Source organism: Ostrinia nubilalis, chromosome 23 (genome assembly GCF_963855985.1).
Source record: "Ostrinia nubilalis chromosome 23, ilOstNubi1.1, whole genome shotgun sequence".
Lineage (NCBI taxonomy): Eukaryota > Metazoa > Arthropoda > Insecta > Lepidoptera > Crambidae > Ostrinia > Ostrinia nubilalis.
The window spans coordinates 4,457,135-4,529,223 of record NC_087110.1 but is presented as its reverse complement, the minus strand read 5'-3'; the positions used below and the strand labels follow the sequence as shown (position 1 = coordinate 4,529,223).

General features: G+C 34.7%; 1 protein-coding gene and 2 long non-coding RNA genes across 3 annotated transcripts; all 3 read right to left on the bottom strand.

The window, feature by feature from the left end:
• Nucleotides 1–8,141: 8,141 nt before the first annotated feature.
• On the bottom strand, nucleotides 8,142–8,911 carry LOC135083288 (uncharacterized). The gene is made up of 3 exons (XR_010259564.1): nucleotides 8,597–8,911; nucleotides 8,342–8,510; nucleotides 8,142–8,189 (listed from the first exon to the last, which is right to left on the bottom strand). It is a non-coding gene; the product is annotated as an uncharacterized LOC135083288 (long non-coding RNA).
• Nucleotides 8,912–16,527: 7,616 nt separating this feature from the next.
• LOC135083283 (uncharacterized) lies at nucleotides 16,528–17,553 on the bottom strand. Its single transcript, XR_010259562.1, has 2 exons — nucleotides 17,087–17,553; nucleotides 16,528–16,986 (listed from the first exon to the last, which is right to left on the bottom strand). It is a non-coding gene; the product is annotated as an uncharacterized LOC135083283 (long non-coding RNA).
• Nucleotides 17,554–19,473: 1,920 nt separating this feature from the next.
• LOC135083251 (uncharacterized) lies at nucleotides 19,474–23,695 on the bottom strand. Its single transcript, XM_063977987.1, has 3 exons — nucleotides 22,910–23,695; nucleotides 22,420–22,605; nucleotides 19,474–21,873 (listed from the first exon to the last, which is right to left on the bottom strand). Coding segments are annotated over exons 1-3 (543 nt in total). The 5' UTR covers nucleotides 22,912–23,695; the 3' UTR covers nucleotides 19,474–21,518.
• Between the last annotated feature and the right edge of the window lie 48,394 nt (nucleotides 23,696–72,089).

Sequence of the window (72,089 nt, the reverse complement as noted above, 5' to 3'; positions counted from 1 at the left end):
CATAAAGGTAGCAGGAAGGCGCTGGATGCAGGCCGCTAGCCGCTACCAATCGGTCATTATGGAAATCATTGTGTGAGGCCTATGTTCAGTAGACGTCCTATGGCTGAAATGATGAAGTAGGTATTAAGTCGGTTAAAATAATGTTATACCTAATGTAAGGAATAAAGCAAGTAAATTGAAACGAAGACACAATAGCATTGTTACAAACGCTGTAATTCTTATCAGAACACATTTCTCGCTCGTTTATGAAAACTTTTGTCGCTCATTCCATTATGGAATGAAAAATCCAGCGTTTACCGTTCGCTCTGGAGACTGACGGGCGCACGGTAGATCTGTGCCAAGTTGGGTAAAACAACCGATAAAAATGTTTTAAAATAGGTAGGTATTCTGATTTATTAGAATCCAAAATGAACACTCTCTCACAGAGTCAAAACATTCTTGAATAACCTGTAGGCAATCTAAAATCTAACTAGTTTTTCTAAGCTCAGTCCAGTTTAACCAAATCCTTTTTCTAAATCGTGCTTGATAGTGTTACTGTATTTCAATATTTAGACCAATTGCAGACCTAAATCTATTCTTCAGTCTAGTATAGTCCAACTTCATTAAACGGGTCTGTCTTTAAACTCAATCAAAGAGACGAATTTAACGCTTGAACGCGCACACTCGTTTAACCCCATCTGTTATCAAAAAAACGAATCACTCCCAGCTCAATCATGTAAAAAAAGCTTCTATGAAATTGTCCTGTGTGAAAACGTACGGTTCAGTAACCTCCTACCTGTTCTAACGTAGTATCTATGAAGTGGAAGTCCCCCCTTTTTTAATCTAAGATAAAGGGTACATTGAGTGCTTAACCATCGTGTCTGAGCCGAATCACCATGCTACATTTACCATCACTCCCAACCTTAACACGTGGAAATAAAAACGATTTTACCAACAGCCAGTGGAATCTATAACTTTGCAGGTGCCTATCTAAGGACCACGTTTGCAGGTGCACAAGGAATACACTCTAATGATTAAAGTTTAAGGGTGTTTTTAGGTTGGGTGGGGTAAGTTTTAAAGTTGTCGAGCCATATCTCTAGATAGAAGACTTGACAATAGGGCCTCTTGTTTTACCGGTGGCTGAACGAATAGCGGAGGTGTCATAGAGGCGATGGAAAGACGATAGCGGAAACCATTAAATGATTAAGAGAAGAATACAAATTCTTTTACTACTACTTTTACTTGCCATATTATGTTTGTCTCGAAGCGCTGGTAGGGCCCAAAAGATAAGGAGACATGTAAAGTGCCCCTTAAGGGCTACCTTTTCTTTTTTTATTGACATTTTGACGTTCATAAGTGCCACTTGTGGTCTAAACTGAATAAATATTTTTGATTTTGATTTTGATTTTTAAGGATCTCATTGTAGATGACGGCAAAATCAAGATTGTAATGATGAATGAAATGTAATTAAGTCTTCCAGTGACTTGGCCCACTTTTAGCTGGGTCCACGGGCCAAGTTGCTGGTTAGAATTTTTAAATACATAGTTTTTCTTCCAGTGACTGGGCCCACTTTTAATGTTAATAGAGAATCTTAGAGGTGGGCCCAGTCACTGGAAGAAAAACTATTAAAAAATTCAAACCAACGACTTGGTCCGTGGACCAAGCTAAAAGTGGGCCAAGTCGCTGGAAGACTCGTGTAATTATTGTTTTCAGTCAGGCCTTTCTTAAGTTTTAGCGAGACTAACGAATAGAAATTGATTTTGATAAACTCTAGTAGTGGTAATCTAAGTTGTACAAGTTCGGGCTATATTATTTTTGTTACAAAATCCCTTCTATTACAAGTAGGATAAGAATGGACCTTAAAATAATTGGTTAATAGTGTCAGCAACTAGGTACTTAAGTCTTAACTAATTCATTTGGGATAATAGTATACGTTAGCAGATGTAGTTTATAGTCGGCAGCATATCAGACTCTACATTATTAAGTTGCAAAATAACACCTATTACAACCGATCGCTACAAGATGCCTTAATGTGCCATGGTCTCATCATCATCATCATTGCAGCCACAGGACGTCCACTGCTGAGCATAGGCCTCCCCCAATGACTTCCACAACGCACGGTTGGTAGCGGCCTGCATCCAGCGCCTTCCTGCTACCTTTATCAGGACGTCGGTCCATATGCCATCGTCAGTCCATTTATATTGAAAGATCACTAATATTATAATTATAAACTACAGAACATACATATAAATATTTAAATTACATTGATGATTACTTCATCCGTCCATCTTATCATTTTATCCTCACCCTTATTCTACGTATAATACACACCGTTCATTGACGACAGATTATCGAACACTTTTCACCCCCGTTTTTCACCCCCATTTTGTTGATAAGGGATGAAATATAGCGAAGCAGTGATGCCTCCTACAAGACAAGTACCTATAATACTTTAAACAAGGTATTATTATAATACGTTTGACTCTTAAAATAAGAGGGATCGGCTTTACCCTTAAAACAAAAATCAAACTCCCAGATTATTTTAATCTTTTTTAAATATCCTTTTTCTAGTATTTTACTGAATCACACATTCTAGACTTTTATTAGTGGATAGATTTTTCTTGTAAGTATAGACTCTTACAGTGACTTGACCCACTTTTAGCTTGGTCCACGGGCCAAGTCACTGGTTTGAATTTTTAAAGAATTTTTCTTCCAGAGATATAAGATTCTAGACTAGATTTTTGTTGATTTGGTGTTAAATCAATAAAACATTGAAGGTGGGCCCAGTCTGCACTGGAAGAAAAACTATTTTAAAATTCAAACCAGCGACTTAGCCCATAGACTACGCTAAAAGTGGGCCAAGTCACTGGAAGACTCGAGTAGGTATAATTATATGCCCTACAGAATATATATATCCCTAACATCCAAATCATCCAATGTGCACAAAGTTATAAACTAAAATGTAATAAGTACATACCAAGACGTATGGATGACGTTACATCAATGTTACAAAGACTGTATGACCTAACCTATCTCATAAGCTATATGAAATGGGTACTAAAATGTACATTTAATCGGTAATTCCTTAAAACACCTGCAACACTATGTTAAGACCAAATTACCACGATTGCTTCTTCACAATCCAAAATGTTCCTTATTTCTTTTGGCCACAGTATTTTTAAATGTTTTTCTTCTTCCCTTCTTCTTTTATGACAAAAATAACGATAGGACACATCGTTTACATCCAACTCTTTTATTTGCATCGGCAAATGAGAAGGCATTTACACTGCTGGCCGAGGAAAGTTACCGTTTGAAAAAAATACAGAGAAAAATCATGGAGTAAGGGCTTGTTTCGGGCATCCCGTTTTTTGCAGGATCCCGTTTAGTATAAGAGTTTTAATATTAACGTTCATACGGACATCCCGTTGGCAGGGTCCTGCAACTGATCCGTTCTAATTTCGAACACACATTATGTGTTCACTCGACAGTCCAGTTTTGCAGGATCCTGCATTACTGAATTCCATAAAACTGGATGGCCATGGGAACGAGCATTTATCGTTGTAACAAAATTGTACCGCTGGAAAAATACCCCCTTACTAATAAAAGTTATACGCGTGTTGAAAACTTGTTTAAAGTGACGTTTAATATGGAAATCTGCCGTCTATAAGCTAAAAGGCCGCTAAATGACAAAATCTAATTTTGAGCTAGAGCAGAAAAAAGTGGCAAAATTTTCAAACCGATGCTGCTCAGTATCTATAAACATTTTGTCATGTTGTCATATACCAAAAAAAAGGAATTTTTTTCAACTTTCACATGAAGTAAGTTGATTTTGTAAAATATTAATAATTAATTTAATAAATACACATTTTCCTTTCTAACCTTGTAAAATTTTAAGGCTTGCTTCAAGTGTGCAGAACTAAATGGCAGCTAAAGAATCATAACTGCTTTTAAGTTATGGATTTATTAATAACTTCCAAAAGTACTTTTTAGAGACAAGAAGTTATTAACGTATCCATAACAAAAAAGCAGCTAATTATACATAGCCGCTTTTTAGCCAAGTAGATATCGCTTAACTTCTCTTCCAAAATTTTTTAACAACTTTTAATACAGTTATGCATAACTTAAAGGCGGTTAATTACTAAACCTTTTCATATAACTGCTTTTTAGGCTAGCACTATCCACATCTGTATTTTTCGAATCCTGCAAAATTAAACGTTAACTTATAAAATCAAACTAAGTTTTTGCAAAGAAAAGTTCTTTTTTTCCACAAAACTATCGGGAATGGTGATTACAAAATAAAATAGTCCATTCGCTTAGGGTAACATTTTTAAAATTGCCTTTATTCTAGTTCTAACAACCTTATTTGCATGTGTGGGGTATCAAATTAAATGTAATTAAGTGGTGTATAATGCTGTAATATGTGTAATAACCTCAGCTGAATTACAATTATGAAAATATTTATCAAAATAAAATCTCAAGTCCACATTTTCAATTAACAGTCTCGAAACTATAAATAATGGACAGAAAATATGTATAGCACACGTAATGAGCAACTCATTATCTATTCAAGTTTTTTTTAACTCGATCAAATTCAAAATGTCTTAGTAACATCGTTATTAGTGAGGCGCTCTCTACTCCAGACAGCTGTACTCTATTAGTTTCAACTAATTTCAGTGGGAAAGGAGACGATTGAATGATAGTATTTTATGTTTCTAAAAGAAGAACGGTCATCTGTGACCCAGGCCCGACAGAATCGAGACATACCTCAGTTTTTTTGTCATGTCTTAATTAGTTAAATTATATATTTTTTATATTCGAAATCTATGTATAACACCGAAATATTACCCTTTGTTTTTGTTCAGGCGTTATACAAAAACTAATACAAAATGCCTATTTATCACCAAAATTGGTAAATGTATGTACCTAATTGTCTATTACAGCTGCTATGGAATGTATCTAGGTGACCTGGAGATACAGCCGGATTATACAGGGTGGAAACGAGAAGTTACAAAATTGAAAAATTCAATGTTACCAGCTTCCATAATCTGTAACCTATTATTGGTATCATTTGAAAGAGCTCGTGAAGCACTTTCAGAATCAGTAACTAGTTTTTCGATATCTTGTATAGTTTAGAAATAATCGAGTAAGATCACTTATCGTTCCATATGTATAACCACCCTGTATAATCCGGCTGTATCTCCAGGTCACCTAGATACATTCCATAGCAGCTGTAATAGACATTTAGGTACATACATTTACCAATTTTGGTGATAAATAGGCATTTTGTATTAGTTTTTGTATAACGCCTGAACAAAAACAAAGGGTAATATTTTGGTGTTATACATAGATTTCGAATTTAAAAAATATATAATTTAACTAATTAAGACATGACAAAAAAACTGAGATATGTCTCGTTTCTGTCGGGTCTGGGTTTTTTTTGTATGGGGCGTGACCGTTCTTCTTTAAATTTAAATAATAAATATTATTACCAATATTATTCAGTACACTGTTTTTATCATTATTACTGTTTTCATTCTTGAGCAAACTTATGTTTCTATGAAACCTAGAAATACCATATTATTGAAATCAAATGAAAAGTATAGCCTGACCAGGAACATAAAAACCCTGGCATAGAGGCGCGTCAATTGCATTTGATAGTGCAACACTGAGTACAGTCGTACCTGTGTTAAATTAATAGGCTAACTTTATGTATCAGGATTCAGGATTACGGGCTAATTTGATATTTTCATAAATTAACGAAAAAATATGATTATAGGTAACCTGGTTTATATAAATTAAATGAAACCATCAATCGAGCGAGTAGGATTTATTTTATTATTCATCAATAAGTAATCAAATTCAGAACTTGAATAATTATTTAACTGCAATGTCTGCTCATGAACGTTTCAAACTCGGTACTTCTTTCCCAATTCCATAAAATTCAACACTTAGAAAGTGACAAAAAAAATTAAAATAGGTAGTTGAAACAAACCACAGCTAATTTTCATAGTGGACTATACTATACGATAAACATGTCAGTCAATTTGACAACCTTTGTCGGAAACATTATTCAATGAAAATATTGCCCGAACCCTTAGTATTTCTCTTCGACAAATACTTTAACACCATTGTGAACCACTTTTCTTTCACGACTATAAAAAGATTTTAGCAATTTAATTCACAAAATCAATTGTGCACATTTAAAATAAAGTTTGTTTACACTTTGACAGCAATAGACTGACATGCAAGGTGACATGTCAATGAAGTTTTCAGTTACTGTTGCCATTAAAAGAAATTAGTACCATTAGTTTTCCGCAACATGGCGAGGGTTTTTATGTTCCTGGTCGGGCTATAATTATATTTTCTTCAACTTCTCTCTCATGATTTATGCAAATGACCGTGCTGAGAATGTTCACTTTCGAAAAAAATTCTCATATCTGACAAGGCATATCTTTAAGGTTCTAGAATGCTAGGTTAAGCTCAAATTAATTAAGGTAGAAAATTTAACTGACTTTACAAAACTATTAAACAAAGACACCTGCCCCCCTAGACAAAACGCACTTTTTGATCGAATCGAAAATCGAATCCGTCAAAACTCCATACAAAAAAGGGGCTTTTCGACCACTTTGCGACTGGTTTGCGATAATAATTTGCACTTTGTCTAGACCCACTGTACCTCTAGTACGAAAAACTTTCGAGTTCGTTTCGTTTGCGTATTCAGTGCCATCGAAAAATTTTGTATGAAAAATTAAACAGCGCCCCCTATAGGTCATAAAAAGAAAAAAACACCTAACTTTCGATTTTCTTTCGTATCGAGTTCAAATACTAGGCGTGACGAAAGATGGATTTTGTATGAAATAACGTAGTACGAACCTAATTTTGACAATCAACGGTCGTTTCGTTGTCGTTGAAATCATCGAATGTTGTGTCACTGTCAATTTTGTTGTGAGAAGATTACGTTGATATAAATTTTACGTGTTTTTGAGGCTTAAATGTGGAGATTATTTGGTCGGCGAATTTATTTCCTTGTTTGGCATCATTTAGATTGTTTAGATGCTTTAAGTTAAGAGATTAGGAAGCATCCCAACAGTGAGTAAAAAAATATATTTTGTGGACATTTTTCCTAATGTTTGTTTATTTCATATCTAATAGGGCAACATAATAAGGAAAAACTTAAATCCTGATGTTGTGGTTGTTGCAGCGATACCGCCTCAAAGTCAATAAACCTGCATTTTAGTAGATTTTTTTTTATTTTTTTTTTTTATGCATAACAAGGCAGGTATTTGACCACAATCGCACATGATGTTAAGAGGGATGCAGTCTAGGATGGTACATATCTGCCCTGTAAGATACCTATTTATGTGACAAATTGCCGGAAAGATAGTCTTATGGCAACAAAAAGAGTGTCCTTGGAACACAAGGCAAGTACATAATTTATTCATACATTCTGTCTACTCTACATACCACATGATTTCTTTGTCATTTGATAGATAATAATTATTACAGGTTATATTATGTGCTATGCATTAAGATGCATCCAGTTCATACCAAGGCACTGATGGTATGAAGAAGCATTTGGAATTACTTAACCAATGCTCTCAATACCCCCAACATACTCGGAGAAGTAGGTAGGTACTCATGCCTACATAAGATTTATCCATGAACTATTTTATACAAATGTCATATGCATTCAGTTCTTAAGATCATACAGAACAAAACACAACAGGGTGATTCCATACCTTTGCTCGTAAGTGTTTTAGCCAGAAAGTTTTAGATCTTAATAAACTTATTTACCTAAACTAATAACTATAAAATTAATGTTATAGTATTCTACTCATCAACATTTATTAATCATTACAGGTACCTACCCTATTCAAACCTTACAAAGATCCAGCTCCGGCACAGAATAAGTAATAGGACTAAGGTTCCTAGGCACACTTAAGAAATACCATCAACACTTGCGGGCAAATAGACATTAATGGGATTAAAACAAAATATATGTGTGACAATTTATTTAATAAATACTTATAAAACATTAAACAATATTTTGAATTTCAATTAAAACATAGGTACCTAACAGTTTTAATTTTCTATTAATAGGTATGATACATGATTGGTAATCAATCAAAATTGTTATTCAAATTGCTGAGAGTTTCAATGGCTGGCTGCTCATGGTTTAATATATTATCATCTGGCTACTCGGGTTTCCTCTGTAAAAGAAAAAGTAATGTTAACTAAATACTTATTTAACTTGCCATCCTAACAATCAATATGAAAGGGCATAACATTTCAGTTTGTCTAGAGAATGCATAGGTAAGTACCTACTTAAATAATAAAGATTCAATTATTGCAATCAACATACCTTTGACTATTCTTTTCCTGTCTTGTTAGGTCCAAAAAAGTGAGGCTAAGAACTGCAAACCGCTGCACTTTGCCTTTGGACTTCCACTCGCCAAAAGCGAGATCTCGATGCTCTTGCAGGATTTTTGTTAATTTCTAGCTGTTAAATCTTCTCCTCCATTCCATAAAATCTAAAACAAGATAGAATTACAATATACATATTTAACTACATGATTTAACTAAAAAATCTTTTCACTTGCTAATTTAATTTACTTACCGATGTCTCATCATGTTAACATCGTTAAATGGTCTTTATTTACTTTAAAACATAGCTTTATATTCAAATTATTTTATTACGACTTCTAATAACATTCTAAGAGGTTAGAAAATACGTCAAAACAAGAAAAATCCCTGTCTTTTCAATGTCAGACGTGTGTGAGCGTGTGGCTGAGTGTGATTTTACAGTAGAAAAATAGAAGATAGATTTGTCCACGAAATTAATTTATTACAACAGTAGGAATACACAATGGATAGCTCTTTTTATTTTCTATGACACAAGTGACAATCAACAGAACATTGTTTCTATAGCAACTTAAATGTATTCATAACGCCGCTTTGCTTGCCAGCTACATTAACAAGACGAAAGATGTTCCGAAATTTGTTTACCCAACAATATAAATATTGATTGGTAATAAATAATAATGGTTTTAAATACTTACATATTAAACAAACAATAACACAAAAACGTATAAACAATTAATGAGGCGTTATGAGCATTATTCATCTTTGTAACTTATTTTTTTAAATTTAATAACAACATCTTAAAATAACGCAGCATGTTTCGGACGGAACACACCATTCCATGTTAAATAAAAAAAAACTTGTAAAATACTCTATGACTCGTCGAAAGAAGCTTCTTGGCCTTGCGTGCCGACGAAAGAAATTAGAAAGTTAAGCTAACGAGTACGATCCTTAATAAAACAAGAATGAACGTTTCGAGTTCGAACTCGAAACGTACAAAAATTCGTCCTCGTCTTGAACTCGAAAGTTTTTCGTACTAGAGGAGTAGTGTATTATTGGGCATTCTGTCCCCCAGTCGTCCGCTTCGCTTCCGACCGTTCGCTGCGCTCACTCTGGTTTGACAGAATGCCCAATAATACACTACGAACGGAGTGTTGAAAGTAGTTTTATCTTCCAAAATTCCTATAAAAATTATAAACTCAACAAAGTTTTTATCATTCCATTAAAACCTATCAATCAGAACGGTTGAGTTTAAACCAAAAACTGTAATGAGATTTCTGAAACAAAAAGAATCTCTTAAATTACAATGTATTTGTCCAGTATCCTCGAAAGAGTTTAAACGTCATGGTAATTTATTACCAAATACTATTCGCAGCATTGTTTGTGGCCCATCAAATTGTGGAAAGACCAATTTTGTAATTAGTCTGTTGCTACACCGTGATGGACCACGTTTTCGCAACTTATATGTTTATTCAAAGTCCTTGTATCAACCTAAGTACCAGTTTTTGGAAAAAGTATTGGAAAAAGTTGCAGACATATCTTACTTCAAATATAGTGATAATAAAGACATTTTAAGTCCACATGATGCTTTGTCTGAATCCATTTTCGTATTTGATGATGTTGCATGTGAAAATCAAAACAATATACGTGATTATTTTGCTATGGGACGACATAAAAACATTGACTGTTTTTATATTAATCAAACCTACTCAAGAATACCTAAGCAATTAGTAAGAGATAATGCTAACCTTATCATATTATTTAAACAAGACAACATTAATCTAAGGCATATTTACGATGAGCATGTAGGGTCTGACATGACCTGGACTCAGTTCCGTGAAATGTGTTCAACTGTGTGGGGTAAGCCATACAGTTATGTGGTCATAAATAAGGATTGTGAACGAAACAAAGGTTGTTATAGAATGAAGTTTGATACATTCATTAAAGTAGATTAAACTATTTATTTCTTATATAAGTAACTGTTACTTACGTTCCAACAAACTAGTTTGAATTGAGAAGTCAAACAGAGTGGAACTCGTAACAATGGAGCGGAACCTTAAGGAACAAATTTTAAAGTCAGCGTCAGCTGTGAAAAGAAAAGTAGAAATGTTAAAAGATTCAAAAATGAAAAATGATATGACACTGGAAACAATATTTAAACCTATTGTGAACCCTCTTAAACTATTAAGTAGTAGACCTGATGGCAAACGCTACAACGAAGAAGAAACAGAACCAATCCAGTCAGTTAAAAGAACTAAACATATCGAAAGCCAGTCATCCAATAATTCAGATGAAGACTTTGATTACTACAAAACGGATGTTGACAACGAGGAAAATTTAAATGATTATGAAGATATTTTAGAAAATGATGATTGTAAAACACCTAACAAAACCCTCACCACATCACCCACTCATGAACACGATGTCCATGACAACTCATTTAAATCTATTCAGTCATCACCAAGTATTGCTAATGATTCTTTATCATGGTCTGTGTCATCTGAAGTAATGCAAAATATTCCTTTTGGTGTTAGAAATGTTAATGGAAAATTGATGCTCGGTAATACACGTGTTTATGACGATGGACGCATTTTGATAATTGGAAGCCGTAGCCTAAAAAAAACTCCAGGCTTGAAAGAATTATTATACCAAAAGGCACCAAATTTAAAAATAATTACAAACGAGGATTTACAAAATTATAAATTAGTACTTATAGATACCAATGCACACAAACGTAACTTCGATCCATTTAAACCAATAAACAGTAATAAAGGATTTAAATATATGAACGTGATTAAACCTTTATTTAAGTTCTCTAGAAGTCACGCAAGTAGTGTAGAAAGTCTCCCGCGAGGTGAAGGCATCGATATATTGAAAGAAGTTAAGAAGGATACTGATTTAGTTTATTGGGATGATCCGAATGAATTAGTAGAAAGGCTAAAATTACTACTCGGGTCATGGGCAGCTGGTAACACTGGAGTTAATAATGAAATTTATGCAATAATAGAAGAACTGCATGAAGCTGGTATTATAAAAGACATAAAATATATAAAGCTACCATCTGGAGGATTCAACAGTACCATTAAACTACAGAAGCCGAGCAGACGGCAATGAATATAGATAAATTTGGTCATCACGTTCATAAGCGTTTACGACTATCTGAATTTTCTAATAACATTCCTACCAACACATTAGTAAAGTCAGATGCAGGCGACTTTGATTTAAAATCATCGAGATTAAAAGGACTACCAACTCCTGAAAAGGATGACGAGGCTGTAAATAAAGAGTATGTCGATAAATATGTTCAAGATCTAAAAAATGAAATGAAATCAATTCAAACCAACATTAAAAAATATTTAAATAATTTAGAAAAATTAACTAGTGTCAATTTCAGTAAATTGTATTACACAAAAAAAGAAATCGATCTTATGTTACCTTCAAAACTTGATAAGAATGAGTAAACAAGACATAGTTAACGAGCTCCACAAGCCAGCAAGAAGAAATTTCTGTCGCCGTCATACTAACATTAAAGGAATAGATGATTTATGGCAAGCGGATCTTATGGATTTTCAAAAATATTCATCGTATAATAAAGGATATAAATATGTACTAGTAGTAATTGATACTTTATCAAAATTTGTATGGGTAAGACCGTTGAAAGCAAAATCTAAACTATATGTTACAAATGCAATGCAAAGTATATTATCTGAATCAACACGGAAGCCAAACAATTTACAAACAGATCTGGGTACAGAGTTTTATAATAATTCTTTTGAAAAGTTAATGAAAAATTACAACATAAACCATTATTCCACATATTCTGTTAAAAAAGCCTCTATAGTAGAACGAGTTATAAGAACTATAAAATCACATCTTTACAAAACATTCAGTCTGTGCGGACGATATCAATGGTTTCAATGTAATTTAGATTCCGTGGTGCATCGCTATAACAACACTTTGCACCGCATTACAAAGTTCAAACCGATTGATGTTAATCATGCGAATCAGGCTTTAGTTAAATCTAATATCATTAAAACCCGAAAGCCAAAGACAGTACGTCAAGGATCCACTTTTAAAGTTAACGATTTTGTTCGTATAAGTAAATACAAAGGAGATTTCTATAAAGGTTATACCCCTAATTGGTCTACGGAAATATTTCAAATCGTAAAAATTAATGATACCTATCCTCAAACGTATCAAATAAAAGACAAATACAACCAAAATATTCTAGGCTCTTTTTATGGATACGAGTTACAAAAAACTAAATTTCCAGACATCTACCTTATTGAAAAAGTTATAAAGAAAAAAGAAAACAAACTTTTTGTAAAATGGTTAGGACTAAGTGATAAAGAGAACAGTTGGGTAGACAAACGTGAATTAGTGATTTAGATAAGTATATAAATAACACAGGATCTCTCTTTGGGACACTAGATGATTATCGATGAAGGAAGGCAGTGGTGTAATCAATAGCTTGGTAGATCATTTGCCGTTCGAGTTACATATACCTGGGTATCAATTTTGTGGTCCCGGTACGAAACTTCAAAAACGGATTCTAAAAGGCGATCGAGGGGTTAACAAATTAGATAACGCTTGCATGCACCACGATATTTCTTACAATAATAAAGATCCTGGAGCTCGACGCAAAGCCGACTTGGAACTTTTGAATATGGCTCAAAGGAGATTGAAATCGAAAGATGCTGGAAAAGGAGAAAAAATTGCATCATGGATAGTAAAAAATGCTATGAAGGCAAAAATCAGAACAGGCAGTGGCATGAAATCATTTAAGAAAGGTGTGAAAAAAATACAGTCCCTATTGAAAAAAATGAAATCCAAGGATCAAAACTCTGTTATAAAATATGCTTATGCAGTTGCAAAGAAACTGTTTAGTAAAAAGAAAGGAATACGTTTGCCACGTATCATTCCTCTTCCAAAGTGTGGAGGACTTTTACCACTTATTCCCATATTTGCGGGATTGTCAGCTTTAGGTTCACTAGCTGGAGGAGCAGCAGGTATAGCAAAAGCTGTGAATGATTCTAAAGCTGCACAGAAGAGTCTTCAGGAATCTGAAAGACATAACAGAATGATGGAAGCGGTGGCTCTTGGAAAAGGATTATATATTAAACCTCATAAAAAAGGAGCAGGGTTATATCTTAACCCATCAAAAAACTGATTAAGCGGCTACCTAGACGTGCGCTCACTAACCTCGATATTTTGGAACATGCTAATGACATTCCTTACTTTCGCGGTGTTTACATGAGAGATACGTTACCTTTGAAACCTAGAAAAATAGAATGTGGAATATTAAATTTGGATAGCAACATAAATCCAGGTACGCATTGGGTAGCCTTTGTAAAGCAAAACAATTACGTAGAATATTATGATAGTTTTGGTAATTTAAAACCACCGTTAGAATTAATGAAATATATGTATGCCTTGCCTATAAACTACAATTATGTAAGACATCAAGCTTACGGCACTACTAATTGTGGTCATTTGTGTCTAAAATTTTTAAGAAATTATTGGAAAAAGCATTTAAATAGCAAACGAAATAAATAAATGTGTTAGTATAAAAATGTCTTTCACTGTATCTTTAACTGGAAGTGGAGCCTCTTTAACAACAAATTATTCACCAAGTTTGGAACTTCGAGGAGAATATGAATGCGGTCTTTTGTATTTCTCAACTTTTAACTCTATTCCTAATATCGATAAACGAAACAATAAGTTTCATTATGGTGAAAATGAAATCATCGAAATTCCTGAAGGATCTTATGAGCTTCAGGATATTTGTGATTATTTAAAAGACAATATGAAGAACACTGTATTAAAACTAACTTGCAATAACAATACATTGAAGACAAACCTTTTTTGCTCCAAAGATGTTCATTTTAATAAAAGTGAATCAATTGGTAAAATACTAGGTTTTGGAATGGAGACAATACAAGCTAATATAAGTACTGATTCACAGTACCCTGTTAGCATTCTATCAACAACCATTGTGAGAATCGAATGCGACGTAGTTAGTGGTTCCTTTGTAAACGGGAAAGCCAGTCACATTATTTATGAATTTGTGCCTAATGTTCCACCTGGTTATCGAATAATTGAGATACCTAAAAACTTAATTTATTTTCCTGTTAATCAAAATTCTATAAGTGCTATCAATATACGGTTGTTGGACGCTGACAATAAAGAGATAAATTTACGAGGTGAAGAAGTCCAGCTGTATTTACATTTCAGAAAAAAATGATAAATTTCAATAAAAACCCCCCTCAGTCGTATACCCAAGCCATTCCTCGAAGATCATCTCGCAAAAGCACACCGTTTCAACTAAAAAAGAAGCTTACCAAGACCAATAAAGAATTTCTAAGGCTAATCGGGTTGATAAAATGAATATTCTAAATATATCTCAACAAACATCATACGACAACAGCATTGAAAGTTTCGAATATCATTCATACAAACCGTACGTGACAAGTTTCAACAAGAATGATGAAATAAGAATTCCTATTAATCAACAAGATCTATACGTATTGCCTTCACTTAGTAGTTTGTATATCGAGGGGAAAGTGAATGTTTATAACACCACAACTAAAGCAAAAATATCTGAGGTACATTTCATTAATAATCCGGCATTGTTCCTATTTCAAGATATTCGGTATGAATTGAATGGAGTAGAAATAGATAAAATAAAAAATGCAGGTATAACTACAACAATAAAATCTTATCTATCGCTAAATGAAAATGAATCAAAATATGCACGAGTTTGGGGTTGGTCAACTATGGGAACCAATAATACTGGAGGTGGGGCGTTTTCCTTATCCATTCCGCTAAACAAGATATTAGGATTCGCAGAAGACTATGAAAAAATAATCATGAACTGTAAACACGAGTTAGTGTTACTTAGAAGCAATACGAATCTTAATTCTATCAAATTAAATACAGGAGAAGTTGTAGATGACATTATAATTAGTAAAATTATTTGGAGAGTGCCACATATCAAAGTGTCAGATCGAGAAAGAATAAATTTATTAAAGCATTTAGAGAAAGATCGTGCTATTCCTCTAGCATTTCGTAATTGGGATCTGTATGAATACCCATTACTTCCTCAAACACGTAAGCATACTTGGTCTATCAAAACTGCATCCCAAACAGAGAAACCGCGATTTGTTGTAATAGCCTTACAAACCAACCGCAAACACAACAGTCAATTGTCAATGGCAGAGTTTGATCATTGTCATGTACGTGATGTAAGAGTCTTTTTAAATTCGTCGTATTATCCCTATGAAGGGTTGAACATCAGTTTCTCAGATGACAAGTTCACTTTATTATACGAACAATATACAAGATTTCAGCAGTCGTATCACGGACGTCGTTCAGAGCCGTTGCTGAGTTTAAAAGAATTTAGAGACGTTGCCCCTTTATTCGTTATTGACTGTTCACGACAACACGAAACACTGAAAGGATCTATTGATGTGAGAGTCGAAATTGAGACAGACCAAGAAATTCCAGATAAGACAGCTGCATACTGCCTGATTTTAAACGATTGTTTATACGAATATAAGCCTTTGAGTAACATTGTAAAGAAACTATCATGAATAATTATAATACAGTAATCGTTGATTTGCAAGGGTTTAAGGACAGCAATAATAAATTCTTGGTTAAAGAAATGGCAGTAGCTAATGTAGAGTATACCTATGTGTTTTTAATAAAGCCCCCGTATCCGTTTTCTGCACTGAGTGATGAAGAAAAGAAATGTGTTCGTTGGATCGAAAGAAATAGAGGCTATTTATGGAGTGAGGGCTACATAGACTACAGAGAATTTCATAGAATGATGACTGGTTTTTTGAAAAATAAACAAATTATAGTCAAAGGGGAAGAAAAAGTAAAATGGATGCAAGAGTTGTGTAATAATAATAATAGTGTTATTGATATAACTCGTAAGGGTACTCCTAATTTGAATAGTCTTAATGAACTATATTGTAAAGATAAAATTTTATTTAATTGTTTTTATCATGACAAGTATTGTGCGTTACGAAATGTTTTAAGTTTAAAGAAATGGTGTGTAGATAACAATGTGTTTAATTAATAAATATTCACTTTACTGTAATAAATAATTGAAATATGGAATTAAACTTTGTGTTTATTTTTATACCTAAATATGTATTCCTAGGGAACTGAGTAAAAACATCGTTTTTGCATAATAATTTATTTCATTACATTTACAACTATATTAAAAAACATAATCAATTAAAAGTTAGAACCAGTTAACTTTTTTGATATCTTTTTAATTACACATTCTGTCATATCCATTATTTCGTCCACTGCGTCATGGACTACGTATTGGGCACTAAGTAACACGCACTCGCTGTCAGCATCTGACGTAGATGATGATGAGTTCGAATTTGCTCGGTCACGCTCGCAGACCAGGTCCACCACCTTTATCTGGATCATTTTGAAGCCTTTCTGTTCGTTACACACCACAAAAGATTTTGGAGTTATCCGCTTATTATTTTTTGGAGAAACTCGTTTTTTACGTTTTTGATCAATTTGCGTCGATTCCACCCCAAATAAATCTTTGTATTGCTGAGTGAACTGTTGTAACGGGTCTTGAGCGTATTGAGGAAAATCATCATATACGTCAGTCATTTTCTGTAAAGAATAAAGAGAATAAATTGTAATAAAGTTGCTTTAACTAATAATTAGGTTAACCACATAATAAAACACTTAAAAATACTAAAATACTACATACCTGATTGATAATTAATTATTTCCCACTCACAAGGTAGGTCTTTCGTTGCGGTCTCGCAGTTTGGAACTGATGTGTGACATCAGTTGCAGCGCGCTAAAATATACATCATCACAATTTTCGTACACAATGTATTGAGTTTTTGCACGACTTTGAATGTCCACTTCATCGTTTGACACTTCCACTGCTTCCATAATTTCAATTTTAATTACGTGCTTGGGGACTCTACTATCGATTGAAAGAACGTAGCTGGCTTGTGGTGAGGTAAGATGACTGTGACTACGTTGAGCCATTTTAACTTTTAACCCAAACAAGTTTGAACGCAACAAAGTCGAATTGATAACTAAATAAAATCTATTGGTTGCTTATATCAAATAGGTAACATGAGACGCACCGGCTATGCCACGTGCTATTAATTAACTTCATGTCCAAACCTGTAAAAGTTTCCTCAGCGTTGCAAAATAAATGTAGTAAATTGATTCCTAACGTGTGTTCGATGTCATATTACGATCTCACCGTTTCTATGCGATGATTAATATCACACTTTAAAACATGTCTAAACATGATCTTATTGAGTTAATGTGAACCAATGTCTTTACGTATAAGAAATAAAACCCAAGTAAATAATTTGTCATCATTTATTTATAGGTAGGTACCTTATTAATTAATTACATTTATTTGAAACTTAATATTATCTTAATTAGCTTAGGTTATCTATTATAATAAAGAAAATCGTACAACTAAGGAAAGTATTATAATTTAATTTTAATTACCTAATTCTTGGTTCAATGTTATGCTTAGTTAAATGTTTAGAATGGATGTATGCCCCCAAGCTCTTGTTGACACCTTGTCAGCCGAAACAAAACGTTTATCATCATTACTGGATAGCGCTACTTTGTTGAGACTGCGAGTAAAAATGTTGTGTTTGATTGACTTAAATAAAATATTTGTTTTCCGCACTATATTGCCGTGATACAAAGTTTTTTTATAGTCTGATATTTGTATATCGCGAACAACACTCTTCTTTACTCCCTTTGCTTTTTTAATTGTAGTATTAATGGTCTTTACACAATACAACTTTGAACGTAATCCAACAAACTCTGTTATAATGTTTCCTCCCATTTCGTCTTTGAAAAGTCCAGGAATCTTTTTATTTAGAAGCGGTAAGCCATATACATTTTCTTTGAAAAAATTGCTTGTGTCGAAATAATGTAAGAAGGTTTCTTTTAAATCTTTGTAAAAGTTTTCGGTTTCAATTTGGTAAACGAAACTATCCGTATCCGTGTAACACATTTGTAATTTGTTTTTATACGATGGTTCAAAAACTGAATAATGAAAGTCATACATGTGGCTTTTAGATAACTCTAACACCGTAAACCCTATGTATATTGGCTTATCCAAAATCACCCGTTCAGGTTTTGTTTGTATTGCGACTAAATTTTCAGTGAAAATTGAAACACTGTGAAAACTAGAGCTTGCAATTAATTTATTGGCAGTTATTTTCTTTTTTGTTACATTATTGTGGTCACTCCATTCGTTAACTAAATGTACATTAACTCTTTTTTCGCTGTTTTCTAAGGTTTTACCAAAAATGCTGTTATTGAGCAACTTAAAAAAGTCTTGTTCAAATGTAGATTGAGCCTGTTGTCTTAAACTCGTATTTAGATCGATATATTGTTTTAAGTAAGGACTTTGTTGAAACGTTATGACTCGATGTATTTTTTTTAATATCAGCCCATGTTTCAAACATGTTTTCAAGTGAACATAGTGGATGACGTAGAAGTACTTGTCGTAAAGATTAGGCACGAGCTTAAAAGTCTTACCCCCCGGTGGAATGCATTTCTCAGGACAAAATGGTAAATCATTGTGCCTGTCATGTAACTCTTTCGGATAGCTTAAGTCAACCTCAAGAATGAAACCATACTCTGCATCAGCAGGAACATTAACAATATCGAGACATTCAATTTCTGTCTGGTTTAAAAATCTAAAATTCGACAGCGGTAGAGATTGACACATACTGAATCCGTATAAGTTATTGCAATCTATGTAAACTACAAAGGTATCTGGTTTTAAGGGATCGTATTCGTTCATGTATTTGTTATTGGCGTTGGCATGCCTGTGCGAACACATGCATACTCCTCCTCTGATGCCTGATTGAATCATACGCACTATGGCAAGGTCATCTATGAGCTCCAACTCGACTCCAGTTTTGTAAAGCATTGCATCGAATGATAAACTAGGAGCGGTTACATAGAAAGCAGGATCTAATTGATAATGAAATTTGCAAGTTTTTCTAAACTTTTCAAAAATATCAGTTAACAAGAGAACGTCTGTTTTCAAATACAATTTAGTGTATTGACCCAGATTTTTGATGTGAAATTGTGACCAAACTGATTGAGCATGTTCATAATCTTCATCAGTAATATGCTCATTTGTAAGGGAGCTGTAAAACTCTTTTTTTTCTGGTAAACATCGCTCTTTAAACCGATCCCAGTTATCCATGTATTCGTAGGGATATATACCTTTGCGAGTAAGTAAATTAAATTGGGTAGGTATTGGAAAATGCATGCGTAAATGATCAAACTCTTCTTTTTTAATAGTTTTTGCTAATTTATCTAAGCTAGTGCCAAGAAATTTAAATGAATCTACGAAGCGCAATTGCATAAATTCTTGATCAGAAATCGGAACAAATTTCGTAAATGACACATAATTTTCTTTAGTTTTAGGTATAATCTTAATATTTCCAGGCATTTCACCTAATTGTTTTATGAACAAATGACAGTCATAACCTGCCAAGTTGTGGAAAAATACAGGAATAAACTTAGGTATTTTGTATTGTAAATTACAATATCTGTGGGCTGCACCACGATATAATCCTGTTATGTGGCAGTGATCGCGCACTTTGTCTGAAAATAAAAAGTTATCACATATATGACAGCGAGTGGCTTGCAAAAATTCGGATGCATCTTTTTCGGTAAAAATCATAGGCAAATTTTTAGATAAGATTGCATGAATTTCACGAACATCACGGTAAAGAGATTCTATAAATTTTGAAACACAGTCAGAACCGAGATATGATACATACCGATTATAGCTAGTGTTTACAGTACAGACTATATTGTACGCAAACGCTGAGGGTATATGGTGCTGCAGCGTTTTTGTATTTTGCGTATCAGATTTGTCTTTGTGCACTTCTAAAATTGTCTCAAAATCTGCATAAATGACGAATGGAACATTTTGTTTACGGTCATAATTATTAAATTTTATGACGGTCCCCTTTTCAGGTAATACAGTGACGATCCCGCTACATAAATGATTTTCTAGTTCATCAAAAGTAGTAAAAAACACTAAGCATGTATCACAGAAATAAATTTTACCATGATGAGCTGTTATTTGATTTCTGACAAGCCGCGACAAGTCCTTGATAAGACAATAATGTGACGTCGCGTCATTTTCTAACATTAGCAAATGAATAGTTTTTTTGTTTTTGGTATTTTCAGATTTATATACGGGGCCAATAATGGTTTTAGAATTTTTTAGACCATAAATGATAAAACTTAACTTAGGATTGTTTTTCTCAAAAATCCTAATATCTGAGAATGTGACGGGATAAGATATCCCATTGATATTTAGAACATCTTTAAAATTGGGATAAGACGAGACTCGTTCAGGATGATTTCGAGCAGGGTAAAGAGCTGCTGTTACGCTCCATAAAAAGCAACACTGGTCTTTATTTTGAATATTTATACATGCTTTCTTATTTTGAATAAATTTAGGTAATTTTAAATAAGATGACCCACCTAATGGTTGGTACTTATTGACATTTATTTCTAAATGTGAATTACTTAAAAAAGCCCAACCACTATCGCTTTCCTCAAACTCTTCCATTTTCTTTTTCAATATACTCACTAGTTTAGAAAATAAACTATCAAAATCATAGTTGTGGTAAAGTATAAAATTCTTTGTAACAAAAGATTTCATTTCCTGCATATTATTTTTGAATAACAGGAAAATGCTAAATAATTCAAAATTCACTTTGATGCAAGTATGTACTCTTAAAGCATCATCTAAAAGTGATTTTATTTTGTTATGAATAGAATTAAAGAAAATATCTATAGAAGTTTGGTCAAGTTCACTTGCAACTAATCGGTAAGAAATGATTCGAGAGCGAAATGCAGAACCTACGATTTCCACACCATCACTGTGTGGTTGGGTGGAGTTCTTTTGCTTGTGCAAGCGACTCCGCAAGTGTCCTACCCAAGAGGTTGAACCTATGGACACGTTACAAATAGTACAGAAAGGCATTTTAGAACCAAGAATTAGTTAATAAACAATAAAGTCTCTATACCTACCTACTAGAAATAATGTTGAATAATTCGAATGTAAAAAATAATATTAAAACTGTGTAATAAGTATGTTTATTTACAAGTAAAAATTATTTAATGTTTATTTTATTACTGTAATAAGTCGGTTCGCACTCTTCAAAAATTACGTAAGCGCTACTTATAAACCTTTGTAGAGCCTCCCACTCCTGGGATTGTTCACCGCATTGGAGTTTTACCGCTGCAAGCGCTTTCTTGTAACGCTCCTCGGGTGGAACGTTCTTAACATCGTCGGTGTTGTAGACTTTCAAATCTATGTAGAACTCGCCGCTGGTGACTGCAGTCCGACGACACTGGCCCGAAGACACCCGCGATGTAAAGCTCGATGCGATGCTACGAGTTGTCTCCTTCGCACTTGCCCGCTCGTCCTTATTAATGATTGAAAACAAACTCTTCGTTTTCTTTGGTCTGTGAACAATAGACATTTATTTAAGTAATGATTATTTTATTCAATAGAATATATTTTTTGTTAGTTTTATTTATTTAAAGGTTTTATTGCACACACACAAACACATAAGAATGCTCTGTACAAAAAAGTTGTCAAAAGATCAGCTGTTGTACTTTAAACAATTAGGTACTATTTTACTTTAATTCGCTTAGATTTTTATGTAAGTACTCGTAAAAACTCATTGTAAATTAAAAATTTACCTTTTAGGGAATATTAAAATTAAGTGCTTGTAGAATAATTATGAGGGAGTTTGGTAATATTATTACTAAAATCTTACTATTACTAATATTATTAATGCAAAGTTTGTGTGGATGTCTGGCTGTGAGGATGTTTGTTACTCTTTCATGCAAAACCACTGAACAGATTTTGATGAAACTTTACAGTATTATTGTTTATAACCCAGAATAACATATAGGCTATAATTTATGGCGATCTGTGATATACTAAATTTTACGCGGGTGAAGCCGCAGCCAAAAGCTAGTTAGATTATAAAGGTGGAAATTTACCTAGTTAGGGCTTCAACGTTCGCAACGGAATGGGCGGCAGGCTTTCGCTTCCTCGGCTTAGGCGCAGGCGTAGAAGCGGTTGAGGTCGACGCGCTGGTTTTGGACTTGCTCTTGCTCGAGCGCGGTGGTGGCACCACCTCTAATGGGGCCACGTCTTCAATGCTGGATGCGTACTCAGAATCCGACCTATAAAATATTAATCATCATTAGTCTATCTTCCTAATAATCATGACCACTGTCTAATTACGGTAATGACACATTTAAGTACACTACCAAATACAAAGATACATACTATGCTAGCTAGATATATTGATGGTTGCGGGATTCGAACCCGCGACCAATTAGCTTAACAAAACACATCGCGGTTCTCTACACAAATACTAAAGTAAAGAAAACATGTAAAGAAATACTCAGTAAAGAAAACATTACTTGAAAATTATTTGTCAGAACAAACTAAGTATAAAATAAATGTATAACAGTACTTACTCACATTTTGCACAATCGGGAGCTTGTTTCTTGCTATTCACAAAGAATCTCACAAAGTAATTAATTTTTTGCGGTGAAATTCTGTATTTATGTGATCAATAATAAATTGTCAGCAAAAATTAAGCTAATTAGTTAAAACTAAAGTAACAATAAAATGATATACAAATTTGGACCGTATTTTTATGTTCGATAAGCACAGAAAAAAAAATCACTAGCAAGTAGGTATTACCTTTTGAATTAAAATATTACCCATACTTTGATGTTACGTTTAAAGGAAATATGATTGTGTTACACTATGTTGCAGTAAAAGTGAAATCAGAATCTAAAGTATGTAGGTTAATTTCTTAAATGGCTAGTCAAATACTAATTATGTAGTATTCCAAGTACCGAATTTCCATCATTCTATTTGTAAAGTTAAATTGTAATAAGCTACATTGATTTGAGTCTGCTTCCAACAGAAAACTAATAAACCAACTAATTTTACTCACGATTTTATTCGATTTTATTTTTCCTCACAATGTTTACATCTTTTTTACAATGCATTGTCATTTAGAAAAAAATTGACTTACTTTATAAAGGTAGATTTAACGGTAGAAGCATAATGTATCAGTCACCATTGAGTCACATAGAAAGATAAAAATAATTATTAGTTTCAACTTGCAATGCAACACGAAGTAAACAATAAAAATCTAAAGTTACATGTCGTGCACACACATTCAAAGCATTTAATGCTGAATCTGCAAGTAAGCTGTGTGAGACCAGGAGCTGAGATGTTTAAATCGATGTTTTATTGAACATTTCAATAAAATGTATTTTATTTTCAGATTGGTTAAATATTGATATACATTTTCATTAAATATGAAATAAATGATTTAAAAGATTATTTTATTTTTGCAATATTAGAAAGAGTAAGTACTTATAGTAGTATAGTAGTAAATGTACAATAAATAAATGTCTAATAGTCATAAATGTACAATAATGCAAAATGTCAAAAATTCGAAACAAAACTTTAAAACCATTTTAAAATGAACAGGTTTACAGATAAATATATAAAACTCTTACTCTTGGACTATAAATTGCAGCTCGTACATTCCCACGATCCACGCGATGCAACGTACAGTGTGACATTAGATTTCATCGAGTGCAAGTTCGTCATGTACGTAATAATTAAAAAGTATAAGTGCACATTTTAAAAACTCTGTGAAACCAGTGCAGTATTTCCTAAAATGTAAGTGTAATTATATATTTCATATACTTTTAAGTTTATAGGATAACTTTCGGATCATGATTTTCGTTTAACTTGCGAGAGAGATTACCATTTTTTTGATACCTCTTTAAGATCATCACTCGCTTGCTGTTCCCAAGCTATCTGGGGTCAGTGCAGTATTTTTTCTTTTCTATACGTGGTTAAATTATGAATAAATAAACCATTTTTTCATTGATTTATAAAGAAAACTTTCTTCGCTTTGATTATAGTGTTACTCAAAATATTTAATATATATCACAAATAAAAATCTTTAAATACTAAAATCAATAGATAATTGTTTGCTAATATTTATTACAGATTTTATTGACGATTAAAAAAAGTTCTCTTTATTTCAGGAGTACCTACTGCTCAGCAAGACAATTAAATATCTACAATAATAAGCAGAAAACGTCGTTATAGATCTTGGTTAAAACAGGTAACCTTTTTATTTATTAATAACGTTGCAATATTGTTAGAAGTTTCGGTTCTGTATTTAAACTGTTCACAATTTATTTAAAGCATTATTTATTTTTTCAGATCCCCAGTGACATGATTTAATTAATAAACTAATTAAATCGTGGATAAGAAACTTCGACGAGAAGAAGAATTGATTTATATCATCAATAATCGTAGTAAAAAAGGTCTTAATTTATTTCAATTTATATATTTTTTTTTTTTTTTTTTTTTTTATGCATAACAAGGCAGATATTTGACCACAATCGCACCTGATGTTAAGTGGGATGCAGTCTAGGATGGTACATATCTGCCCTGTAAGTGCTTATGATAAATTATGGTTGTGGTTGTTTTATTTGAATAAAAAATCTCAAGGTATGGTGTTACATAAAGGTGATGGTATGGTTGTGATAAAAACGGTAAAGGTAAAAGGGTAAGTAATGGTAAACGGTAATAAAAGGTAATAGTAATCAGGTACCTAAGAAAGAACATTCAGAGATAGAATCTTGACATAGCTCTTCAGCTGTGTATGTTAGGTAGGAGGACATTCAGTGAGAGAATCTTACCATGGGTCTTGAGCTGAATGTGTTAGGCAGAACAAACGGTAAGAGAATCTTACCATGGGTCTCTGAAGATACTTACCTCGGGTCTTCAACCGTTTGTGTTAGGAAGGACATTCAGTAAGATAATCTTACCATGGGTATTAAGCTGAATGTGTTAGGCGATACATTCAACAAAGGAATCTTACCATGGGTCCTGAGTTGTCTGTGTCATATTAGGCAGGACGTTCGGTGAGAGAATCTTACCACGGGTCTCTCTGAAGATACTTACCTCGGGTCTTCAGCCGTTTGTGTTAGGAAGGACATTCAGTAAGATAATCTTACCATGGGTATTAAGCTGAATGTGTTAGGCGATACATTCAACAAAGGAATCTTACCATGGGTCCTGAGTTGTCTGTGTCATATTAGGCAGAACGTTCGGTGAGAGAATCTTACCACGGGTCTCTCTGAAGATACTTACCTCGGGTCTTCAGCCGTTTGTGTTAGGAAGGACATTCAGTAAGATAATCTTACCATGGGTATTAAACTGAATGTGTTAGGCGATACATTCAACAAAGGAATCTTACCATGGGTCCTGAGTTGTCTGTGTCATATTAGGCAGAACGTTCGGTGAGAGAATCTTACCACGGGTCTCTCTGAAGATACTTACCTCGGGTCTTCAGCCGTTTGTGTTAGGAAGGACATTCAGTAAGATAATCTTACCATGGGTATTAAGCTGAATGTGTTAGGCGATACATTCAGCAAAGGAATCTTACCATGGGTCCTGAGTTGTCTGTATCATATTAGGCAGAACGTTCGGTGAGAGAATCTTACCACGGGTCTCTCTGAAGTTACTTACCACGGGGCTTCAACCGAATGTTTTGATCAAGATACTTATTTAAATGTATTCAACACTCCGTTCGTAGTGTATTATTGGGCATTCTGTCAAACCAGAGTGAGCGCAGCGAACGGTCGGAAGCGAAGCGGACGACTGGGGGACAGAATGCCCAATAATACACTACTTAGAGGTACTGGAAACATTTTTTATATTTAAAAATAACTGAAATAAGCGCCTCAGTTATTCAGTATTATAAATTATTTCCCATCTTTGACTTGCTGTATCTCCAAAAAAATTGACTAAGAGCATTGGAATGAACTTCAAACGGTGGCAAACTTTATTAAATTTTGTAAAATATGAAGCAACGATATCGACAAAACGCTCTCTTGTGGTAGTTTCCCCAAAACAGTGAAGAAAGTGCCAAAGTTACATTTTGGCGCATTGTTGCAAATAAAGGTAATAAAAATTCTAAAGGGACCTAACAACATCATAAATACTGTAAAAAAGCGTATTTACGATGTTTTGATGTCGACATTGACTGGCCTATTATGTAACTAAATAAAGACTCCAATAAGCTTAGGTAGGTATTTAGCTTAGACACAAATATGTACTTACAAATTAATCCAAAGCAAAGTTTTAAATTATATTATTACAAAATATAAACGGTGGTTACTAGTAAGTTTATTTTATTGTCGATTTCGAGGAAAACTGATTTATATTTGTATTTTCAATCGATTTTATTAATGTTTTTTTTTTTAAATTATTATATCCATTTCAATACTGTGGCATTTCCTCTTTCTTATAAGTTTTATAAATATACAATATTGTCATTCACTCGTCTTATTTCCCACTGAAAGTAGTTAAAACTAACAAACTACACGCGCATGAAGTAGAGGGAGCGCCTTACTAACAACGATGTAACTAAGACATTTTCAATTTGATCGAGTCACAGTTTTATTCTTTGGATAGCTAATGAGTAGCTTGTTATGTCTGCCATATATATTTTTGTCTATCGTGTATAGTTTTGATGCTGTATTTAAAAATATTTGGTTTTTATAGCTGCAATTTTCATTTAATTTTAAATATTTTCATTATTGTACTATTTAGTTGATATTGCGTATCATCTATACTAATATTATAAAGCTGAAGAGTTTGTTTGTTTGTTTGGTTGAACGCGCTAATCTCAGGAACAGTCAGGAACTACTGGACCGATTTGAAAAAATCTTTTTGTGTTGGATAGCCCGTTAGTTCCTGAAGGCTTTAGGCTATCATTATCATATCATTTATCATCACGCTAAGACCAATAGGAGCGGAGCACCAATCAAGAATATTTCAAATCAGTGAATTTTTTCCTTTTGAGAGCTGACGCTGCGTAAACGGTTAAAGTTTCGCAAAAATCATGTATGACAGGATTGTTCCCCTTTAAAAGTTCTTTAAAAAAGTCCGCGATAGTATATGTCTATATTTTAAGGTTGGCTCATAGTAACCATTTTTATGCAAAAAAAATCTGTTTTAAAATAATGCATTATTTGCGAAGGTGTTTTTATAAACGGGTCATTCCATAAAAATCTGTATATTTTCGACGTCATTTTGTCCGTAACTTTTTTAAGATGCTTTTGAATACTTTATTAGTGTAAATTATAGTTTATTAATTAATTATGTTATGTCTAAAAGGGCCAGTCACTTTATGCTTTATTGTAGGAGAAATTATAATTTTCAATTTTTTCATACTACATTACTCCTATGACTTCTAATAAAGTACAAAACTTATAACCTTAACATTTATAGATAAGTTAATATACATAATGTAGTTGTTTTGTTATTATCACTATATAAAAAACATCATTCCCTAACTAGTAATTTAGTCCCAAGTGCCGTTTAAAGCTAGGGCCTGACGCTCTAGGGACTGACGATTTGGAGTAAAACTTAACACAAATGCAGATTAACTTTATATTATAAGATGCTTAATACGATGTGCCGAAAATAGCCAAAAAACCACACGTAAATACTAATTAAATTATATACAATTTCTTATTGTAATCAATAAAGCTACTCAACTAGGGACTGACGAAGTGACTGGATTAACACATTTTTCCGCAACAACTGGCACGTTTGCACTAATTCAAAAAACGGCTACCGCAAAGCCAGTATGGTCTGAGGATAACTTCGTATCGTACTTTAAACTCAACTAAATGTCATTCACTCTAAATACATATTAAAGCGCAAAATTATAAAATCAGTCCGTGGCGAGGGAATGACGCTAAAAGCTGTAGACTCTTTTTGAACTAAAGAAAATCAAATTATTGTTTATTGAAACCGCAAAATATTAATAGAATTTGGTGTAATATACATTTAAATAGATTATTCGTTAATTAAAACAAAGGATAAAGTTGATGTTTTTATAAATGTGGGTCCCAAAACACAAACTTTTGGAGTACGGACATGCCTAGGGAATGACGTTTTGGGTCATTCAAAAGGAATTTAAGATGTTTTAAAAACAGTTTCAAAAAATATAAATGGGTGATGAATAAAGCACATTGCGAGCTGTTATTTAACAATTTTGGAATAAAATATTAACAAATATTTCATGTGAAATGTGGCGCGGACTAAGAGTTGACATATTTTTGTGGAATGACCCAAACATGATATTAATCCTTATCCAAATAAATAAATTATTCACCACAAGTATTTAATTTTAAACATTCTTGCCCTTTACACCATTCGATTTCAATAAATATCTTAGGAGATAATTATCGCAGTTTTAAAATCACATCGCAGCAAAATAATGATCAAGTAAGTACTACGCGCGCTACTGATGGATCAATGCACAGCCTAAACCGCTGATCGTAAAGACCTGAAACTTGGACGGTGTGTTCTTTGTATGACGTAAGCATCTGATAAGAAAGGATTTTCCAAAATTCTACCCCTAAGGAGGTAAAAAGGAGGGGCAAAGTTTGTATGAAATAACGATATTCCTTCGTCCAATCTACTTAAAATTTTGCATAAGCATTCTATAACAGAATTAATGGAAGACGTGTTTCGTATTTTAGTGAAATGCACCCCCTAACTATGTTAAAAAGGGGTAGAAAGTTATTTTAGTGGTGATTTGCTTCAAAGTTGATATTAATTGCTTATTAGTGCATTTTTTTACAATCATGACGTCATGTTAACGACTACCATACTCTAGAGTGGGTGCCCGCTGCGTGCGCTCGCCCAACAATGCATAGTAATGCATGAAAGTCATGCCGCGGCAGCGTTGCCAGACGTCCCGATTTTGGCGGGACGTCCCGATTTTTTAATCAAATTTAAATGTCCCGCGCGGGACAGGCTCGGTCCCGCTTTTCGGAGAGAGACACTCACTTCACCAGAGAGCCCCGATTACGGTAACTTTTAACGTTTCCAATCCAGACGCGCTTCATCGATTCTGCGATACGATTGGTCAAAACAGTTGACGTCAGCTGTTTTGACCAATCGTATAAGCGCGTCTGTATTGGAGACGTTAAAATTAGCGTAATCGGGGCACTGACTATTGTTTGAAACGCCATATTATTGTAAAGAATAAAACTTTTTTAATTTCGATTTTTGTTATTTTTTTATTCTAAAGACGAATTAAACGATAGAGTAAATCTGATTTAAAATATTATTTTTTTGTTAAAATACATTTTCTGTGGCTAATTTTGCTATCTATTGTCACGCAAACGTAATTTTAAGTCAAATAAAAAAATACATTTGAAAACCTTTGATTAAATACGTTTTTTTACTATGTCCCGCTTTTGACGGAAGAATCCCGCTATTTTCACTCAAAAAGTACCAAAGTCCCGACTTGGCGAAAAAATAAAACTGGCAACGCTGTGCCGCGGGCACCTGCTTGCGCTGTATACATAAACTCATTTTCGCGCGAGAGTTTTGGCGGAGGCCCTTGAGGTAGTGGGAGTAGTCTTGAGGAAAAGCTCCTTCTCCCACGGCCAGTGGCATGCTGGAAGCTTGGTAATTCTAGCACCCGTAGGAAAATATAAAAAAAAGTGTACCAATAATACTGCGGTAGGAGTAGTTTTCGATTTCGTTGTAAAAAAATAATACCACCGAGTAACTTTCACCGGATCAAAGGCCGAGCTGCATATTCATAAAATATAAGAAAAAAATATTTTCATGTTTATTTAACCTGATTTTTATATTTTAAAAGTATTCAAACATTTAGATAATAACGTTAAAACATTTAAAAATAATCGTATGAGAACGTTTTCGACTTCTCCGCGGACGAAGTCGCGGGCAAAAGCTATTTGTAAAATAATTAGACTAAATTATTAAAAGTGCCTACCCAAAGTCATTATTCCACGCGGACGAAGTCGCGGGCACAGCTAGTACCTTTATAAAACAGTTAAGGTATCATTTCGACGGTCCCTACGTATAGTTCAGTATCTACCAGTTCCGTGATTTGCCGTTTTTGTTTGCAAAACCTTCAGAGCACCCAACAGTTTCGGCTCAGTTAAAAAAACATACAGGTTTTATTCAAATTGAACCTTAAAACGTCAAAAAACAAATCCCGCAACTACAAAATTAGAACGATTTCCGCAGTAAAATTGCATTAGTGGGAGTTAAGAAATTTTACGTTGGACCGCACGCCTTAATCCGCGCGCCCAGCCCCGCAACTGCCACTTTCATCCGCGCAGATCGAGTAAATTGATACGTAATTTATGAAGGAAATAGGTATTATTATGATTTCTGACCTAATTTATTTCAGTCAACATTAAACCAACGGTAAATTAATCAGTTAAATGTAGGCATAACGTAGTTGCGTTGTTTTACTCGGGAAAATTGAAGTTACTATTATAAGTAGGTGGCACTTACTTATTTTTACGTCGGAAAATTCAAGAATCTTCTAGCCGTAACTGCCACTATAAATGTTTTACTTTGGAAAAGTTTGTTTTTTATCTATAAGTTAGTGCCAGTAACGGTGTTTTACGCTGAGAAATTGTATTTTGGCCATATTTCGCGGACACAAAAGTGAAGACAAAACAATATAAAATATGATATACAACACGACTGAAGTATCTAGGGTCATTTATTAGACTCAACGCAACCAAGTTCTTCTCCTATGCTACTTTATAATACATGATATAAGTAAAAAATCGTAAAATTTATTTTATTTATATATTAAGCATATTAAGGCATTCAGAAATAAAGATAAGCAGGTAACACTTACAAACAAAAGTTTAAATTAACTGCATTTAGAATTTACTATTACATGATAATGCTTACATGATATTGCAAACATATACCCGTCAGAAGGATGAACATATACCCACTAAAAATACCCTGGTGCCCCGTCACTCTCTATAAGTGCTAACTTTGAGATTCCGGACAAAGATCTCCCACCTACACGGCGACAGTTGGGACGAGAGCAACTGGAAGTACACAGCTTTTCCGTACACACACTCACCGTCAGCAGACGGTGGTGGTGGCCTATCTATGCAATGCCTTCCGTGCGGCCTCACGCCCCCGTTACGCTGGCCATTACCAAGGAAGATAGGAGGCAATCATACTGTCACCTTCCCTGGAGCGAATTAAAATGCACCCGCACTTGGTTCGTAGTCGCGCTATCGTACTGCAGCTTCTTGTGGCACCTTGTCTTCTCAGATATATGTGCTTCATTACCACCCAACTTTTGTTACCGTCCACATAGCTTTGACTATGCTATCCCGCAAGAATATGGTGTGTCGTATGCTCCTAGCCACCGCAATACAGGTAGGACTCGAAGGATCCGTGCCCAGTCATGGTGCAATCGCTAGACCTTAAACTTCAGCACGAGTGCGAATAAGGTACCCAACTTAGCCACAGCCCACGGCGAGGTGGTTTATCAACTATTAGACTACAGCACAGTCTAGCGAGTCTCACGTCAAACGGCCTCTCTGTCCTCCTATGGCGGAGCTTTCACCTCGTTCTTCACGCTGCGTTAAAGACGACGATGTAGCCCTGTAGACTTTCTGGGCCTGTTAAGGTCTAAGAAGATGGGCAGCGTTACCCTTTCCTATGAGGGTGATGCCTTAGATGGGACAGAATCATGCTTTTGAGGGTACCAGTATAGATAGCGTATCTCCATAGCCTTCCGACATGAGAGTTTTCGGACCTCCAAATTAGGGAAGCAAGCTGTCTTCCATTCGCACGGCGACGGATTGGAAAAAGTGCGAGCTGCCACTGGTTATATACATAAGGTCACCGTATTTGCGCTCACTACTTGGCGCCACTGGTGATTAACAGGATAACTCTTAGATATTTTATCTGGGCCTTAGTTCTGACAGTGGTGTGGGCGTCAAGTGAAGGTGTCAGGGATGCCTTTAAATATATGTAGTCCCTGGCCTAGGGCGACCGTAATGCTGTCTGTGGCGCCCAGGCAAGCTGCCTCGCTGTGAAAGTTATTTATTTATTTATGAGGATATTCTTGTAATGATGAAACTATCTGCATGACAGATACCTTGAAATATCCATGCCTTGAAAAGGGTTCCATTTAGTACCCAGTTGTATTCAATGTTCCACAAGATCGAACTCAAAAAAGAGCCATGTGGATCTTCCTACTCGATGCCATGCTGTCAAACTTGGCCGGCACTATTGATAAAGAAAATTTACCGGTTCTACAAGTATTCTTCAGTCAAAAGACCCCTTAGATAAGGAAGAATCTTAAGGTATTGAGTGCCTCCAAAATGCAACTATCTGGGAAACGAGGCGGGACGCTGTTATGCCTCGTCGAGCAGGACTATGGGCCTAGAGTGAGAGTGTAAGATGTGGTGTCAAAGTAAGACTGATGTCAAGATGTCATACAACTACGCCGTATCAACCGCTGATGGGATTTATTGAGAGACGTGTATTAGCTGCCGAATGCTTTATTGCACTGATTATAAAAATGTTAGAACTACCAAAGTCCCAAATGTAGGTCAGGCGTAGCTGGCCAAAGTGCATGAATAAAATGCAAGTTAACAATAAATTAATTAGTAATAAAAATGTGCGAGTTGACTCGTACAGAGAGTTACTGTCAATAGTAGCTGAACTTTGTTCCCGTGTACAACTACTTATGTGGCAGTTAATAATTTTAACAAATATATTACTCCGACGTAAAAGTTAGTAAGTACCACTTACGTAATTTGTAATTAGAAACTTTCCGTTGTATAAGTGAGTAAATGACAAATAATACACTTATTGTGATTATTTTTTGATAATTCTTCATGTTTTATAAAATATACCTCATATAAAACTATCATACCAAATTTCATCAATGTATGATAATTAAAACGCGAGCTACACATGTTTAAACTTTCAAACCGCTCTCCTGTAAAATTGACCGTTTTCAGATACGTTTTTATACGTAGGGACCGTCGATTTGACACCCCCCACATGCATGTAAGGTTCATAGAATCAGAATCCTTTGCATTTATCAAAATGTTGCAGCTGCCATTTTGATGATGTCTTTTCTCCGGGACCAAACGTTTTACAGATGGGCTCCGACAGACATGCTTAAGAACATACTAAAATTTGGTCCGGTATCACAGAATACAAATTTTAATAATAGTCCGGTATCACAAAGTGAACTATACTTACAAGCGAGATGGGTAGTTTGCGGCTTTTTAGCGATGTTTTGTTATTTAACGGCTTTCTTGTTATGCAAGACACAGAAGAAAATATTTATTTTACTTTACGTACGGTCTAATAAGGCTTTCTATAATAGTATACAGTGTGAGTCACGTTAAAGTGTACATATGAAAATAGATGAAACTAGACCTATTTTTATCGACAAAAAAGAGGTCAAAAAATTTTTGAGATTTTTTTTAATTTTTTTATAGAATTTTTTTTCTTCCAATTACTTATTGTAAAGAAAACGTAATAACTTTTAAACTAAGCGGTATATCCTGATAAAATAAAAACAGTAATAATGCTAAATAACAGGCGATACTAAAAAAATACATAAAATACACAAAAAAGGCCAACAAATAATAAAAAATGATACTTTTTGAAAAAAATCTGCTTTTAAATTCGTGTTTTTTTGGTTATTTGATAAATTTCTCCAAAAAATGCCCATATAACAGGTAGTTTTTATTACTTTGTATTATTCTCTATCGTATTACCTTTGTAAAACCAAAAATCGCATGTCTCTATCCCTATCACAACATTTGCTATGAGCGTTTGAACAAAGGCCTGCCACAACATTATTCTCCGCTGCAGGTAGAGAAAATTTTAATTTTAACTAAAATGCTTATTTTACTTCGAAATCTTTTGTTTTTATTTGAAAGGATGATGGGCACAAATGTATGGAAAGTGGTACCCGCTCCAATAGCCATAACCAATATATATTTTAAAAGGCCTTTAGATGTAGGAAAATGTCTGCTATGGGGCCAGTTCCAATTCACGTTTTGAAAGCAGTAATTCCACTAAGTATTATAATGAAAGTATAACACAATCATCCATGTATACGAGTATGTATTATGACTACAATCTATTAATATAACTAAAAGAAGCATTGAAAAGGAAAGTATTATACCTACGATGAACTACGCAAGCTATTAGCCCTTTATTCGCTTTCATCATCATCATCATGATCATTTTAGCCATAGGACGTCCAGTTGAACATAGGCCTCCCCCAATGATTTCCACAATGGCCGGTTGGTGGCGGCCTGCATCCAGCGCCTTCCCGCTACCTTTATGAGGTCGTCGGTCCATCTTGTGGGTGGACTTATTGGGTCTTGTGGGTTTATTCGCTTTAGCAACCCATAATAAAACCCTTAAGAAGTAATAAAACTTTAACCCCTTTATTAATACAAGTTACACCCTAGTTGAACTCTGGCTTAAATTGTCATTTGGTATGGAAATGTCATTTTAATCCAAGGTTCTTCCTAGGTGTAACTTTTTATTAATAAGGGGGTAGTAGGTACTTCTTTAAATAAAAATATTTATTTCACAATTATCCCCATCAATAATTATAGAGTTAAGGAAGGATGCTGGAGCAGTAAACCCTTCCTGCCTCGCATAACCTAAGTACCATACGATAGACACGTATGATACTTCTTCTTCCTCGGTCCCTCACTGATGAGGATCGCGACCACAGGTAGTGTTCCTCCACAGACTGCGGTCATAAGCTGTGTGGACCGCACGATGCAAACTCCCGCCCACCGTCTTCCTCACCGCGTCCGACCATCTCGTCGGTGCCCTGCCCCGAGCGCGTCCCCCTTCATACTGTATGATACTTAGGTTACACAAAAAGTATCTTTATCTTCGAACGCAACCAGATCTGAGGCTGATGGCCATAGTAAATGTTGTTCGTCTTGGTAAGACCTTTCAAATGACACTACAAACATAACTATTGGAGCCGGGTACCATTCTGCAAAAAAGTATGTATATCTTCGTACACAACCAGATCTGAGGCTGGTGGTCATAGTAAAAGTTGTTCATCTTGGTAAGACCTTTCAAACGATACTAGACTCATATCTATTGGAGCCGGGTACCATTTTGCCCATTGTCCTTTAACTTGTCTTTATCTAAATTACTAATCTAGAGCCATTTTCAGTTTCGTTGTTAACGAAGCGTTGAATAGCGCGCCCGGAGAGGCTTAGTTCAAACGCTCATAGCAAATGTTGTGATAGGGATAGAGACATGCGATTTTTGGTTTTACAAAGATAATACAATAGAGAATAATACAAAGTAATAAAAACCACCTGTTATAGGGGCATTTTTTGGAGAAATTTATCAAATAACCAAAAAAACACGAATTTAAAAGCAGATTTTTTTCAAAAAGTATCATTTTTTATAATTTGTTGGCCTTTTTTGTGTACTTTATGTATTTTTTTAGTATCGCCTCTTATTTAGCATTATTACTGTTTTTATTTTATCAGGATATACCGCTTAGTTTAAAAGTTATTACGTTTTCTTTACAATAAGTAATTGGAAGAAAAAAAATTCTATAAAAAATTTAAAAAAATTCTCAAAAAATTTTTGACCTCTTTTTTGTCGATAAAAATAGGTCTAGTTTCATCTATTTTCATATGTACACTTTAACGTGACTCACACTGTATTAATTGTAAAAGTAGTAACACTACAACGCTTAAAGGCCGCAAAATTATTTTAACTGCTTTTTAGTCCGGTAAGAGCGTATAACCGCTTTTTAGTTAAGTATATGCAAGGTATTATACTCCGACGTAACCAAGCTAAAAAGCCGCAAAAATACTTTTACTACCTTTTAGTTAACTGTTGAATAATAACTGTTTTATAGCTAAGCATTGATAGTAAAAATGTTCAATCGATACAAACGTTAAAGTAGTATAGCTGCCTTCTAATCTAGTTGTGCCGTTTAACGACCTTTAAGTGATGTAAGGTTTTTGTTTTTTGTATTTAGCTGCCTTTTAAAAAAAATATCTTGAGAACGGTAAAAGATAGAATAACCGTTCCTAGACAGATCGATAGAGAATTTTTTTTTAATACCATTACATCAAAAAAGTGAAAAATTACCAAATGTCATTTAGCGGCCTTTAGCTTATAGACGGCAGAAATGTGATTTTAAACTACTGTTCAATACGTATGTAACTTTTTATTATTTGACAATAAATGACTATCTATCTATCTATCTATCTATCTATCTATCTATCTATTAGTAAGGGTAGCTCTAGTTGCTAAAGCTTAAATTCATTAAACTATAGCTACACAACATAATGCCAAAAACCTTCCAGGTGCCAATTTCCCTGCCACCAACTGCACACACGTACAATAGACGTCAAGAGCAGATTTCCTTCTCTCAGCTTATTTTGCTTATTTTTTGTTCCTTCACTTTTATTAGCATTTTAAAAATCTTTCGTGGAAACAAATTGGCTGCTTTTAAGTTTCAGATTTCTTTACAGGCACTTAGTGCTTTTATTTAATTAAAATCTGAGGAGAGTAAGAGAAATTCTGAAGGTCTTAGATTAAAAATAAAAATGCTTGTTCTTTTTACAGATTTATTATTTACTTTATGTCTAGGTTAAGTATAAAAAATCTTTACAGGATCGTTGTTTTGCAGTGGAGACACCTAACTTGATTAGTGAAATAAAAGTGACAACAGTTTTGGTAATAATCTTAATCAGTCATAATGAGAATAAAAGTATTTTAATAAACTTTAGACTAACAGTAAAAAAAAGTTCAACAATAAATGATTTTCTTTTATGTATTTTTACGCACACTCAACGATATTTGCCTTTTTATTTATTTGAACACGTCACTATGAGTTTTACATGAGAATTCCTTTTATTGCAAACAAGACACTAGGGCTGTCAGCTTAAGCAAAAGATACACAAAGTTATTTTATCAAATACATTTTACATAATGTTGCTTGTTTTTTTTCCATCGACTAAGATCGTTTTTTCTTTTTCGCCTGTCAATCAAATTTTCCTCTCTCGCAATGTTTTGTCCAACTCGAATTGTAAACCAACTACATAGGAAAGTTAAATTTTAATATTGAAGGAAATTGAGTCTCTCGTGCATGATTATTATAATTAGTTGCATGTTTGTTACAGAAGACTCAAGGTTTAGGTTACAGCACTTAAGAAAAATAATAAGGTAAAAATAATTCTATTAACGAAATAAAAACGAACCTATTTCGTTTTTGTTTCATTTCTCGCAACCCGGTCCCCCAAAATGCAACTCGCACGTCACAGTACACGCTCCAGTCTCTAATATTGCGTTCTTGTGTTAACGTGCCTTTTGATTTGACATTGACAGTGACAGCGGAATTTTATATGCCCGTTTTATTTGGCTTCAAGTGTATTGCGTTTCTGACGATAATATGTGAGACGTTTTGTAGACATTATTGCCAATTGCCTACTAGTACTAGGGAGGTAGAGTTTAACTTTAACTTCGAACTCTTATGTTCTTCTGATTAATTTAATTGCGGGTCCAATGACAGTATAACTTTCCTCAGGGACAAACTTGACCTTGACTGGTTGGGTTTAAGCTGTAGATCCATCGGTCTACGGTCCACCGTGGTCCGACGACATCATAAAGGTAGCAGGGAAGCGCTGGATGCAGGCCGCTACCAATCGATCAACATGGAAAGCATTGGGGGAGGCCTATGTTCAGCAGTGGACGTCCTACGGCTGAAATGATGATGATGATGATGATGAAGCTGTAGATCCAGGCTACACAGAAGTTGCAGCGGTGGGAACGAGAGGTGGGAGTAGTAATGAACAAGGTGCTACTATTTTGCAAAATGAATGAGTTCTCCGGCTCCTATAATAAGTACTAGCTTAATTAAATGTTTGCTAGATCTCCTGAATGCCTGATGCACCAGTAGCATAATATTTTAAAGGACGTCACACATTTATCAATCCGGAAAGGGATCGTAACCGTATTAACTTGAAGCGGTCAGTATTTTGTATGAAACTCCATACTGCAATGCACACTTATCCGCACCGTAAGGTAAACGCCTCGCCTCGCATTTGATAACGCGCGAAAGGCGATGACAGCTCGCGAAAGGCGATACAGTGTTGATCTTTTTCCGAGTTGATAAGTCTGCTATGACCTTTATTCTGTTCTATGAATTTTCATATCCCTAGAAATGGCTAATCACAAAAGACTCGCGTTTTAATTTAGCTCAGCTTTATTATAAAAACAAAATTAGTCAAAGCGATATACAAAAGTGACTGAAAAACTGATTCTCTATTAAATACTATAGTGTACACTAATTTGTCCGTCCGTCCTCCTCTTTAGAAAATTGAACCATAAACTGTAACAGAGTACGGTCTGCAAAAAAATCACGAATTTTTACTTACTTTAATACTATTAAAAAAACATGCTTTTCTTTTTTTATTCCACACTAGCTTTCCGCCCGCGGCTTCGCCCGCGTGGAATTTTGTCTGTCACAGAAAAACAATATCGCGCGCGTATTTGTTCACCGTTTAGACCTACCCTGGACTACGACAAACATTTTAAAACCAAAATCAGCTAGATCGGCCCAGCCGTTCTCGAGTTTTAATCAGACTAACGAACATCAATTATTATTCATTTTTATTTATATAGATAGATATAGATTACATAAGTTTCACGTCGTGACTCGTGGTGGAATCCAAACTAAAAAAAGTCTTGGACAAAGATTACTTATTTTTTATTATTGCACCAGGTACTTCCAAATCACCTAGAACGGCTTTCTTCAAATATCGTCCATTTGCGACGACACTGTGGTATATCAAAAACAGTGGTTTTCCAGAAAACGACTTTTTAACTTTTGAATGACCATAACTCTTAAAAGAAGGTTAGGATTACCTAATTATGTATGAAACATTTAAAGATTAACTATTAATGAATTTAAATATTTATAGTAAGACATAAATTTGCGTCTAAATTGATGAAATTATAGCGATTGAAAAAAAAAGAGACAACTTATCACGTTGTTCTAGTAAAAAAATAATATTTTGAAGATGGTAAGTTCAGTTGTCACGTTGAAGATGATGTAAAAAAATATATTTATGTAAGTCAATATTTAGATAAAACGTTGATCTTGAAAAAATGTTTTTTATTTTAATAACATTACAATCAGTAAAAATGAGGTAATTATTGGAACAGGCGAATATTTCGCTTTGCTATGTTAAATTGCACTTATAAAAATATTATCTAACTAGACAGACAGTTTTATACATACTATATTTAAGCTCACATTAAGTTTTCTTATTCTAAAAATTATTGCCTATCAAAATAAACGCAAAACTCTCAAAAGTAGAATCTCGTAAACTACTACAAAAAAAAACACAGTAAGAGAAACTGTACTAAGTAGGTATGTATGTATGCAGAAGAAAAAATTGTAGATACCTACTAGGTTAGTAAATAGATATTTTATAACGGACTAGTTATGACAATTTAATCCTAAAATTATCAACGCAAAAATCGCCGTCCCCGGCGAATAAAATGGCAAAAAAGCGAGATTTTGGTACCTTTTAGGGTGTTTTAATTTTTTATACTTATTTAAAATTAAATTTATAAAAGATAATATTTAAATAATGTAGCCATTTTATTGGCGTAGTTTTTCTGAAATAGTTATATTGCAATATTATTATACAAAACAATGTTGCGCCCGCCAAAGTATATTTGGGCAATAAGCGATAAAATTCAGTCAATTGCTGATGATCTGTAATTATATTAAAACATTAAAATACCTTTTTTGCAGAAAGCAAAACATAGCCAATACAGATAAGTAACATTGAATAATTACATAATAATAAATAAATAAATAAATATCTGGGGTCATCCAACGCATTGCTATTCTAGCATACTTCTACTAATAGATAATTTTGTTAGCTATCGTCTTAGATTAAGCTAATCTAAGGCCATCGCATAATATAAAATATTTTGCTTGTTGTGTCTGTAAAAACAGACTGTCGTATAAGTATGTTTTATTTGCACTGTATTACTAGTATTTGAACTATTCTTCAAAACGAATGTATGGTTATCAGTCTACATCTACTCGTATTATTTAACGATATGATTGCGGTTCAGAATTTCGGTAAAACAAAAAATCGTATATCTCGAGATGTCACAGTGTCGTCGCAAATGGGCGATATCTACTAACGGATAACTTTTAACTGAAGAATAAGTTTGGCATATTGACAGGTTCAATATGAGAAATAAGTCAAAATGACAAGTTCCATTCTTCACCTAAGAAAACATATCTGACGATTGAAAAATCAGAACTAATTATGATAGACAGGAAGGCGCTGGACGCGCAACCGGTTAAGATGGATAGCATTGGGGAGGCCTATGTTCAGCAGTGGACGTCCTATGGCTGAGATGATGATGATGATAGACTGCAAAATAAATATTTTGTATGCTGACTGTACATGAATTGAAGTAATAAACAAGTGCACAGAGTTGAAACCGCTTTAGTGCTCCTAGCTTGCTAGTTGAACCGCCAGTGCTTAAATTACACAGAAATGGACAAAACTTCAACTACGAAGGGATAGAGTTGCTAAATACTTAGTTAACAAACAACGGTTACGCCCGTATTCACAAACATTACTATGAGGTCTCACAGTGCGCGTGGACGCACAGGGTGACACGCGAACCAATCACAGAGCACTATTTAACGCTGTGCGTTCGATTTGTAGTGAATACGGGCGTTAGTTATTTTGGTCGTCGAGCCATTGAAATTCAGAAACTGTTTTAAGTTAATAAAATAATCAGCATAAGTTAGATAACAGTAAAAAGAACTTACCTACTTAGAAACATATTAACTTTAGGATTCGTTACATCACGGAATAATAATGTACTGTAACTACTGAAGTACCTATAAACTGTAGATTTTCAACCGACTTCAAAAAAGGAGGAGGTTCTCAATTCGACCCGTATGTTTTTTTTTTCTATGTTTGTTACGCGATAACTCCGCCATTTATGAACCGATTTGAACAAATATTTTTTCAGCGTATAGGTAATACCTCAAGGGTGGTCCCATTTAAATTTAATAATAAAAAAAACAACCCCCAAGGGTGGAAAATTGGGGATGAACTTTTTTATACGCAATATCTCCGCCGATTATAAACCAATTAGAAGTTTAGAACGATTACTTTTTTGTTGAATAGGTAGTTACGGTCAAAGTTTGGTGGTGCAATGCAACTCAGCCTAGTCGGTACCACGTTAGACTATACATTTTTGCTAAAAAATGTCAGTTTAATAACTTTATAAGATAGGTACCTACTACAGTTTTATAAAGTTTTTAATTAAATGACTGGGCGAAACAGCAAAGCAACATTAATTTGCTAACTTGAAACTGTGTTTTGTTGCCGTAAAAATTTTGGCAGGAGTAACAAAGTTCGTACTTGCGATAACCAGTGTTATCGCGCTTCAAATTAAAAATTATGTAGGTATTTAATTAAAAATACTCTACTGTTTCGTAGCTCACCACCAGGGGGCAGTAGAGCGTCGCGTTTTGAACTTTAATTGCCCGTGTCCCGCGTTATTGCCATCGGGATTGTAGAACGTTAGAGACACAGGGAACTATTCTGGAACCATTCTCTATTGTAGAACTAATTAAAAATTAATTATTTTACCTACCAAAACTATTATTTTGATCTTAACATAATTCAGTATTCGATAAAAAATAACAATCATTTCGATCGTTTAGTTATCGAAACTAAAAAGATAAGATTTTCAATCCAAGATCCAAGACATAGTAGGTATAAAGTACAACACACACAAATGGCAACTATAATATTAAAGTCTTATGTTTTATTTTATTTACTAAGATACTCAGCAACTATTTTAAATTATCTTATTTGTATAGTTAAGTACATTTTCATTCCCTACAAATCTAGCCATGACCTAGGTCACACTAGCGGCGTAAGGGGGGTCCCCAAAATCCTGGGGAGTATCAGGGGGTGCCTTAGGGCTTATGACGGGGGGATGGGGGGGTGATCGCCCCGGGTGCCAACCCATGCTACGCCGCCACTGCTAGGTAAAGCTTAAATTAATAAAGTAGGTACCCTACTTAGAAACGAAGTATTTTTTCTACTTATAAGACAAGAAAAATATTTGTACCTAGAATCTAGATTGCCTTCTAATCACAGAAGAAACGTCCGTTTTCAGAATCGACCCTTCCAGCCTAGTACAAAATGGAAACCTTGTTCCGACTTCAAATTACTGTCAATTAGGCCTTCATTCTTGATGACTGCTCCCTTAGGGAGATGTCACGTAGAGAATAGGATTTATGGAAACCATTCTTTCCTGGGTTCCATTCCTTTGAGGGACAAAAAAGTGAATAACACTACAGGAAGGACAAAAAAGGAATCCTACTAATATTAAAAATGCGAAAGTTTGGATGTCTGGATAGATGTTTGTTACTCTTTCACGCAAAAACTACTAAACGGATTTTGATGAAACTTTGCACCTATTATTGTTTATTTTATAACCTAGAATAACATAGGTACCTGAATTTCACACGGGTGAAGCCGCGAGCAAAAGCTAGTTTAATAATAATTTCTTCATCATTTCAGGCACTGCAGGTCTGAGGACTACTACGAAACGCTTACGTAGTTTCGGATCTATAATATGTCACCGTCGCTCATGCTGGCATCTGGCTTTGCGTGAGAGGGATGGCAACATTCGAAATTCGGACGTCAACAGCTGAACATAGGCCTCCCCCAATGTTTTCCATATCGCCCGGTTGTAGGTAGTGTAGTGTAGTAGGTAAATGGTGTGTTTGTAAAATGTTACTTAGGTAGGTACCTACCTACTTTTACTTTTGAAAGAAAAGATGAGGTAGGTCGCATTTTTTAAACTCCTAGATATCTCCTAGGTATCTATCTAATCTATTAACCATATCTATTATAACCCTAATGACTAGTATTTAACTACTTTCTTTATACTTTGTTTCTTTTTGTTACAGAATAGCAAAATTAAAACTACCAAAAACATGCCAGTGCTCAGTAAGTACAAAATATTATAAACATTGCTATTTGTTTGTTTCTATTGTTTTGGCGCGCAAATCGCGAGCCATTTTGTTTTCTACCAGCTGGGACGTCTGCGCGCGTCGGCCGGGTGCACTGACCTGTCGATCACGCGTCGCCATCATGCCGCGCGATGTTGAGTGACGTCATGCGCTCGCTTGCCCGCGATAGTCGCCTAGTCTTTGTTATCAAACAAAACATGTGCTCAGCGTTTGCTGTACTGAACAAATATTTTAATGTGTTTTAAATTTTTATTCAAGGGAAGCGAACATTAAATTATAATTATAGTAATAAATTATTGTTATTGTAAATTATCCAACCAACTAAATGCTAAGTAACAACAACTACTTACCTATGTATAACCGAACATGATTTTTTGACAGTTTAATTTATAAAATTTGTCTGTTTAGGTAATTTTAGTTTATTTATAAAACTTAGCGGATAATTTTTAGAAAAAAAAACGATTAAATGCCATCCCAGGGTCTCACTTTAAACTAAAATAATGTAGGTATTAGAAGTAAAAAATAAAAGACTATAGAACTTTTGAAAAATGTATTCAGCAACTGTAGGTAGTAATTAAAAACTTAATAATTTGAGCGTTGGTAATTTAGTTCACATTTGATTTTTTTCTCATTTTCCGTATTTTCCTCACAAAGGCTTTGAAACATAAATTGCAACACATATGATTTTTGTTATAACAAGACTCGTGAACATTTTTGAGACAGTTATTGCAAGTGAAAAACTCTTTTTCTAAATTCTTTAAACAAATGCAACATCTCTTTTTTATATTATTTTTCATTTCAGAGTCAGAATCGTCATCGTGTAGTTCGACAGATAATACCGTGACGTTACCTCGTTCAGTAATTAAAGATGGGATGTCAGTAACATCATCACAAAAAACGACTGCATTGACACCATCATCATCATCATTCCTATAATTAGAAATACTATCAACAGACTCGGTAGCACTATCACTATCACTATCGTCATTCTCCATATCCATACGACTTATATCATTCGATGAAGAAGTGCTCGGTACTGCGCAAATTTGTTCATCCATGGCCAAACTCTCACGTTTTAGTTCCATGACTATTCTGTCCAGTTCTTGTTCCTCTTTGCGTAAATGTTCAGATTCTTCTTCATCTTTGACAATACTTTCAGATGTTTCTGCTTTAACATACGGCATTTCAACAATGTCATCTGATTGTTCAACAATATTTGTTTCTTTGGTATTTAATTCGTTCTGTATCTGTGTAACTTCCGCCCATAATTGGTCTTTAAAGCATTCGTACAAATCATTTTCAAGATTTTTAACAATATCATCTTGCTTCAAACCTGATCCTTCTTCAGATTCAGAGTTAGATTTTTCATCTTCTATAACAATTGGTTCTAATTCCTGGCTATCCGTTGGTGCGTCGTTCGTATCTAAACTTTCTTTTTCAACGCGCGAAAAGTCAAACCAGCCATTATCATCCTCAGGCACTAGACTATTAGGTGATCTGTAAAACAGATTTTGAAAACTTGTTTCCAATGTAAAGCTTTTTGTATTGTTCAACCGCCATTGTACCATGTGTACACCAAACGCCCAGCTTATAGAGTCAGACTTATTTTGCCATTCAATCAGGTACTTTTCCACACGATAGGTTAATCCGCGAAGACCAACAGGCACACCTGACTGATTTACTCTTACTGATATCACGAATTCTGGTACCATCTTACGTATACTATCAACAACTATATTGAAAAACTGTTCTGCGTTTGTGTCTATAACTTTAGGAGGTCCAAAATCCGTGAAAATTTTGAGCAATTCCATCGCCACTGTTATATGGTCACCTGATGTGAGTGCTCTCAAATGGACGAAATCTGTTGCATTGTCTACAACAACCAGTATATATCTGAACGATTCGTCTAATTTCTTCACCATCATGATAGCAATTTTGCAACTATCGTTCAGATATCCATTCTTTTTTATCATTCCAGCACAACCCTTGGACGTGCAAACTTGGCATAAGCTCAGGAAAAGTTTGATTGCCATCTTGCTCACACAGTATCGAGGTCTAAGAGTTTGAATTATTTCTTCTAGTCCCGCATGATCTGTCGAAAGATGCGCATTTAATATAAGATCATAAGCATCTTCGCACGCGACGTAGCGCCTGATCGGCTCTAGGAGTGACTTTCGTTTTTTTATCACATGGTCGCCGCAAATATCATAAAAGGACCGAAGCTGAGCTCGCTTTTCGCTATTTAATGCGGTCTCTGGTTCTTGTAGACTGTTTTTCAACTTCAACAAACCGTCACTATTAAATGGAGGAACGAAGTCAAAAGCATTCTTCTCGAAATATGTGTCCAGCAGTTTCAAATATGCTTTTCTGCATTCTTCAGAAATTTCTAAGCTTTCGAGGTCTTTAGATTTCTTCTTCGGTCCCATCTTGATAACACTTTTTTATAATACACTCAAATAACACGAAACTTCTGAGTAAAAACTGTAATACACTCGCGCAGATCCAAAAACAAAATCTTGAACGTGACACGACACAACGCGTGCATGCAGCGCGTTCCAATACTTCCAACAAAATGGCGCGACGAGAGGCAGGCGACGAAGACAGAGACGACGTTATACGTGTGAGCGAGATAAAAGTAGCGGTGTGGAGAGACGTGCGGTCCGTTCTCAAACTGTCTCGGCACTGGCGGGCGCAATAACATCGTCATAATGGCGGGCACCGCGCGTGTTCGCGTTTCGAATCAGCTGGCTGGCTGAGGCCGCGGCCGGTTGTATGAAAGGTCAACGCCTTCTACGTTTTGTGATACCACAAAATACCGAGCGCGCGGGCCGTACTTTTGCTTGTAAAAATATTACCTAACTAAGGCTGGGTTGCATCTTACTTTAACTGTGAGGAGTACTGTGACAAACGTCAAAAATCTGTCAAACTCCATACAAAAAAACCCATCAAACTTTAACCGTAACTAATAACGATATCGGGTGTATTTTGTATGGAGTTTGACAGATTTTTGACGTTCGTTAAAGTCAAAGTAAGATAGTGCAACCCAGGCTTAAACTTACTAATTTTAGTTTTAACCCAAACTTTTAATTTAATCGCTTAATTCTCTGTACTTTTTTATAATTTAGTTTTGCAATATGTAGGTAAAACATAGTAGGTATGCAGATTAAATTGTTTAATTTTAATGATAGTACAATACATTTTTAAATACTTCAGTTCTTCTTTGAAGGATTTACATACTTAAGTAGGTTAGGTAATAACTACACAGTTCTTTTTTTATCTTAACTTTTAACCTTTTTTTTATGTTTATTAGGTACATTATTTTTTTGCAAAAAAAAAAACGTCTTGTTATCATTCTAATGTTATTATGATCAAAAATAACAAACATAGTCACGTGGTATTTATTTAATAAAGGATTCGTCATCCTTTTCACAATAATCGGGAGGAAATGAGAGGCACGATCCGCACAATGCCACAGAATAAGTAATAGTATAACGATGCATAGTAAATAGTAATACAACCACAGTGTAGCTAAAAGACAGAAGGTTTTCTAATCAAATGCTTGTCGGGTGCTTAAATTGTGTTAAAAATGAAAATAATTGGTAACTATATGTGTGTTATACAATGCTGTTTGTTTTTTTTTCTTAACAATAAAATATAATAAAATAAAAATAAAAATATTTCCTAAAAAATAGTAACCTAGATTATTAATTTGGTGATGGTGATTCAATTTTATTATGTAAGATTTCTCTAATGATGTTGTACGAGTAATATTTAATGTTAATAACATTAAAATGCAGCTATTTTCATTCGTCGCATAAGTTCTACAGAAGATTAAGAATCATTTTATAAGTACTTTTTAGAAGTAATATTTCTTTATTTCATTTATTTTTAATGAACATTTTATAAAAATAAGTATTTACCGAGATTTAGTATTTTATCAATATTGTCCATTTCATCTTCATCGTCATTTAATTTTAGTCTTCACTACGGGAACAACACACTCTTCAACGTATTACATTACAAACCAATGATGATATTGTACAGTTAAAAAAATCATAAATGTTTATGACATTATTTTTTACACAAGTATTAGATCCAACAAAGATTTTCTGTAGGTATTCTAGTATTGTTCAAAATACAAATGACAGCACATTAATCTAATTAAACACTGTGATACCTTAATGTAAAAATGTATTAAGTACACTGGTTTAGTTTAAAATGAACTTACCGAGTATGCAACTTGATTGTGGCAAAGTGGCCGTTCCCGTCACGAACTCGAACGGTTGTATTGTAACTCAATTTAATCATTCAACTTTGAGTCTTATGGTTGTAACCATAAAAGCAGATTTTGCGTGAAGTACTTTGTCAAAACATCAGCTGCTCACGATATCGAAGAGAGCTGTGTGTACAGCTGTGTCTCAATGTAAAATAGCCCCAATTACAACGGGTTAGATGTCAGTGTTTTCCAGCCAGATGCACCGCACCACCCGCGCCCGTAGGTATTACCTACGTCATCGTGGAATTTGTTGGCATTCTTCAAAGCGCAGAAGCCATTGATAAGCAGTGCCCCGAGTATGAACAACAACTCACGTAATCGTATTCCTTAAAAACGACAGTTACATACAAACGTTTACGGTGCGGTTTTTTTTAAGTATTTTTTTTACTTATTCGTGATCAGAATAAGCTATTTAATCAACTCCCTAAAAATGGCGAGGATTGAAATCAACATCCTGTATATTATGTAGAAATACCTACCATCTCGTTATTATGACTAGAACGATATACGATATTATTCGTGCTCAGGGCACAGGGAATCAGAAGCATACCGAAGAGGTTAGGCGGGATTTTTTGTTAACGTTCGAATGCACCATCTATGGCACATTTATAATCTTTTTACCCGACTGTGCCAGAAGGAGGGTTATGTTTTTTACTTTTCCTGTTTCCTACGTTAGTAAAGTTTTATTATTTGCGGAGCTACCTTTAAAAAGTAACTAGACCTTTTATAAATAAAGTCATTTATTTTATTTGTGTTGAGCGGCTATTCTAGTTCAATAAAGTCCTAGTATCACTGCGACCGTTATCGATCTATTGTGATCGCCGCTGTTTTCCTTACAGTTCGCCTCCGAGTCATGGAAAATTTAAATAAAGTCATGGAAAATTTATTAGTTTTTGTCCTAACTTTAAGGCTAGACTTGAAAATAATATCCTGTTCTGTAATTTTTGGTTTGACTGACAGCGATTTCACAGGCGGAGCATTTTTTATACGGTAGTAGGTAGGTAGTATTCTTATCTTCCTTATAGGGTGTAAGATTTTATCCCATCAAAAACAATACTTGTCAAAAAAACCAAGTCTCGCAACTCAGTTGTTCTACGGTAAAAAGTTGTGAGATCCATGTAATACCAAATCGGTTATTAATTTATTCAGTCTCTACTTATAGTCCAGTAGAATTAGCTTTTAAATCGGAAATAATTCCTACAAAAGATTTTATTGTTTTAATGGCTTCATTGGTTGCCCATTAAGACTCTCCTAAGTTTTCGACTTCGACGGAGTTGTGCTTAAGTGGTGGGGGCCCCCGAAAGAGGCATTTTTTCGGTTTTCCGGTTATACCGCGTAAAGGACTTACCCTATCAAAAAGTGGTCTTCATGACGGTTGAAGGGCACTTAATCCTGCATTGAATAAGACCAAATTTATATGTTTTGGACAAACCGTTCTCGCGCTAAAGTTCGGCAAAGTAGAAAATATACGTATAATTAATGACCCTCTCCACGTCCAATGGTTTGTTACCCACAGGCTTCCAAGTCTTGAAAAGGGCCACCTCAACCAGTGTAACCCTATCAAGGCTTACGAGCTTGATGCGCCTATCCTTGTTCGTCCCAGCCGTTCCTTAACTGCGGTTGCTGCACCTCTTCCTGGCACTCACCTGAACGACTCTGTGTTACCTACTGTGGCTGCCCCTCTTCCTTGTATCCTCCTGCATGACTACGTTGCCTAGCCGTATGCCTGGTCTATGGTTCGACGCCAAAAATCAACAACAACAAGTTCATATTAAAACGCTGAAGAGTTTTTTGTTTGTTTGTTTGAACGCGCTAATCTTAAGAATTACTAGTTTGATTGAAATCATTATTTTTGTGTTGAATAGCTCATACATTGAGGAAGGCTATAGGATATATACAATCACTCTACGACTAATAGAGGCGAAGCAGTAAAGAAAAATGTTGCAAGCACGGGAAATAGTATTTTAACTATTTTCACTCGTACGAAGTTGATTTTGTGGCGTCGAACCTAGGACCAGGCATATGGCTAGCCAATGAAATCGTACAGGAGGGTACAAGGAAGAGGGGCAGCCACATTAGGTAACACAGAGTCGTTCAGGAGAGTGCCAGGAAGAGGTGCAGCAACCGCAGTTAAGGAACGGCTGGGACGAACAAGGATAAGCGAACGAAACTCGTGAGCCTTGTTAGGGTTATACTGGTTAAGGCGACCCTTTACAAGGCTTGGAAGCATGTGGGTAACAAGCCATTGGACGTGGAGAGGGTCATTAATTATACGTATATTTTCTACTTTGCCGAACTTTAGCGCGAGAACGGTTTGTCCAAAACATATGAATTTGGTCTTATTCAATGCAGGATTAAGTGCCCTTTAACCGTCATGAAGACCACTTTTCGATAGGGTAAGTCCTTTACGCGGTATAACCGGAAAACCGAAAAAACGCCCCTTTCGGGGACCCCCACCACTTAAGCACAATTCCGTCGAAGTCGAAAACTTAGGAGAGTCTTAATGGGCAACCAATGAAGCCATTAAAGCAAAAAAATCTTTTGTAGGAATTATTTCCGATTTAATCAATTTTTGTGTTTAATTCTACTGGCCTATTAAGCGACTACGATCGTGGTCCATAAGAATTGAAAATCAATTGTGTCTGGAATCTCCGTACTCGAAGCATTAAGTTGTTACGTAATAACACAGAATAAATAATAGTAGGTAATAATTAACAGCATCTTATAGTGACGCATATCAATATTAAAAATCTTTAACCTTCTATATGTATAAATATATTGAGACTCGGCCATCGCATGAAAACACGTGTAAATTAAATTATTTAGAAGATGAGGGTTGATTTTACACAGTAAGGCCTGGTTCACGCGCAACAACCACGGGGTTTCTGGGTGGTTCTCAATCAATGATATTAAATTTTATATAATATCATTGTTCTCAATATTTTCAATGCAACCTCGCGATTATCGTACCAACAACCAGTACCTAGGCCTATGATGCGCGCCGCTATAAGCTTTTATCGCGCTATTTTATCGATTTTACGCGAATAGCCCATACATTTGTCGTCTCAAATTTTATCACGGCGCGCATCCTAGCCCGGCAGACCTAATAAAAAGGGATTGCCGTCAAATGACATCTATGATAAGGATCATACATACCTCCTTGGTCCAGGGACCTTTGACTAGTTCAGGGTTGACGACCTTCGTCCACCGCTGCTGGCACTGGACGTCGGATCGGTCTGAGAACTGCGCCGATATCAGCTCCCAGTTCTCGTTGTACCTACATCTTAAAGATGGGTTATACTAGGTAAATTTGATACTAGGTGCACCTATTCCTAGTATTTATTAATACTCGATATAAATACCTATTCCACCTAGTACGTAGTAATTTAGCATACTTGACGCGACTAGTGCGGACTAATCCACGTAATATGACTTTAAAATACATTTTTTTTTAAAAGATACAACCGTAGTATGAATAATGCAATTTGAAATTGAATAATAAATAATTCCTCCCTTCATACTTCAACAGGCTTAGGACTGTCAACTTAAAAGTTGGCGTATTTAAAAGATATAAATTTCATAAAAATATTTACATATTTTTTCTTATAAACATGAATATGGTTTGACTACGTTTGTGTGCGTTTGCTTCGTCGCGCTCAAATTTGTTTGGTCAGACAGAGACGGAGTGAATCTCTACGTTCGCACATAAGCTTAGCGAGAAATACTAGGTGCGCGTAATACACGACTACGGATTACGCAATAATAACCTCTATTACTTTGAAGATAGGGTCGGAAATCGTGTAATTTATAAAATACTAGGTGGATCAAGTATTTAAAAAATTGGAATAGGTGCCGCCTAGTACTGTAAAATACCTAGTGTGTGGATCTGTTCTAGTAAATACGTCTCATCTCTACTACATCTTAACATACATCTTTAGCCTTTTATCCTGGAAATAGAGTTTAAAACAGCTGTAAAATATGGCCAGAATACCAAAGAAGTCTTAGGCTTAGTTGCACCTCATTTTAACCGCGTCTATAACCATAACCGGTGTATGGAATTTGACGTTAGACGTTTGTTAAAGTAAGATCGTGCAACCCGAGCCGTTCAAATGCAAAGTCCGTAAGGGTCATTTCAAAAAACATCTAATCCTGGGAATAAAATATGTTTGAAAGTCAACTTTCATGCATTATTATTTTTGGCACTTTTCAGACCACTTACAGTTTTCGAGACTTTTAAATCAATAATAATGTCAATTATTAATATGAAGTAAAAAATCATTGTGAATTGTTATAGGGATTTACTTAAATAAACCTTTTTATAATAAGATAGAATCTCAAACTGCATCAATCAAGTCCATTCAGTAATCAAAGAAATACTTTTTCTCCATACTCAAGACACCAAACTAGGTAGACTGACTATCTGGTGAAGGTCTCGGGAACCACCTGGATGCGGGCAGAGAAAGACCCACCCACAAGGTGGACCGACGACCTGATAAAGGTAGCAGAAAGGCGCTGGATGCAGGCCGCTACCAACCGTGCGATGTGGAAGTCATTGGGGGAGGCCTATGATCAGCAGTGGACGTCCTATGGCTGAAATGATGATGATGATGAACATAAATCTAGGTGAACAAACCTAAACGAAAAAAAAAATGAAACAAAATAAAAATAAACAACTGAATAACTTCACTTCCATATTCTAGGGTCTTCGCACAAGTCGGCGGTGACCTCTTCAAAAATTCGTCAATTGTCATTGTCATTTAGATAAGTAAGCTGAGTCCCCCATTTGACTTAAAGATTAGGAAAAAATCAAATGATACCGCGAGCTAAAACCGTACAGCGCCATCTAGTGGTAACTATTAAGAACTAGCTGTGCACCCGCGACTTCATGGTGCGTCATATTAGTTTAAATAATTTTTCGCGTTCTTGCAATATTTTTCTTTACTGCACCGCCTTCCTCGGTAAATGGGCTATCCAACACAAAAATAATATTTCAAATCGATCTAGTAGTTCCTGAGATTAGCGCATTTAAGTAAACGTAAAAGCTTTATAAACTTAATATAGACAAAAGAAACATGTCAAAAATGTTAAGTATTGTACAAAATAATCGATATAGCTAAAAACAGAACAGATTACCAAACAAGTAAAAGATCCCACGATTAGCAAAATGATGAACGTTGCTCTTGTCGGGGCACATGAAACGCCATTGGTCACGCTCCGGAATAGACTTCGCGACAAAAAACACAAGATTTAGCCTTAGCCATAGCTCCACGCTGGGTTACGTAATCATACGCGTGCCTTTTATTATTAAGAACAAGAGTAACAATAACCTACCTTGAGGAAGACCATACTTAATTACCAAACATATAATATACAGGTTGATTTTGTAAGAAAAAAAAATTTTTTTTACGTATATTGATTAAGTTACTGATTCTGAGTCGCTCGTAAAATTTGGATACTGATTAAAAAGTCACCCTGTATAAAATAATCAAATTATAATAATTTCACTTTTCTGTTGTTGTTGCTGAAATGCTGACTCAAAGGTTTTATGGGAGACAATACGTTTGCAGTGAACCCCCGTCCTTACACAGTATTTCATTTATCTCGACTATATCCAGTTAATTTATGGCGACAAAACAAGCCCGAAAGCCTGAGACGACCGCGGCCGGTTTTGTTACAAGTGACATAATTGTTTTTGCTGCCATAGGATTTACTAAAAATAATAATTTAAAACGCCAAAAAAAAATTTTTATGGGTCCAAATTGACCAAAAAGAGGACAAAAAAAGAATCTCGGTAGGTACATTACAAACAAAATTGAGAACCTAAATCTTTTTGAAGTCAGTCAAAAACAAGACGAGTGACGATATCCGAACGGTAAAGGGTCGGACTGGCCGACTCGATATCCGAGGAACGAGTTCGAACCCCGCCGCAGTTCGACTATTGTGGTGAGCCCACTCGTAACACAAGCATTTAGTTTAGTACGAGGGTCTAACAGGACAGTTAGTAATTCGTACAATTAAAAAAGAAGTGATTTACAAAGTTAAAAGTACATTTAATAAATATTGACTGTCACAAGTTAGACGGCAATTTCATATTTAAGTAAAACGTTGCTATGAAAAAAATAATAGGCGTGAGGGGCCGCAACAAAGAATTCTGTGATAAATTAATGAAACTTAGTTATTAATAAATAGAAAAAAGGGGGGAAATGCCTAAGGTGGGATTTGAACCTACGACCATTCGCTTGCCGCTTAACGGGCGACTGCTCTTCCATCTGAGCTACTTAGACTGTGAGTGTATACGATGAAATGTTCAACTATAATACGCTTTTACGGATTTGTTTCACCAATACTGGATAGAAACGGCTCATTCCCACGGAGAGTTCCCGTTTTGTGCAGGATCCCGTTTAATAGAATAACGCCCGTATTCACAAACAATGGTTGCTTACGTGAATCAGCAAATCGAACGCACAGCATTGAATGGAGCTCTGTGATTGGTTCGTGTGTCACCTTGTGCGTCCACGCGCACTGGGAGATCTCATAGTAATGTTTGTGAATACGATGTAAGTGTTTTAATACCAACTTTTACACGAGAAAGGGATGTTCCCGTTTTCAGGTCCCACTAAAAACCGATCCGTACGAATTCGGTTTTCTCATTAAACTGGATCAGTAAAAAACAGGATCGTGTTTAATTACAAGTATTGCTTTGTAGAAGTATTCCACTAGCAGCTTCTTATGCCGCAAATAAACCTTGCAAAAATCGGGATACTGCCGTGTGGCATCCAGTAAAATGCAGGATTCCGCAAAACTGGATTTCAGAGTGGGAAAGGGCTATCCATTATATTTGATTATATGGATGGAGTATTCAGGCAGATGGTTTAGGACCCCTGATAAGACTTCAAGTGGACTCTAGGGACTGTTCTATTGTTTAGAACGTACTTACATTGCAATTAAAGATAGGGTTGATTAGGGTTCCGTATAAAAATGGTTACGAAAAACAAAAATGTTACCAATTATTTTATGGACTTTGTAAAAGTAAAATAAATTATATGTAAAGCATTTATTTTATTAGAAAGTTAATGGTAATCAAACCTCTGGGGTTTATTTGTGCCGATATCAAGTGGAAAATTGATATAACTTGACTAGAACATAGCTAGTATTGTTTTTTAGATTCCGAATAAAGCACAGATTAATTAACTTATTAAAACAGTTAATTAATCTGTGCTTTATTTAGGTCTAGCCTTTTTATAAGCAGATTTTTCACACTAAAAGAAGAAGTATTTATGTTAGCTTTTCAACCATAAATATACTATGGAACCTCATAAGTTTTTAATCTCCCTACACTTTACTGTCTTGCCATAAGCTCTAATAAGTACCCTGTCGATCAAACAATAGCGCAGCAATTACAATCATTCTAATTGCTTTACACCCTGTATAAAGTCGTCAATGGTTATAGCCTGAAGTATAAAATACAGGGTGATTAATTGACGATTCTTTGAATTGAATATTGATGGCATTGACACTTGAGAGTGAAGTAGGTATTTCTACCACATGTCGATTTTGATTGTGCCCGTAGGGTTCTACTTTGAATGAATGCACATTCGTCGTAGAATTTTATTTAAGGGGTTGTTTTGTTATGTAGATAGTTTGACACCATCAAATGTATATGTATTTACTTTTACGAATTTTATAAATCTGAACTTGTAAGTTACTTTGTAATTGGTTAAACCTCAGATCATAGAATGATCTGAGGGTTAAACACACTAATCTCAGAAACTAACCGGTTCGTTTTTAAAAAAATATTTTTGTGTTGGATAGTCCATTTAGCGAGCGGCCATCAATGAAAAATGGTGCAAAAACTGCTCTTTACGGATTCAAAAATCAAATTAAGTCCACCAAAAACATAACCCTCCTTTTGGCACAGTCGGGTAAAAGACATAGAAACTTTATTGTAAAGAGACAATAAAAATAAAACTACACATTTCTCACAAAAATCTAATAAATCTAACAACGCAATTAACCCCACAATATCAGCAGATATTTTCTATACGACTTTTATCGAGTCCTTCATAAAGGAAACTCAGAAACTGGGGGAGTTTAAAAAGTTAATAAAGTCCACAACAATAAGTGGGAAAGTTGAACTAAGCTGTGAAATGTACTGTGAAAATGGAATTTCTCGGCAGATGATTTGGTAGTTTTCTTTGTTGTTACGTTAGGTTCTTAGTACCATTTATTATCTAACTATTGTAACACCCGTATTCACAAACGATGCTTGCTTTATTTATTTATTTATTTATTTATATAAGGCACAGCTACAGAGAACAAACAATAACAATACAATTAACACAACAACATAGCACAATATTAAGTCTGAACTCCGATTAGAGCCAGGCACATGCTTTATGTGAACATATAGTACCTACTGACTTTGTTGGAGAAACTGTATTTATAGTAGGTATATTTTCCCAACATTGGTTACCTCCCATTTAATTATTTCGCCCTAAAACGGATTTCTACCAAATTGAGCAAAGTTATTTAAGTGGACAAAAATGAAGTTAAGAACTCACTATTCCCACGTGGCCGTAAATAAAACAACTTTCTTGGCCTATCAATAGCAGCATCAAATAATAATAAATATGAGTACCTACGTGAGTGAGACTGGACCAAAAAGAACAACATAATATAGGGTGACCAAGTCTTATAAAAGACAAAAAACTAACCTTAATTTTTATCATCTTGTAGTGTAGTTGCAGACTCAACACTTGATGAACCGAAGATATGGTGAAGGTTGCGAGAAGCACCTAGATGCGGGCAGCGCAGCAGGACCGTTGGGTGAGCAAATCCTTGGGGGAGGCCTTTGTCCAGCAGTAGACGTCTTCAGGCTGAAAGGAAGAACCAGAATTAGAATTGCCAAATAAACTGTAGATCAATCATGACTGTATAAGCACTTATTACAGTTAAAATAGCACTATTTTGCAACACAAAACACTTTAGGTTGGTGAGCTAATACTGTAAACACACGCAATGAAGGGACGACAGACATCTAATTGCGGCCAAATAATTATGAAACTACAATGTAAGCTTAATATCAGAATAGCACATCATCTATTATGATTAGTACCTATAAACCACTTTTTCATTCATCATCATCATCATCAACATTTCAGCCATAGGACGTCCACTGCTTGAACAGGCCTCCCCCAATGATTTCCATAACGGCTCTGGCCTCTGCATCTTTCACTGCACTTTTTCATTGACTTTGCCTAAAAATAATTGTGAAAATACCTTTTAATATCCTTTAAGAATTTCAAGCAGTGGTGTGGCGTGGCAGAGACATGACTCGTACGTAACATTAGTCCTAATATTTCCCAAATATTTTTGGTGACAGCACACGTAGACCGCTGGAGACATAAATGTTGCCAAATTGGAGGGTTAGTCCTTTATTCCGTTGGGGATTCGCGTGATCTACAAAGTTAGGGTATATCTGGCATAGGCTAAGGAAAAGAGCCAGGACTTTCTTTGCAATAGTGAAGACTATTCACTTTTATTTTATAGACTTATGCCCGTTTTCATCATCAATGCCTAATTTTTAAGTGACACCTTTGAAAACAAAATTCGTGATATGTGTTACCTTAAGGGTCACTTAAAAATTAGGGATTGATGGTGAAAACGAGCATTAGGCAACTAAAATTATATGGCAAAATAAAAAGAACTTTAGTGCCTCAATGAAATTTTACAGCAGACATCAATGCTAATCGTAGCATTAAACAAAATAAATAATAGGTATTTCATAGTTTTCCAATTTTTTAATAATTAAAAATTTGTACTAATTAAAAGTAGTTTTGTTTCTACTTTTACTCAAATGGGCACTTGGATTTTTTTTAATTTAAATTAAACAGAATTTTTTGTAAAAAAAAATGATTTTATTTTATTTTACAGCTCTTTGGAAAACTTTAAAGCTAATGTTTTACATTAAGTAGGTAGGTGTGCTTTTAGCTCTAATATACAGTGTGAGTCACGTTAAAGTGTACATATGAAAATAGATGAAACTAGACCTATGTTTATCGACAAAAAAGAGGTCAATTTTGTTTTGTGATTTTAAAAAAAAATTTAGATTTTTTTTTTCTTCCAATTACTTATTGTAAAGAAAACGTAATAACTTTTAAACTAAGCGGTATATCCTGATAAAATAAAAACAGTAATAATGCTAAATAACAGGCGATACTAAAAAAATACATAAAATACACAAAAAAGGCCGACAAATAATAAAAAATAATACTTTTTGAAAAAAAAACTGCTTTTAAATTCGTGTTTTTGGTTATTTGATAAATTTCTCCAAAAAATGCCCCTATAACCGGTGGTTTTTATTACTTTGTATTATTCTCTATCGTATTACCTTCGTAAAACCAAAAATCGCATGTATCTATCCCTATCACAACATTTACTATGATCGTTTGAACAAAGGCCTGCCACAACATTATTCTCCGCTACAGGTAGAGACAATTTAAATTGTAACTAAAATGGTTATTTTACTTCGAAATGTTTTGTTTTTATATGAAATCTAACTTGTATTTATCAAAATTACAAATCTAGAGCCATTTTCAGTTTCGTTGTTAACGAAGCGTTGAATGTCGCGCCCGGAGAGGCTTAGTTCAAACGATCATTGCAAACGTTGTGATAAGGATAGAGACATGCGATTTTTGGTTTTACGAAGGTAATACAATAGAGAATAGTACAAAGTAATAAAAACCACCGGTTATTGGGGCATTTTTTGGAGAAATTTATCAAATAACCAAAAAAACACGAATTTAAAAGCAGATTTTTTTCAAAAAGTATCATTTTTAAAAATTTGTTGACATTTTTTGTGTATTTTATGTATTTTTTTAGTATTGCCTGTTATTTAGCATTATTACTGTTTTTATTTTATCAGGATATACCGCTTAGTTTAAAAGTTATTACGTTTTCTTTACAATAAGTAATTGGAAGAAAAAAATCTCAAAAATTTTTTGACCTCTTTTTTGTCGATAAAAATAGGTCTAGTTTCATCAATTTTCATATGTACACTTTAACGTGACTCACACTGTATATTTTTTTCACATTAATTTGCCCGTTTATTTAATAAATCTTTGCGACAGAGTTAACTGATCTTTTTGAACTGTGTGTTTAGGCTTTATACCTACTAATGCTAGGTGTACGAAGGTAAACTAATTTTGAGAATCCATGTTTATACAATTTCAACTTTTCCCATTGTTTAAAGATAAGTATGAAAGTTTTGGGTGAGCTCAGGAATTTCAAAATTTTAGTCCAAATTTCGTCTAGCTTTAGATATCTGTTGTTTTTACTCGTCGTAGGTAAAAACTAAGCTTTTAATTTTCACGGAAAATTCCGTATTCTGAAAATTTTAATTAATATTTTTTTTATCATTGAGCCCATACAGCGCCAACTACAATTTTCAGGAGGAGGTTACTCAATTCGGTTGGTTTGTTTTTTTTTCCTTTGTTTCTTGTATGAATAGACTGACAATGTATTTATCAAAGTAGTCTTCATACAAACGCTTCGTCAAGAGTGAGGCAAAAATCTTGTCATTAGTGTCATATTTTCGTGGATAACGGTGCTGGTTGTGCATTTATTTAAGATATATCTGTAAGACTTTTTGTAAAACCGTTTGTACAATTGTTTGTTGTCCCTAATAAAATAAAATAAAATAAATCTTTTTTGGGGAGTGTGGACAATGAAGGCGATTTACCCGAAAGTAGGGAGATTTTTAATAAGTTTTAAATTATTTACAACAACAAAACGTATCATGTACTAACTTATTTATTAAATTCACAGTAAATAACAAAACTAAAACTTCAGTTTAAAAATTATGTTGTAAAACTTGAAATTAGCGTTTTGTATGGAGAATTCCACGAAAAATGTATTTTCCCATACTAAAATTTTTGCGATTTTTAAGGAACTACAGATTCAAATTTTGTTTTGAAAATTATATGAAAGAAATTATTTAGGTAGCTACTAATGAATATTGAAGAAAAAAAAAGAAAAAAATCATAGGTAAGGACCTTATTTAATAAACATCGCAAGTTAAATAAAGACTTATAAAGACATTTTTAAACAACCTTCTGGCCCATAATGTAAAAGCCCTTAATAAGAGCCCAGAAAAAAAACATTTGGTATAGTGTTTCGAAACGGAGACCTATGTCAGAGGTTATGGGGTTGATTCCCGCACAGTACAAACATTTGTGTGCGTGAACTTATTTGATTAGTCTGGGTGTTGAATTAATTTAAACAGGTTTTAACGCGATATCCGGATAGATAACATTGAAATATTACCTGTATAAATTAATTCAATTATGCAACGCAAAAGTTTAAAAATAATTATTTTGGGTGTTTTTCTATAACATTATGTAGGTATGTACCTACATTAAAAAAAAAACAAGTATGTTAATATCCGTTATCTGGTACCCATAAAAACGCACATGACTTGAGCTTGACTAGTGTAGAATTACAATAAAAAATATTTTCATTTGTATATGTTACGGTAAATATGATAAATGTGAAAATTATGAATAATTACTAGAGATGAAACGGATATCCGGTAACTATCCGGTAGGCCGGATATCCGGCCTAAATTTACTATCCGGCCGGATACCAGATAGTTACTCACTATCCGGCCGGATACCGGATATTAAAAAACTACGACAATTTCCTATTAATAAAATGAAATACATTAATCTTTGAGGTAAATATCAATAAAATGGCTTATAATAATGACGGCTTTTATTTAAAGTCCAAAAAGTTATAAAAAAGCCATATTAAGGCCTTTCAAAACTAATTTCTTTTTCTGGGCTATTCACTCTAATGACTAATACATAGATAGTAAATGTCTGTTAATGTCGAAATATCGCCAAATAAAATAGGCGATTTTTTTTTCACTGATGGTCTGTTGACATGATGTAACTAATTAAATTTTCGCTATTCAATCACACACTCACGATTGCAACCGAAATTGAATTGATCTGATCTGCCCCCTAGACAAGTGGCGAAATCTGACATTCTATTCGGATGAATTAGATTTTCGAAAAGTGTGACTAGTCTAGTCTACTAATAAACCCACTGATCGCGTTCGAAGCACCTGTGCGGCGCTATACTCGTCACGACATGCAATGAGACAATGTGCCAACTATCCGGCCGCCGGATATCCGGCTATCCGGCCTAGCAGCTGGCCGGATATCCGGTATCCGGTATCCGGCCAAACAACTATCCGTTTCATCTCTAATAATTACCTCATGATTTGGTCAATGTGACTAATATGAATTAATAATTTATGTATTTATGTAATATGTATAAAACTTAATAGGCGGAGGGCCACCCCCGCCGCACCGAGCCGGTGTTCTCTATTATAATATTTGAACTAAGGTCACATTACTAAATAATTACTGATAAATGTGATTAATAATTACTTTTACCTCGACTGTCGGTAATTATTAATAATAACCGGTAATTATTTATAATTTTCAATTTATCACATTTATCGTAACACATATCCTACAAATAAATTAAATGCTCTTATGGAGCCTTTACACCTCATTATTTTTTTGCCCCGCGGGCGCTTCGAGGCAAACATTTGGCAAGTGCTGTAAAGAAGCATCTATACGAATTTAATATATTTTCTCCATTTTAATAAAATTGACACCATTGTACAATAAATTTTAATAATATTTTTAACTGGAAAAGTAACAAAAAATAAAAGTTCCCGAATGCAAAAATTCGAAATTAAAAAGGAAAAGATGGCCAGCAAAAGCCAGATTAACCAAAGAGTTTTTATGATAATAAAAAATGCAGTGCAATGTTATACTAGGTAGGCACAGTGTAAAATGTCCAAGTTAAATAATATAGACGTAGGACGGGTCGTTATGGAAATCCTTGGGGAGGCCTTTATCCAGCAGTAGGCGTCATTTGGCTGAAACGAACGAACGAATAATAATATAATAGCTGTAAGTCATTGAGGAGTTTGGTCTACAGAATACAAGTGGCCATAGTAGCAGAATCAGAGCCCCGATAGCGCTAAAAACAACTGCAACGCGACTGGACGACGAACGAAAATCATATTTTTAATAAATCCGTTGTTTCGTCTTTGTTAGCGCGTGAACTTTACCGTGATACCGAATTGCACATCAGCTGGAATTACATTTAATAAGATAGCTACTAAATTTCAGTCTATTCGAAAAGAAGAAGTTGCAAATTAAATAGAACGCGAGCTACACATGTTTAAACCTTCAAACCGCTCTCCTGTAAAATTGGCCGTTTTCAGTTACGTTTTTATACGTAGGGACCGTCGACATGTAGGTATTTCTTTATCACCTACAGAAATCTCGAAACTCTGAAGAGTTTGAGAATCAATTTTCCTCAAACTACATTGCAAAATAATAAAATCTGCTAAGTTTTCAATATCTAATTGTTTGAGAGCTGCAATAGATGAAGATAACTTCTCAACAAATGGATTAAGACTCGCAGCGGTACCTACACATGTTTTAATGTCCAGGATGTTATTGACGTAGTGAACACCTAGACTACGCTTATCTTGGTACTTTTTGACGAGACTATCCCACAAGATATTATAAGTAACGCCGCCGCGCCGGTAGGAACGATACCTGCGGTCATTTTTAGGGCGCTGTGTGTCAATTTACTCATCAAATATTGCACACGTTGTGAATCCGTCAGCTGTTTATTAGAATGTACGTTAGTGCGGAAGATTTCATAGAAAATAGGCCAATTTTCAGCCTTGCCGTCGAACGACGGCAGTTCGATTGGTGGCAGTTTAATTTGAAAGCAACCATTTTGCGTATTACTAGAAGGCGATGTCAATAACAACTTATTGCGCGCGTATTTAACGCTTGAATAGGTATATATCTTCAAACGCGCTGAGCGAACTATATGTTACAGTAAAATTGGGGTTAATTTCGAGTTGAATTTCGTTTATTTTATCCAGTATGTGTTCAAACTTTTCATGTAATTCAGAAATGCTTTCTGATTCCTCTAAAAACTTCTGATTCAATCTTGAATCAAAATTGGAAATATTCTTCGATGAATTGAATAAAGTGTTAATTCTTTCGAATATTGATTCTTGTTTGGAAAGCAATAACTTTAATTTCGAATTTAATTTCGTATTTGCCATGATGACAAAACAGCAAAATACACTCGCGAGCAAAACTATGGAATCACTTACATGAAGTTGTTTCCACGCGAACTTGTGTACTAACGAATTTGTTAGTAACAAAAAAAGTGGCACCATTTTAAAGATGAATAAGGGAAGGCGAGTAATGGAGGCGAGTTCTGTTCTCCGATGAATGCAAACTGTGTTTGCAGGGCAGCAGTCGAAGAGGTCGGGTTTATAGGCGGCCTGAGGAGCGATTTGTGCAGTGCTGGTTCGCTGAAACAGTGGCTTATGGGGGTGGCTTGCTCGACTTAACATCGAGATGTGTATGAGCAAATTGAAAGCGTGCTTATCGGTGACCTGCCGTCAGTTTCGAGCCTGTGGCAGGCCTTTTTGGAGTTAAATTCTATTGCTTATGTCTTAGACAAACTGTCTACTCGCTAACAGCTATCCTTCGAACATTTCTGAGCTCTTACTGGACGTCGATTCCAGTCAAATGACGATTTCATAGAGAGGTTGACATGAAAAAACGGTCTTTCCTCTGCGATGTGCGCCGGCGCTGTTCAGAACTTGGTCTCGGGATAAAGCCACCAGTCTCCCGAAAGCGTCTTAAAACTTTCGAAACCCAGGACTGGCTTATGTGGCGCTGACGTGCGACAGCCCGCTGGCTGAGCCCTTCTTGCAATAGTGCAACGATTTGTGCTGCTTCTGAAGGTGTAGAATCCCAGATAAAGTGTCAAAAGAAGCGGAGATGTGTATGAATCAACGTGTGAAAGCAAAAATCCGAAAACGCGTGCTTTTATAGGGGGTAAATAGGCCGCAACTCGCGACGTATCAAACAGTTCATACATGTCTTTTTCGTTACTTCTTCACATCAGCCGGGATCTCTTTTTAAATATCGGTGTGATTTAAATGAATTTGGTATCAATTTAAAGATAAAAGTTTAATCTTTAAAATGGTGCCACTTTTTTTGTTCCTAACAAATTCGTTAGTACACAAGATTGCGTGGAAACAACTTTATGTAAGTGATTCCATACTTTTGCTCGCGAGTGTAGGTACTATGAAAAAATTAGTGCAAAAATAAACAAATTGCAAAAAAATATGGCCGGCGGTGTATGAACGTCACGTTATTTGAAACGAAAATAAATAAGTATGCGGGTTATATATTTGAAAAAAAGCTGGAATACCTATCCAGGTTCGAAAGGACCAACAAATGGTGTGGCGTGTAAATAGCCACACCAGGAATAAAATTGCGGGGAAGAAAGATGATGCGGGGGTCGGCTGGTGACTCCAAACAACTCAAAAATACAGCTGCATAAAACGGAAACCACCAATCTGCGGATCAGGAGACGGAGACTAGGCTTCGAGGGTCGACCCGTCGATATTTCTTGCGGTTTTTGATTATTTCAATTTATATTCAGATTCAGCGGATTTTTCACATTTGACTTCATTTGACAGACGTTCCAAGACAACATAGTTTTTTGGCTCCTGCGAAGGTGCTGGCCCCGAATCCGATAAACAAATTGGTGGGAAACCAGCTCATGCAGCTAGATAATTTTGAGAGTTAGAGCCACCGAAGAAAAGGAAGATAAGAAATTTGGACATAGGCCCAACCAACAGTAATAATATGCTAAATAACAGACAATACTAAAAAAGTACATAAAATACTCAGAAAATGCCAACAAAAATAATAAAAAATGATACTTTTTTTAAAAAATCTGCTTAAAAATTCGTGTATTTTTGGTTATTTGATAAATTTCTCCAAAAAATGCCCCTATAACAGGTGGTTTTTATTGCTTTGTATTATTCTCTATCGTATTACCTTTGTAAAACCAAAAATTGCACTCTATCCCTATCACAACATTTGCTATGATAGTATACCAGATATACCTCTTAGTTTAAAAGTTATTACGTTTTCTTTACAATAAGTAATTGGAAGAAAAAAAATTCTGTAAAAAATTAAAAAAAAAATCTCAATAAATTTTTGGCCTCTTTTTTGTCGATAAAAATAGGTCTAGTTTCACCTAATTTCATATGTGCACTTTATCGTGACTCACACTGTATAATAACTGTATGGCCCAGCAGCGGAATAATGACGTGAGTAGAGGATTCGATCCCGGACCTTTTTTCTGATCTCGGCATTACGAGATTGTATATAGGCAATCCCGGGATCCCGGGTTAACCCCGGGATTATAAGCCAGAAATAAAAAATAGCTTTTTATTGACGATATTATTATATTAATGAAAGTCTTTGTTAATGTCTACTAAAATGTCAACAAAAATCTACATTATTACAAAGTGTCAGAGATAATTATTAATATTATACTAAAGTCATTTGGCTGAAAAAAAGAAAAAAAAAATTATACTAAATGATATTTTATGCTACTTGCTACTATTTCATAATGATACTTACCAAAAAATCTTTGATATAATCAACAAATTACTAAAAGACTTCGTTTCAACACGTTTCAATGTTGTTGTAATAAAATTAGCTTATTCCATAGACATCAGCATTTGAGTTTCGGTAGTGTTGTAAAAGGCCAATCAACTAACTAATCCCAACTAATATTATAAATGCGAAAGTAACTCTGTCTGTCTGTCTGTCTGTTACGCTTTCCCGCTTAAACCTCGCAACCGATTTTGATGAAATTTGGCATAGAGATAGTTTGAGTCCCGGGAAAGAACATAGGATAGTTTTTATCCCGGTTTTTGAAACAGGGACGCGCGCGATAAAGTTTTTCTGTGACAGACAAAATTCCACGCGGGCGAAGCCGCGGGCGGAAAGCTAGTTAACTATAATAATAAAACACAAAAATAAAGATACTCATTCTGTTACCATTATTTATACTGAAAACCCAAATTTTTACACAAACAAATAGAAAAGAACCTCCCTGAATGAGAGCGCAAATTAAATAAATTAGCTGATAAGACAAGATGGCTGCCAAATATCAAACGAAGAGTGTTTTTTTCTTAGTTACAAATCCCAAGCTTTTGAATATAAATACGCCATAATTCCCGTATATGACCAAGCTTCTTTCATTATCTGTGAACAATATAATATTTACCGAATTAAAAGGTGCTGTAAATAATCTTTTTAAAAATAACCGGGTTTATTTGTTAACTTTGATTTTATCAGTCTATTTATACCTTACTAAGCAAGTGTTTTTTTTATAATTAAACAAAATTAATCAGGTAAACTTACCACTGACATGTTTTCCAGTTTAATTATTATGATCGAAGCATTCATATGAACTGGTGTTTGAGATCTAAAATGAATTATAGAAGATTATGATTTCGATGTACTATCTAAGATTCAGGCTCTTTACTTCTAGCACGAAAAACTTTCGTCTTCGAATCGTTTGCGTATTCGACAAAATTCGATACTCAGCTCAGCCTTCCAATTCAACGATAACGTGACGATCTCAACTGTCAAAATTAGTTTCGTGCTACCATTTCTCGTACTAAGTTCACTTTACGTCACGTTCACAGGGGCGCTGTTTATGTTTTCCTACTAAAGCTTTTGATAGCGATTCGAATACGCATACGATTCGAAGTCGATAGTTTTTCGTGCCAGAGGTACTGAGCTTAGACAAATTAATTCGTGATTCATTCTTCATAATCACCTTAACATGATGATATTGAGTAATGTAGTGATCCTTCTGCTCCGAGTGTACCAGCGACTCCTGTAGGCTGCGAGCGCCACGCTCTCACTCTGGGAAATGTGAGATAACCTTTATCACTTCATTTACCCAATTTGGCTTGTTTCTACAAACACGAAGGGTTATGTGCCCTTGTAAAGCTAAAGTTGGGAAGAATACTACAAGGCCCGTGCGACCATGTGGGCTGCGGAGCGAGAGGCGAACTAAGCTAAACTAACTTAGCTTAGCTCATGGTCTGCAACCCGCATTATGGTCTGGTTGGTAACTAAAGACAGATAAGGATTTAATTTTCGAATAAACGATAGTAAATAAATAAAATATGTATAATATTATCAAAACTACTTGCTTATAAGAGCAAGCAAACGGAAAAATAGGTAAAAATAGGCAGCAGTTCAAACGGAAAAATAAGTAGGTACATACTACATACCTAATGTAAGAACTGTTACTTACCATGTCAACGACTACTTGTCCTGTCCAGTGGGCGATGAAGAGTGATAGAAAATTAACTACTATGAGCCAAGTATATGTAGGTATACGCGATGGGTCCCACTAAAATATGATTGAATATTTAAAACTGTTAAAGTAAGGGAGTCTATTAAACACATAATATTAAATAAATATATTACTTACTAGTTTGAAACTAAGCAAAACGTCTACTCCACTGTGTGCCAACAGTACTGATCCCTCTAATATATCAAAAAACAATGGAATGGAGAATATTTTTCGAATGTCGTCAGTTGCCCTGTAAACAAATGACGACGTAAAATAAAAATCCATTAATTACCTACTGAAATGTTACGCTTTATACTTACCGCGTTCCCACTATTCGGATAGTGTTCACATTACACCGGATCCCGCAAGAAAATAGGACAGTCAAGTCAGTCTACTTTTATCACAAAATGCGAGCCGAATGACGCGAGGGGAGCGGGGGACCGATACCGGACAAACTCGTTCACACTGCTCCGGTCCGGCAAAAATGCCGGATCCGGGATAATGTGAATAGCTTCATCTAAATTGTACAGCCACTAGCCCTTCCGGGAGTTTTACCGGTCCAGCACATTTGCCGGTCCGGCGTAGCCGCGTAGGTGGAACCGAGCCTAATGCCTGTTTTCACCATCAATCCCTAATTTTTAAGTGACCCTTTTGCATACAAAATTCCTGTTAAGTGTTACCATAGGGGTCACTTAAAAATTAGTGATTGATGGTGAAAACGGACATTAAGTGTCATATTCAAACAGAAATACAGTGTAAGTCACGTAAAAGTGTAAATATGAAAATAGATGAAACTGGACCTATTTTTATCCACGAAAAAGAGGTCAAAAAATTTTTGAGTTTTTTTTTTTAATTTTTCATCGAATTTTTTTTCTTCCAATTACTTATTATTTAAATAAAACGTAATAACTTTTAAACTAAGCGGTATATCCTGATAAAATAAAAACGGTAATAATGCTAAATAACAGGCGATACTAAAAAAATACATAAAATACACAAAAAAGGCCAACAAATAATTAAAAATAATACTTTTTGAAAAAAGAAGAACGGTCACGCCCCATACAAAAAAAAACCCAGACCCGACAGAAACGAGACATACCTCAGTTTTTTTGTCATGTCTTAATTAGTTAAATTATATATTTTTTATATTCGAAATCTATGTATAACACCAAAATATTACCCTTTGTTTTTGTTCAGGCGTTATACAAAAACTAATGCAAAATGCCTATTTATCCCCAAAATTGGTAAATGTATGTACCTAAATGCCTATTACAGCTGCTATGGAATGTATCTAGGTGACCTGGAGATACAGCCGGATTATACAGGGTGGTTATACATATGGAACGATAAGTGATCTCACTCGATTATTTCTAAACTATACAAGATATCGAAAAACTAGTTACTGATTCTGAAAGTGCTTCACGAGCTCTTTCAAATGGTACCAATAATAGGTTACAGATTATGGATGCTGGTAACATTGAATTTTGTAACTTCTCGTTTACACCCTGTATAATCCGGCTGTATCTCCAGGTCACCTAGATACACTCCAAAGCAGCTGTAATAGCCATTTAGGTACATACATTTACCAATTTTGGTGATAAATAGGCATTTTGTATTACTTTTTGTATAACGCCTGAACAAAAACAAAGGGTAATATTTTGGTGTTATACATAGATTTCGAATATAAAAAATATATAATTTAACTAATTAAGACATGACAAAAAAACTGAGGTATGTCACGTTTCTGTCGGGCCTGGGTCACAGATGACCGTTCTTCTTTTGCTTTTAAATTTGTGTTTTTTTGGTTAATTGATAAATTTCTCCAAAAAATGCCCCTATAACTGGTGGATTTTATTACTTTGTATTATTTTCTATCGTATTAACTTCGTAAAACCAAAAATCGCATGTCTCTATCCCTATCACAACGTTTGCAATGATCGTTTGAACTAAGCCTCTCCGGGCGCGCCATTCAACGCTTCGTTAACAACGAAACTGAAAATGGCTCTAGATTTGTAATTTTGATAAATACAAGTTAGATTTCAAATAAAATAAATAAATAAAATAAAAATAAAAATCATTTATTATCAGACAAAAGCAGTCCATAGTTTGGTTAGGTTAGTTTAAATAAAAACAAAAGATTTCGTTTACTTCGAAATAAGCATTTTAGTTAAAATTAAAATTGTCTCTACCTGTAGCGGAGAATAATGTTGTGGCAGGCCTTTGTTCAAACGATCATAGCAAATGTTGTGATAGGGATAGAGACATGCGATTTTTGGTTTTACAAAGATAATACGATAGAGAATAATACAAAGTAATAAAAACCACCTGTTATAGGGGCATTTTTTGGAGAACTTTATCAAATAACCAAAAAAAAACACGAATTTAAAAGCAGATTTTTTTCAAAAAGTATCATTTTTTATTATTTTTTGGCATTTTTTGTGTATTTTATGTATTTTTTTTAGTATTGCCTGTTATTTAGCATTATTAATGTTTTTATTTTATCAGGATATACCGCTTAGTTTAAAAGTTATTACGTTTTCTTTACAATAAGTAATTGGAAGAAAAAAAATTCTATAAAAAATTTAAAAAAAATCTCAAAAATTTTTTGACCTCTTTTTTGTCGATAAAAATAGATCTAGTTTCATTTATTTTCATATGTACACTTTAACGTGACTCACACTGTATAAAATGAAAATCTTGAATACGTGAAATAAAAATAAAATGTTTTTGGCCGGGTTCCCACTATGCCGGACCGGCAGATCTCCCGGTCCGGTAAAATCGCCGGAAGGCCTAGCCGCGGTACAAATTGTAAGAAGCTGTTCACATTATCCCGGATCCGGCTTTTTCGTCGAGCCCGGCATTTTTACCGAGCGTTTTGTCGCTACAAAATGCCGGCAAAATCACCGGACCGGAGTAATGTGAACGAGTTGCGGCCCACCCCGCCTCGCCCGTGCTTCCCGCCCCGCCCCGCCCGTGCTCCCCGCACTTCATTCGGCTCGGATTTCGGATCCGGTGTAATGTGAACACCCTTGTCCGGTGTCCGATTTTCGGCAGAGTGCGAATCCGGCCTTTCTTTCTTACTTTAAGACACTTACTGCAGGATTTTCTGATGATATTTAATTAAAAGTTTGAGTCTTTCTTCAAGTTCTGATTCGTTTAGTTCAGCGTTTCGTGCCTCTCCTATGTCGATGACGTTCGCCAACTCTATCTGTAGCGGCAGAAACAGCATACTCGCATTTATGATGATGGTACCCATCAGACAGCGAAAAGTTACGGAAAAAATATCCATCAACAGACCTGAAAAGTTAGTAATGATTTGGTGGTTAACTGTAGCTAACAGAAAATTAGACGCACCGCAATAGGTCCATCCAACTTACTCCTCCCATCTCGCAAGACTTTCCTAATCTTTACAGCCTAACGCAGCATCATAAATTATCACAACAATAAATAAAACTTCTTTTTATTATTATTTTTTATTACAAGCTTTTTACAAGCTTTATATTGACTTCACTTGTTAGTATGTGTGGGACAAATCTTGCAACTGAATTTAAGACCACTTCTCCTCAACCGATTGAGCTGAAATTTGGCATACTTATGTAAGTACGATGACAATGCAATGTTATGGTACCATTGAGCTGGTCTGATGATGGAGTCAGGAGGTGGCCATAGGAACTCCTAAACGAAACGGCAGAACCTCATCGAGTTTGGGTTCGTTGGATTTGTCTTTTCGAGCACTTTAGTGCTAGATGATCTCTAGGGCTCTGAGATTGAGATACAACTAAAAAGTGTAAAATAAAATTATAATAAAAAAGACTTTTTTAAAAACAAGCTTTACGAAAAAAAATAATTGTATGCTACTTAGGTTTAAATTAATAATTTCGAAAGCTTGTATCGCGCATGGAATTTATTCCTCTTTTTTTCTGTTTGTTAAATTGTCTATCAGTGATAGTGCATTTTTCTCATTATTTACACTTTTCGTTTAAAAAACCTGTTTTTACGAAAATCTTTCGAGTTTGACACGAGAACGTATTTTCTTACTATTCGATAACGCACTCGATACGATTACCTACACTTGTACTTATTTGGTGGCACAAAACACTTTCGACCGACTAACGTCAACACGAAGTTCAACGACCTTTTATCGAGCTTCTATTGACGAATTATAGAGTATTTTTTCATCATATTATTATAATACGTAATTATTTAAAACCATTGTTTTACCAATCAATGAATATTCGAAAATGGAGAAGTTCCCAATTTTTTCTATTAATAAAACTTGAAAATATAAGTAACATCTGTAAAATAATCATGAAAATATATCTACAAATAAAGAAGTTACAGGGCCCGAAAGTTGCGCATAACAAATATTTCACGCTAAGTATTTGATCGGTGACGTCACTGCACACATTCGGAGTTACAAACAGTGAATTACCCCTGGTCTAGTACCGTTGACAGATCCAATTTTTTTAAATCTATCTAGTAGTTTTTAATTTTTCAGCCAGGGTCACTCAAGATTATTTTTTAGTAAAATTGTGTAAACCTTTTTTAACATATCCCAGACCTGGCCATATACAACGTGCTCTTTTTAAATTCCTGGAACTCTAGGGTATTAATAAGACCACAATGGAATGGCATTACATTTTTTGTTAAATTCAAGAATTTTTTTCGACTTATTTTTTTTTACGAAATTATTTAAAAACTTTATTTTTCACTGAAATAATTCATAATTTACATAAACTTATCAATAAAAAGTCTGCACAAAAATACTAGGTGACAATTTTGAAAAAAAAAAACTAGATTGATGATACTATCATCAAAAATATGCTTTTAGAAACACATATTCCTAAGACCCTTTAACTAGTTTTTAGGGTTCCGTACCTCAAAAGGAAAAAACAAAACCCTTATAGGATCACTTTGTTGTCCGTCTGTCTGTCTGTCAAGACCCTTTATCTCAAGAACGCGTGGACGTATCAAGCTGAAATTTACATGAAATACTCAGGTCTATTGTCCCTTTAAGCTGTGAAAATATCAAACTTCTAAGCCAAGCCAATCAAAAGATACAGCCGATTATGTCGATATTTTCAACAAATTTT

Coding starts and splice junctions, on each gene's coding strand:
- LOC135083251 (XM_063977987.1), bottom strand. Junction 21,874..22,419: donor AACGTTGAAGCCCTAACTAG/GTAAATTTCCAC, acceptor TATTGTTCACAG/ACCAAAGAAAACGAAGAGTT.